We start from the raw sequence: 69103 nt of genomic DNA on the forward strand, positions 1-69103 counted from the left end.
AGATGTCTAGAACTAGATGATGCTCACTAATAATTAACTACTCTTAAATAATCACTCCGATTAATTACTCTTAAACCTAGTTCAATCAACTCAGCCGGCTTCCCCAACAAAAGCCGTCGAGTAAATCGCGCGAAGCCTTCGTCGAAGGCGTCCTTTTCTTTTCAGTAAAGATAGCAGTACAGCAAAAGCTGTACAGCACCCAGATACATAATTCGTTTGCGTCCGTTTTGTGTTCTAGAAAAATGATCGGAGTCGCTTATTTTGTTCAAAATATTTCGATTAGGGTCCTTATGAAAAATCATTTCAATCCGATATCGGAAAAGGTATGTATGAATCATCCAACTTTGCTTCAAAATTTAAGCTAAATTCTGAAGTAAAATTGGATGATGCATAAACACCCTTTCCGATATCGGATTGAGATGATTTTTTACAGGAACCTTAAATGAAATGTTTTAAACAAAATAAACGGCTCCGATCATCTTTGCAGGACCCGAGACGGACGCAAAATCCATCTATACTTGGCTGCTGTACAGCCATTGCTGTACTTGTAGCAGGGTTTTCTTTTTCCACTCGCGCGCGCTCTCTCTCTCTCCCCTCAAACCCAACACCCTCTAAAATTAAGCTCAAATGCAATCCAAATAAATCCCCAAACCCAAATGAACCCGAAATTGTCGTCTACCCCCTATCTCTCTAATCCTCTCTCTCATATCCCTTAGGGCTCGTTTGGACGAGGTATTAGATTTGGATGTATTATGTAAGAAGGGGGGATTGGATAATAGGAGGTATTATGTAATAAGAGTGGGTCCACATTGATATGACGGAGGATTAAATAATACTTGGTTTGGATGAGATTATGAGGAGTGCTAGGGATAAAGAAAATTGACAAAAAAATACCCTTAAAGTGTACATGAACGACTCAGATTCATTGTGCAGTGCATCTGAGCCATTCATGTACACTTTAAGGATATTTTCTTTGTTCATTTTCTTTGTACCTAACATTTCTCAAGGTATAAAATGAGGGAATAAAATTGTTTTGTAGTTGAATGGAAGAGAGATGGGGTATTATAAGAGGGGATTCAACGTTGCCACAAATTTAAAACAACAGCTCTAAATTGAGGCCTCCATGACGTCACATCCACCTCCCGCCGCTGCCGCCAATTGTGCCGTTCAACCCTAACACCCTCCAGCAGCGTCTCCAGTGTTGGGTTTTTGCCTCTGAAAATAGCCCAATTGTGTTTGGCCCAAAAAGATTAATTTGTGGGCTAGTTATTTTTTGGAAGTTTCTACACACCATTTGGCACATGAGTAACTTAGCTACTCTTAGACGATAAAAAGGGTTTTTCTCTCCTGGTAAGAGGCAGCCGAAGAGGGTGTGAGAGAGAAAAGAAGAACAAGAAAGAAACAGAGAGGTGCACCGTGTGTGACTGTGTTGGTGATCTCGGTGGAGATAGAAAAGGGAGTGCATCAGTGTGTTCTCGGTGGAAAAGGGAAAGCTATAGGGCAGCCATTGGTCCTCTCAACTGAAGCAAATTTGTGGCAGCTTGTTAATGACATTTAGAGCTGTTTTGATCTCAATTTCGGGCTTTCATTTCGTAAGATCTTTCCACTTTGATAGGGTATTTGAGAGATTGTTGGATCTCTTTGTAAACCTTGGTGATAGTGGAAATTGTTTTATCTCTCCCGTGGACATGCCTGAGTTTAGAGAATCACGTATATTGGTTGTTCACTTTGCGCCATGTTTATTGCATGTTTAATTTTTCCGATTATGCTTCTGTTTGCGTGTGGAATTGATTTAGGGAAATAATCCCAACATCCAGGCCCTGATCAAGGGCGCCAGGGAGAACTGGACCTACGCCATCTTCTGGAAATCCACCACCAACGACTTCCTCGGTGGCCCTGGTCCCGTCCTCGGCTAGGGCGACGGGTACTACAAGGGCGAGGAAGGCAAAGGCAAGCGCAAAACAGCGTCAACTACAGCCGAAGAGCAAGCGCACCGTAAAAAAGTCCTCCGCGAGCTGAACTCTCTAATCTCCGGCAAATCCCCGTCGGAGAACGACGCCATTGAATAATCCATCCTAGTGATCAAGTCTAAAGTTGTAGAAGGGAAGAAAACAATCATGAATATAACCCAATCCAAGTCTTCGACTGAAGACGATTAAAAGAAATTATTTTTTGTACAATGTGAAACAAAAATCAAGAATTATAAAGAAACATTAGTGAGACTCGAGAAAGATGAAAAACCAACCCAAATGAGTAATTAGTGAGTGACTAGTGAATACAGAGGCTTTCTAGAAGCACGTGTTCATAAGCTGTATTTGAAGTTGAGCAAAGCTAAAAGCTTTGTATTTTCAAGAAACGAAAAAACCCAAAACAAAAGGCAACCGAATAATCCATAGATAGTTGTGAAACAAAACAATCATGAATATAGGAAACAAAAGAATTATGAACTCAGGAAACATTATAAGGAAGACTGAAGAAGATGATAGCAAATCATATATAGACAATGTGATACAAAAGAATCAGAAACTAAGTAATAAATACAAGAAAACTCGAGAAAGATGAAAAACCAACCAAAATGAGTGTAATCGATGAGTAGTTGTGTTTGAAGTTGAACCGAAATGAGTAATCAGTAAAGGCTTGTGGAAGGGAAGGAGGGGAGAGGCGGCCCCATGTAATTACCATATCCGGTGTCCCACTTCCAGCCAAGAAGGTCCACACGTATCCCGCTCGACCTAGAGAAGAGTTGTTCTAATTAAAACACAGAACCTTCAAACTAAAACACTCAAACAAATCCACAACAGTCAGAACTCACTGGGATATGTTTGGGTGAAATGTGGGATCTACAAAGGCGAGAGATGGCGGGCTGTAAGGATAATCCTCTGGAAATTTCACACGAACCTTCCAACTGCCGCTTCGTACAGTGCTGAACAGAAAATCAAGTGAGCAATAAAGTCTATGTCTTCCGAATTCACGGATATAACCCAATCCTAGTGATCAAGTTTGAAGTTGTAGAAGGGAAGAAAACAATCATGAATATAGGAAACAAAAGAATTATGAACTCATGAAACATTATAAGGAAGACTGAAGAAGATGATAGCAAATCATATATAGACAATGTGATACAAAAGAATCAGAAACTAAGTAATAAATACAAGAAAACTCGAGAAAGATGAAAAACCAACCAAAATGAGTGTAATCGATGAGTAGTTGTGTTTGAAGTTGAACCGAAATGAGTAATCAGTAAAGGCTTGTGGAAGGGAAGGAGGGGAGAGGCGGCCCCATGTAATTACCATATCCGGTGTCCCATTTCCAGCCAATAAGGTCCACACGTATCCCGCTCGACCTAGAGAAGAGTTGTTCTAATTAAAACACAGAACCTTCAAACTAAAACACTCAAACAAATCCACAACAGTCAGAACTCACTGGGATATGTTTGGGTGAAATGTGGGATCCACAAAGGCGAGAGATGGCGGGCTGTAAGGATAATCCTCTGGAAATTTCACACGAACCTTCCAACTGCCGCTTCGTACAGTGCTGAACAGAAAATCAAGTGAGCAATAAAGTCTATGTCTTCCGAATTCACGGATATAACCCAATCCTAGTGATCAAGTTTGAAGTTGTAGAAGGGAAGAAAACAATCATGAATATAGGAAACAAAAGAATTATGAACTCATGAAACATTATAAGGAAGACTGAAGAAGATGATAGCAAATCATATATAGACAATGTGATACAAAAGAATCAGAAACTAAGTAATAAATACAAGAAAACTCGAGAAAGATGAAAAACCAACCGAAATGAGTGTAATCGATGAGTAGCTGTGTTTGAAGTTGAACCGAAATGAGTAATCAGTAAAGGCTTGTGGAAGGGAAGAAGGGGAGGGGCCGCCCCTTAGGACATATATCCGTGAATTCGGAAGACATAGACTTTATTGTTCACTTGGTTTTCTGTTCAGCACTGTACGAAGGCGGCAGTTGGAAGGTTCGCGTGAAATTTCTGGAGGATTATCCTTACAGCCCGCCGTCTCTCGCCTTTGTGGGTCCCATATTTCACCCAAACATATCCCAGTGAGTTCTGACTGTTGTGGATTAGTTTGAGTGTTTTAATTTGAAGGTTCTGTGTTTTAATTATTACAACTCTTCTCTAGGTTGGGCGGGATATGTGTGGACCTTCTTGGCTGGAAGTGGGACGCCGGATATGGTAATTACATGGGTCGATGTTCTCTGTTGAATGGCAGTTGATGCATCTTCTTTTTTTTGTTTTTTTAACTTTGGTTTTTGTTTTAGATCTTTTAAAAGTGTTCGAAGAAATACTTCCCGGTCTGTTGGTACAACCAAATGCTGCAAGCCCTTACAATCAGGAGGCGTCTGACTTGATGTTGGCGGACGAGAAGGCGTAAGCAGAAAGAGTGAAGGCTTATAACCACCACGCTGGATAAGGGTATGCTGTTTTTTTTTACCCCATTCAGTGTTCTTTTCGCTGGGGCATATTTCTGTTTTGGGGTTGCTGGTTTGTGTGTCCTCTTTGACTTATTATTTTATTTCCTTGGTTAGGCTTCTGTCTTTCGTAGTAGGGTGGTGCCCATTGACACCTTCTTTAATGCTATTTCTTAGTTATACGAAAGAAATATAATATGCTATTTTGTTACTACAATTGTGCAAATATTATTTGGTCTATTTTTCTCTCAAAACATCAAAGAGAAATCTTATATGTGACTTCCATCAACAAAGCTGTAGAGGCAAAGAGGTGAGTCCCGTCATGGGAGATGTAGAAACAACGAGGCTTTCCAAACTTGAGGTATTGCTAATGCCTCCTGCCAAATTCGGCTTGAAGTTCAGCAATGCTAATTTAGCACAAGATTCAGCTAGAGCTCAAAATTTAGCACAAGTAATAACATGCGTTTAAACTACCCTATGGAGGAGCTCTTAATTTGTCTCGGTGTAGCTATTATTTTCTTTGAACAAACATTTTAAGCAAAATGCATGCTTTTGTCAATCATTGTGGTTTGGTAAAGTGGTTAAAATTTTGCCTTGTGTCCGGTCTATTCGAGGTTTATCATTTCCTGTTGTGGTTGCTTTGATGAATGGTTTCAGGATTACTGTGGATGGGCTTTTTCTTTCTTCTCATTCACAAAAGCTGTTGAACCATGTATTTTCGTGACCATTTGAGTTGTGTACTAACCCGTGGCGTTGGTTTTACTCTCATATGTTGTGCTGTTGTGTGTGTTTCCAAATAGCTCCCTGACATATCGCTCATTTTTTGCAGAAAATGAACAAGGATGGATCCAACGACCAGAATCCGCAATGACTTTGCTGGTGTTTCATGCATTTCTATTTTCTATTCTTGGTTTATTAATGAACGCTTAGTTCTCTTTTGCGATCAATTTTGCCCATTTTATCGCACTGATTTAGTGGTTCTTAGTATTTTGGTGACGTTGTCAAGAACTATAATTCTTTGGTTTGTGGTTACAACAGTCATTCTGAACGCTTGTGCCGAAGTTTTCCGGCTCAATTTTTATCGAGGTTTTCTTTTTGGCATTTCCCTTAGTTCCCATTGTAATGACCCTAATTTTTCTAATAAAATTTAGAATCTTACTTCTAAATTAGTACTAGATAGTCTAACACACAAGAAAGCCCAATCGAAACTTAACTAGAATTTCTAATCTAAAAATCCTAACTAAACTACCCTTAACATTTCCACTCCAGCTGTTGTTTCTCTTTCTCTCTCTCCTGCCGATCCACAATTACTCCCCTACTCTTATTATCCTGCTAGCACAAACACTATACAATGGGTTTCCCTTCCCCTTCCCAAAAGTCGGCATCCTCCTATCACCTCACCCAACGGAATTAAACCACCACCTATCAACTCCACCATCACCCACCTTATTACTCCATGGTTACCTCCCCTCCCTGAAATTCCAGCCCCCAATGGCTCCAATTACAGCTGTAAATCAGCCCGATCTACGAATAAGATTTTCTGTTAAAGGATAGAGAAGAAGACTTCGGGTGGGTTTGGCTTGTTAAGTCAAAATGAATTTTCTTTTGCCTTTATTCAAATTTTTTCGTATTTTTTAATTTTGCTTCAAAGTTTTGTAATTTATTGATTCGTCTCGTCGAGGGAATCGGAAAAGTAAATTTTTTTGATCAAAACTCAGAATTTTTTAAAGAAAAAGATTATTATTATTATTTATTTTGTCTTTATTCAAAAAATCAGGAGTTTCGATCATAATATTTTTTGATTCCTCTCGTTGAAATGAATTAATAAACTAAAAAAGTTTGACGCAAAATAAACAAATGCAAAAAAAAAATTTAAATAAAGAAAAAAAGTTAATTTTTAATCTAAATGCACCCGAAGCCGGCGTTGGTATACCGGATATTTTAGCTTGGGTCTATACCTACATTTTGATTCCTTTCAACATGTATATATACAAAGATCTCCCTATTTTTCAAAAAGGGAGAAAAGGAAGTAAATCAGGTCGGGTGGGTTTGGACCATTTTTTTAATTTTTTGATTCATCTCTTTGAATAGAGCCAATAATCCACAAAAAATTGATGCAGAACATACAAAAAAAAAAAAAAAGGCTTATATAGCCGAAAGACCCTACAGAATTTTGCCCATTTGCGAACGTGTTTCAACTCATATCGGGGGAAGACAATAGAGAAGGAAAAGAAGGAAGGGGGAAACAGGGACGGGGGAAGAGGGGTGGAAGAAAAACGGGTCGGGTTGGGTGGTTTGAGTTTTACTTGACTCATATTCGACCTGACTCGTTTAACATGTTTACTATTTGATACATATTCGATACGCCCATATTTGACCCACAACCCGTTTCAACCCGCTCATTTGCCACCTATAATTACACCTCTCATCTCACAACTCACACACTCAACCCCATATCTTCTCTCTACCCCTCCTCAATATACCAACCCCTCAAACTCCGAACATATTCAAACACATAAACCACCACACCTATTCTGCACTAAGTCCAGAGAGAGAGAGGGCGCGCTTGATTCCACATCCATGGAGTTTTAGTGTGAGAGAGAGGAAGTGGGTTTTGTTCCATTTCCATACCCCACCATTTCACAAATTCGAGCTACCATTCGTCTCCTTAGTTCTCAAGCACCTCAAAACCGGTCTCCAATCATCTCAAGTCCATTCCGAAGCCCACACTATTATCATCTTCTCCGACGTGCCGTTTTTCACCAAAAATCCATTTCTTGCATAATCGGCTGGAAGAGAGGTAGAATAATTCCTATCCTACCATCCCCTAAGTATATTAAGTTTTATTATTTTGTATTTGACAAGTTACAACGTTAAAAATAGAGCCCATGCATCAAAACCCATTAAAATTAAAATATGCTTTCGGCAAAATGAACGTGAGTCACGTGACTGGACAAAAACAGTTCGAATGTAAAATGTTTTTTTACAGTTTAGACCTTACACTATGATGTTATGCAAATTCAAGCCTAGAAATACTTCTTATTTCAACACTTGAATGCTAATTATGAAAAATCATCTCCTGGGATCATACAAGCATGATTTATGATCTTTGTTCATACTTATTTAAAGCTACTGTTACCATGCATGTTACCCTAGGACCTTGTTCTAATTACTTTATTGTTGTTTGTATAATATAATGATATCTTAAGTAGCTTAAACGTTATTGTTTTGATTAATTTGAGTGTTAATTTGGTGAACACTTACTTAAATCAAAAAGGGCCATCTATACTTTGAAAACCGTTATAGTTAGTAAATAAGTTATAACTAAACTTAGAGGTCCAGGAAACAAGTTATAAGAATAGTAAATAATATTTATGGATCAAAACTAGAAATATAGTGACTAAAAATATCACTTATAAGTTATAACTTAGTGTGATAAAAGATTAAAATACCAAAAGTAAAGGCAGCGATTAGTTTAGTCGAAAACTATTTAAAAGCATAGCATGTTAACTACTTTCAGTTAAAAAAAAAAAAAAAATTGAACTATGGCCACTCTAAAAAGCATCGACCAATAAAAATTGAACTATGGCCACTTTCAGTTACAAAATTACTTGTTTTATCCGCGAAGGTAAAAATAGTGAACCTCTCTGTCCAATAAAATTTTAAATAATTTAAAAGGCATCGGCCCAATTCAAACCCCTTATGTGTTTAACTATTTGCACAAATCAATTGTTATATTTTGTTATGTCATTGAAATGTATCATTTTTATGAATTATGTTGTTATTAATAAATCATGTTATACGTGCTAATTTGGACATAAGTTAATGAGATGATATGCAAGTAGAATTCACTTAGTCATTATTGGGAATCAATAATACTATAAGGACCGATGCCCAGAACTGACGAGGTACCAACTGAGCTGGCAAAGGAGGGCCCCACCCTCACTCACCCCTCTCGTTCCAAATTTGGCCCAAAAAAGGCGGGCAGAATTGGGAAAATTCAAATTTTTTGGAGTTCTGAAAATTTTGGACTACTGGTCTTAAAAACGTCTCTCTCTCTCTCTCTCTTCTAAAAGGTTTCTCTCTGCAGCTTCTCCTGTACACCACCACAGACGCCCACCAACATCGACGCTCTCCCCCACCTCACCGAGGCTGGTCCAACCCAACCATCACTGTCGTCCCACCGTCGCAGCTATCCCTGTTGGGAGTTTGATCCGCCTGAGGTCTTCCGTGTGCGCATGCCCAATCCGTTAGGAAGTATCTACAAAGTTCATACCACATCGTCTGAACTCAATATACATTGAATGACTCATATCCACTTAAAAGACTAAGCCTTGTAAGTGGTGAGCCATCCAATTATATATTAAGGTACAACTCTTTTTCTATTTATCCGATGTGGGACTCAATCTTTTATACATGTTCCCAACAATCCCGCCATTGCCGCTTGGCTCTCTCGCCTTCCTCTTGCCGTTCCACCGTCGCCACCGTCCCTTTGATAACGAAAGCCCCAACCAATTTTGTCGTGATTTTTTGAAAATCACCAAATCTCATATTAGGGCTTGTGATGGTAAAAGGGAGATTTACCGTACAATCCTATTTTATAAATTTAGACATAAAAATACTTTGATAAGAGTAAAGATTTGAAAAGTGTGTTTTTTGTATCAAATTTACCCTTCATAGTTAGTTTCCTAATTTCAATAGCAGTGGGAAGATTTTCTCCAACATCCTTCTTTCAACCACGGTATTATCTTGGTTCAAAAAACAAAAACACGGTTTTATCCAAACCTGAGGCAATGATTTTGTGATTTTACTCCATAGAAGGCAATCACGAACTCCGTAGTTTAAAGCAGTTAGCTTTAATAAGAGAAAGTGTAGCCGTGTAGGCATGTGCTAGATAGTGTAAATTTTTGTGGGGGCAATGCTGCCAGCTCACCCACGTGGGAACAACAACCGTAGCCATGATGACGACCGTGATGTCATTTGAACGGTTACAAGCTTGGATAAGGACGGGGACACGCAAAGGTGTCAGTTCATCCTACAAACGGTTTGGAAACCCTAGCATGATGGGAGGGTGACGTCAGCTGATGCGTGACAAGCACATGTACAGCCTTGGAGGCCAAGCTAAGGAGTGCCCTATAAAACCCCATTATGTCAACCCTAGAGAGGTACATGCTCTTGCACTCTAAAACCCTAGTTCTTGGCTTTCGTCTCTAAGCAATTGTACTCATCCTTGCACCGGAGGGCCATTCCGGAGATCCTCCGATGTGGTCTTTTAGTCATGCTTCCTTATGCAGGCTAGGTGAAAGTCAGGAGCCATCTTTAAACCACAATCAAGAAGGAGCAAACCAAATTCATCGGAGCCCCACAGTTTGACACTATATCCATACATAGCAATGGCAAAGTTAAATTTGAAATATTACTTTATTATAAATTTTAATTGACTTGACGTTTTCATTTTTCGATTGCCTAGAATTGGTATAGATATAGTACTCGTCAAATTCTGCAATATGAAAAGTTTGGATCCAATTTTTTGCAGGATTGTCTAAATTTAAGGAAGAAGAAAAAACAAAGAAGAAGATGAGGGCGCATTGAACTTTTAGTAATTTCCGTCAACTGTGCAATCAATCTTCACAAATTCACACACCATGCACCGAGGGTGCAGATGCAACAAAGTGAACCATATGGGTATTAGTGAAGTTTGCCAACCAACCGCACCCCCCCCCCCCCCCCCCTCTTTTTATTTTATTTTATTTTATTTAAATGAGAATTATGATTTGCATTCCAATATAGTATTTCTCATGTTTTGATTTTCAAAAATGTCACCCATGGAATAAAATTTTGATTTCCTCGCAAACAAGGTGCAAATGGCCGGGACTCACCTAAAGCTTCTTCTTTTTTAACCAACAACCAGTATAACAACAATATTACAGCGATCACTGCTCTCATTTTAGGTGCCATGTAATATATAATTTTAATGCACAGATAGAGCGGATCTCACAGATCATATATTGACTCCACCAATGCAATGATCGCTCATCACGTACAAAAATAGGACTTGGTGGTTTCTTTGGTTAAACCACCTTCGCTTAAAGAGTTTTGAATTCACGACCGCTTTAGCTTAAGGCAGATTCTCGACTAGGGTACTTGGCGTTTTATTTTGTGGTTTGTAATATTTGAACCATGTATGCACCTATGCTGCTAACTCCTTTATTAGTTGTCTATTTATAATAATCCGAGGTATCAAAAAAAAAATATTAGCAAACTAGATCATCATATCACATTGGTGTTTATTACAAGAAAAATTATTTCATGGAGCTTTCCATGAATAGTGGTTTACGGAGGTGAATCGTGCCCGTCTAAAGTGTATCGGATGGTCCAGAGATTTTAAAACAACTCTTCGTGCGAAGAGTTTTAAACTCTTCCAACGAATAGTTTTTTTAAAATCTGGACCATCCAATACCAAAATGGACGACAAATATCGTGCAGCTTCGCAAATTGCACACTTATTCACGGCTCTTCCGTGAATAAGCCAATCGTGTTTATTACGTTTATGATCGACATTAGTCTTTCCTCAAAGTGTGGTCAGCTATTGAGTTATTAATATTGTTTTCTCCCTAACATAGTCTATGATTATTTTCACAGAAAATTTCATGAAACCTCGGATTTTACCCACGAAATTTACAAGGAATTTTATTCTTATCTACTGTTGTTTTCTCAGTGATTAAAATACCCTAGCTGGTTGAAAATTTTAAGTTTCTTGATTGTAAAAAGGAAATAAATATAACTATACAATTTCAAACGAACTTTAATTATTTCAAACGAACTTTAATTTCCCCCACTAGGTGTAAAATAAACGGTGAACATTAGCCATTTTGAACGGAACCCACACCGTTTAACTTCAGTAATTTGATCCGGCTGTTTACTAAAACTTGGGTTTTTAGTTTTTCCTCCCAAAAGAAAGCTCAATTGTATGCATGTATTCAATTCTATGTCTAAAATTCTAGAACAAAATTGTGAACCAAGACAAATACTGTTACTTTGATCACGAACACATGGATTCAGTTCAATTTTAGCGTATTATAACATAAAAAGCAAAGTTTAATAACATGAACAGTTCTAGCCATCGAGGGGAAGAATTAACCGAAATGGACTTTGTTCAAAACGGGTAATGTTCATTAATTGTGCTCTCGTGTGAACGAAATTTCTCTCAATTCATTTACCAAAAAAAAAATAATTTCTCTCAATTCTGGCTCTACCCCTAATAGAAATTATGAATGTACGTACGTAAGATTACAAGGGCGTGAATATATACGATGTGAGATTGAGTATATATGCCTGTAATAGATGAAATTCGAAGAAAGAAGTAAGAGCAAGGCCAAGACATTAAAATATACTCCTACAACAAACACGAAGTCGCTCATTCCTTCCCTCATGGCTGCTTTGCTTGAAAGTGTTTAAACCTGCGTCCAAAGCCTCCATTGTCACCATCACTGCTAAGTGCTACCAAACCACTTCCCCACATCTCTCTCTCTCTCTCTCTCTCTCTCTCTCTCTCTCTCTCTCTCTCTCTCTCTCTCTCTCTCATATTCATGGTTATGTACGAGTGAGTGGCGACGCCATGCAGTGTATGAACTGTGGGGTCGCTTGACCCCATGGTAGAAAAATTCTCTCCTACTGTGGTGGTTTAATTTATTGATGGACTAATGGTTGACACCATAAAATTGGGTTTGAACCCATGACACGCTAGCACCGAATGATTTTAACAGCACTCTAGTCTCTCTCCCTGACTCGTCTTCTCTCTCTCTCTCTCTCTCTCTCTCTCCACGTAAATTTCTACTGACATGTATTGATTTGGGTTTAAGTGGGACTTTTTTGTGGGATCAGTTTTATTAAAATATAATGATTTATGGTTTTTAATTTTGACAAATAACTATCCCAATATATTACTACTTTGCAGAGGTAAAGAAATGTGGAGAAGAAAAGAGCAACCTGAATCAAGCAAACAAGGAGGAGGAAAAGGTAAAGATCAACAGCAAACCACAACAAACATCCAACTACAACCAGTTGGAAATGGATGGCTGTATAGAAGTGCAGTGGGGAGACTGAGGAGACTCTACTCTGTGGAAGAAATATATGGAGGAGATTTTTAGAAAGGAAAAGATTAGTAATGTGCAGATTAAAGCTATGGGAGGCAGATTCTTGATCTTAACCTTTCCGTCTAAGGAAATCAGAGATGAGGTTATCCAACAACATTGGCTTCTGGGCTGGTTTGATGAAGTGAATCCATGGAATGGAGAACAAGCAAAACAGGAAAGATTTGCATGGTTAGCTTGTTACGGAATGCCTTTAAATGTTTGGAATGTGCCATCCTTCAGAGCTATTGGAAGCAAATGGGGACATTTCATTGAAGTAGATGATAATACATTGAGAGAGAAATCCTATGAAAAAAGGAAGGCTTCTTATAGCCACTGACAATTTCAGGAAGATTGAAGGTACTATCCAGCTGACTGTGGAAAGGAAAGTGTATGAGATTATTGTGGAAGAAGAAGAATCGTTCAGGGTCATCAGATCAAGCAAAGATTTTTCCAATTCTGGTTCAGAGGCTGATGGGGAAGATGATGACATGGCAGATAGTGACAAGGATGCCAATAAGGATGCTGACTTGGCAGAGGGTGATAAGAAAGCCAACACATCACCTATCATCCAATCAGATAAAGACAAGACAAACAAGGAATGTGAAAAGAATGACGTGGAGGGCAGTGCTACAAATAATGAGAGCATTAAGGTTATTGATCAGAAGCATGCAAGTAATAAAGCAACGGTGGTTAGGCAAAGCATGGCAGACACAACAATAAATGCTGTGGAAGAAGGCAAGCATCAGTCTCTGGAACCAAAGTCGGCTAACTCCACATCCCCAAATGGTGTTGATGATGGTTTCAATGAAGTAAATTCAAACTCTACTCATGGTCTGGATTCACTGGTGCTAGACTCCCAAAGCCCATCAAAAGGAGGAGGCCAGAAGTTTGGTGTACCCAAGAAACAAGATCAATCTGCTGGAGTCCAAGAAGTCGAAAAGGCAGATTTGGTGGGCCATCAACAAGTACTGGGTAGGAATAATGTTAATATCAACAGCCCAATTGTAATTGATTCAAACTGCTCCTTTCGTTCATCCCAATTGAAAAGCATAAACCTACTAGTAGAATTGAACCCAAGTACCATACGGAAAATAAGAAGTCAACAATGCTTTCCTTCATGGTACTATTCAGGAAAATGTTTAACTGAAACAGCCCCAAGGCTATGTTAGTTCTCAATTTCCTACTCATGTTTGCAAACTTCATAAGGCTTTATATGGACTCAAGCAAGCACCCCGTGCTTGGTATGATATGCTGTTCAAACATTTGATTCAACAAGGATTTCAGAATAGCTTGGTAGATTCTCCTTTGTTCATATTTACTCAAAAACAAGACTTGGTTTATGTGGACGATATTCTTATCACTGGCAATAATACAATTCTTATTGCCAATATCATTGCTGGTCTTGGGTCTTCTTTTGCCATCAAGGATTTAGGTTCTCTTCATTATTTCCTAGGGATTAAGGTGCACAAAGTTACAGATGGTTTGGTGTTAACCCAAACTAAATATGCTCAAGATCTTCTCCATAAGGTTGGAATGACTAGCTGCAGACCTTGTGATTCTCCTTCCTCTTTGAAACCTCCTATCACCTCAGATGCTGATTCTATCTTCATCAATCCTGAGTTTTATAGAACAATTGTCGGTTCTGTTCAATATCTTACCCTTACACGACCAGATCTTGCTTATTCTGTCAATGTTGTTTGCCAATGCATGCATCATCCGATGGACAGTCACTTCACGGCTGTCAAACATATTCTGAGATATGTTAAAGGGTCAATCCATCAAGGTCTTTCTTTTTCCAAGAGTTCTCTTCATCTCTCTGCATTCACAGATGCAGATTGGGCAGGTGACTCTAATGACAGACGGTCCACAGGGGGTTATTGTATCTTTTTGGGGCATAATCTAATCTCATGGTCTGCTAAAAAGCAAGCCACCGTTGCTCTTTCTTCTACTGAGACAGAGTACAAGGCATTAGCAAATACTATTGTTGAGGTCATGTGGATCACTCAGCTCTTGACAGATTTGCACATTTCTCTGCCTTGCTCTCCTGTTATATGGTGTGATAACATCTCTGCAATCTCCTTAGCCTCTAACCTTGTGTTTAATGCACGTACAAAACATGTGGAGGTTGACTTTCATTTCATTCGTGAGAAAGTTTTGAACAAACAGTTGGTTGTTAAGTTTGTTCCTTCCAATTTGCAAACAGCAAACATCTTTACTAAGTCTCTTACTATTGGTCGTTTCCACTTTCTCAAAGACAAATTGAGGCTTTCAGTGCTTCCACCCTCAGTTTGCAAGGGTATGTCAAGTAATAGAGGTAGTGGACCTCAAGTTTGTCCAACTGAAGAAGAGGAGCCAGCTGGCAGTTCAGTTTAGTAAATGAAATTCAAATTTTGTAATGTTTCTTGATATTCATTTCAGTTTCATTTCAACTGACTTTAGTTGTATTCTGGTATAAGTAAGCTGTGTACAACTCCTGTTATTGTATTGCAAACATATTAAATGAGAATCTAGAATGAATTTCTTCCCTCTCTCTCTAAGAAAGTTTATATATGAAAAGTGCATGAGCAAGGAGGATAGTGTGCATGGCAGCTCAAGTGATGATATGACAGATCGGAACCAAAACAGGGAAGGGGAAGTTGAAACATTTGATTGGTTTGTGGATGCTGATGAAGATTTATCTTGATGCTGCTGGTATCATTAGTTTTTCATGGCACCTACTTGGCCACATTCTTCTTTAAAAATGCTTTCTGCTGCTGATTGATTCTGTCTTCTGCTGCCGATTGGATGAATTATCTGTTTATACCTCCTATGCTATCTCTTGTTGATCTTGCTCGTGTATATTGCTTTCTGTTGCTGTTTACTATTGCTTTTGTGGATATCTGATGCTCATGTGTACTACTTTTGGATGGAACTGTCTTCTGCTGCTCATGTCTACTGTTATACTGCCATTATTACTGATGCTTTGGATGGGATGCTGTTAGTGACGTTACTGCCCATGAATATTGCTTTGGGTGGACCACTTAACTATTGTTGTTTTCGTTTAATGCTAAGGCTGCTACTGCTATGCTGCTAGTATTATTGTTGTTTTGGATGGACTAATACTAGCTGATGTGAATATCTCTGGCCCTTCACGATGGGACTAGTTTTTTGGTGATCTGAAGATATTTCTCTGCTATCTATCCCTGAAGTATTGATGACACTGCATGATTTGGAAAGGGACAGTGATGCATTATGATTCGTTGAAGATTTTTGCTTGTCTTATGGACGGCTCCACATTCCCTTGTGGTCTCATTCAATTTCTGCTGAATGTACTTTTCTTTTCTTTTTTCTCCTTTCTCCTTGGCCTCTCTATGATTCAAGTTTCCCTTATATCTAAAGTGGACCACCTCGATGTACCTTTTGTCGAGTTCAATAAATTTTGTTGCCGATAAAAAAAAAAAAAACAAAAAAAGTTCACATAATATATAAACTCCTTCATAGTATTGCTAGGTTCTAATTTAGGATCCATCTAATTAAAACCTATGGTTCTTAGTTTTATCTTGGCGAGATTTCAAAAATCAACGGTATGTATATCTATACAAGTATACATGATATTTGAAACTTATATTTTTTTTTATAAAATACATGGTAAGTTGCTAATTAGTATATATTATTATATTTGTATATGACCCTATATCCAACAATTCCTGGAGTCGCCACTTATTTCTAAATTTCAAGTGAAAATTAAACATGCTTTTAGCCTAAGTTAATTATAGGTTACCTTACTGGAAAAAACTTCTATACACACCACCTTGAAAATCTTTGTGGCTCATTTTTATGAGTTTTTGTGGCTTAATTTATGAGTTTTTGTGGCTCATTTTATGAAAATGTGTACGGTGCACCCTTACGAATTTTATGGCTTAATTTTATGAATTTTTGTAGCCCTATATGAGATTTTGTGGTTGTTTATATATGTATTTTGCGGTTACATTTATGAATTTTGTGGCTCCACTTTTACGAATTTTTGTGGTTCAAAATACGAATTTTATGACTTATTCTTATGAAATTTTGTGGTTATTTACGAGATTTTGTGGCTCAAAATACAAAGGCACACTATGCACCCTTCTTTTTTTTCTTTTCTTTTCTTTTTTTTTTTTTTTGGGGGGGGGGGGGGGTTACTGTAGACAAGTTCATTTCTAAGTCTTTGATGGATACAGGTACAAATAACTACTATCTTGTTTTAGTAGTTTAGATGATTATACTAGTTGTATTTAAATGTGTGAGGAAAATATTATTTCCTGTTCAAATGCTTTGCGACCACAGCTGCTGAGACCAAATCTATATGAAAATCTATTGTTTCGATTTACTACAGCTGTTGTTGAATGAATCTCTGATTGATTGAAATTTATAAATAAATAAAAATTGAATAAACACTGGCCATTTGCAGCATATTTTGACACAGAAAGCTCAACTTGCAGTCTTGCACTCTGGCGACGAGTACAAAACACGTTGATTGGATACGGTTGTTATAATTTCGGAATGAATGTCTTGAGATAAATGGGTTCCGATAGGGTGTTATAATTTTGATGAGTTCTGAAACAAATGCATTCCAAAATCATATCAAACGATATCCGATCAATCTAATTTACTGTGTGACTAATGTTCTCGATCGAGAAACTCTAAAATACAGACAATTTGGATTATCAAAGTGGATTCGGGAAGGGCCCACAAATGGGCCAGCCCATTTTCATGGATCGAAAAGGAGCCAACTCCTATATTTTGATTAGCTGTATCAGATCCAACTGAGAGTTATGTGCACAAATCATTCAAAAAAGTGCATATTATAGTGCAGACTTTTAATTATTAATGGGCTGGCATTAATCTTTTTTTAAATATAAATTAGATGTCTTTGTCAGTTTACACGCATCTCGACGAATAAAGGGGAACTAATTCCACTACTGGCAGAGATCCCAATTAATTAAATGAGCTGATACTACTTGAGTAATTGTAAGTTCGTAAACTTGTGGTAGTTCGGAGGTGAAAGTTTAATGAATAATGACTTGCTTGTAAGAAAGAAATTGTTCAGTAATTTTGGAGCACAATTATGTGGTGCCTCAACCACCTTTTCCATCACATGTAAATGAGACTCACACGTTTATTTAATCTTGATGATGTATATATGTGCTCTTGTGACATAGTGTGACGGTGTCCCAAGAGCACATAATTTTTCATTGTTTGAAGGTGCTGCACTATAATTTCAACGATATTACATACAAATGAAAAACAAAAACAAAAATCTAGTGGGGGACCCACTGGTCCTTAACTCCCCCGCCAGGCTCGTTAATACTCTCTTATTATGCATACGTTTACTTGGGAAAAATATTATGTATGTCTTGGTTTGTACAAACAAAGATAAAAATAACTTTGAGTTCAAGTTTTGTTGTATTTTGAATGCGAATTTGTTGTAATCCGGTACATACTATCTGGTGAGGGAAAATATTGTCATTCGAGAAGCGACTCAGAAATGCGGCTCAAAATTGTGTTCCAGGTTTCAGAGAAGACGCCGGCAAATTTCAATTCTAGAAGGCTAGATTTTCAACAGACCTATGAACGGCTTGATTCAAATATCCTTAAGTCAAACTTGATGAATCAAATGCGTAGGCAACCCATTCAAAAGGGTGCAATCACAGAGAAAAAATAATATTTGTAACTGGTAGAGAAGAGTGAGTGGCAACATAATTGGGACATGCTATTCTTATAGTGATGCAATAATTCCCAATTTTTACATTCATAAATGAATCTTTAAGATTCATCAAATTACCTACAGTAATAAACTACGTTCGGCTTGATCCTAAATTAAGGGTACATAGACAGACCTAGATTACTAATCGAGGTCCAACCTTTCTCTTTCTTATGAAAAGAGACTAGCGACAAAAGAGGAACTAAAGGATATATATTTTTTAAATACAAAAATTAAAAGATGAGTTATATCTTGAATGGGTCTGAACCACTAAATAAAAATTTATAGCATATGATTTCGTTTCATGTGCTGGAGATTACATTGGCTGAAAAAATCCCAAATTCTTACCAAAGACAGGACCATTTTCGCCGGCCGTTTTTTTTTTTTTTGAGTGTATTTTTTTGATGGACTCTTTTCTTATAGTCTTCTGGGCAGTCACAATCACATAGCACCACAAGATCATTGCAGAGTCACCCAAATGAACCGGAAGATCCGTGTTTGATTCGGGAAGAGATTATGGAAGTTTTGAAAATTGTTTTAACAAACAAACCAACTTCATCAAAAGGGCGAAGAAGCCAATTATAGAAAGTCTTTCACTCAATAATCTGCTCTTTCGCGAGGGATGGCTCGAGTCTCCCTCGGCTTAGTCTCTTTCACGTTGTTCCTTCTCTTTCTGACGGCGAGTTCAGAAAGTGAACAAGTGATTCAAGCGCTGACCAGGTTCATGAAAAATCTCTCTCCCGATAACGCAGGAGGAAGGCAGGGTTTCGGCTGGAATTCGACTTCTGACCCTTGTGTAGACAAATGGCATGGGGTGTTCTGTGATAGCAAGTTATTTGTTAAGAAAATTGTTCTTGATCAGCTCAATCTAAACGGATTTCTCGACGCTAGCTCCCTGTGCAATGCTACCTTGCTTTCAGTCCTGAGTCTCGCCGGCAACAATGTCAGTGGAGTGATTCCGGAAGAGATTTCAAATTGCTTGAATCTAAACCACTTGTACCTAGAAACGAATCGCTTTTCGGGCAACCTCCCGAGCAGTCTCTCCAAGTTGAGTAAACTGGAAAGGCTCAACTTGTCGGACAACAGCTTGTCCGGTCCGCTCCCGGACATGTCCGGGATCACAGTTTTGCTGTCTTTCCTTGTTCAAAACAATCAGTTCAGTGGTGACATACCAGAACTAGACTTTTCCAAGTTACAACAATTCAATGTCTCCAACAACAACCTTAGTGGACCGATCCCCGATGTCGATGGCCGGTTCACTACAAGTAGCTTTTTGGGTAATCCTGGATTATGTGGAAAACCGTTGTCAAACGTTTGTCCACCACCGCCGCCGCCGGCTGCGTCTGCTGCACCTGCACCAGCTGCACTTGCACCTGCACCAACACCTGGTAAAAAGAAATCGAAAATCAATTTTCTTTTGTACATAGGAATTGTTGTTCTCGTTCTCGTGTTCGCGATCGTCTTGGCTTTCTTGTTCATTCTTAGATTTTCAAAGGAAAAAAAGGCCGCGAGTGAGAAGAATGACGAGGTTGGAAAGGAGGAGGTAGAAGTAGAAGAGGTAAACAACAAAGACACTGGAAACTTAAGTGACGCCGATGATGAAGAAAACGAGCTCTCGATACCATTGAAAGATGGTGAAACGGGTGCTTCTTCTCTGGTGGTACTTTCGAGTCCGCTGGCGGAGGGGATGACGTTCAAGGAACTGCTCCGGGCGCCCGCGGAGTTGGTGGGTAGGGGAAGCAATGGGAGCCTCTACAAGGTTAAGCTTGTGGGTGGGGTGAATGTGGCTGTGAAAAGGGTTAAGAATTGGGAGATTTCAAAGGAGGATTTCAACAAGAGGATGCAGAGGATAGACCAAGTGAAGCATCCTAATCTGTTGCCTCCCTTGGCCTATTATTGTTCAGACCAAGAGATGTTTTTGGTTTATGAGTTCCAGCAGAATGGAAACCTCTTCAGTCTCCTTCATGGTAATGGTTTTGCTTTTTTCAATCCCTCCTCTGCAAGATATATTTCAATTTTCAAGCCATTTTTGGTCACCCATAGATGTCTCAAAATAATCATTTGGATTTACTTGCTCAATAGTTTGATGGATTAGAGATTTTAATTCTTATAAGCATTTGGATTTACATAAATAGGATGTTGAGCGACTTAGCGATCTTCCTATAAAAGTGCCTGAAATGCAATGTGGAAACACAATAATCATCTAGAACTCTTGATAGAGCAGGCGCTCCATTCAAAACGGCTCTCCCATAGCATTCTGGACACTTTTTAGGTGTCTAGTGTTTTTTTTTCTATAATGTAATAGTGCGACAGACCTAAAAATTTTATGAGACAAAGTACCTGAAATGCAAATGTGACAATACTGCATTCATCCTGATGGAGTCTAGGCTGCATTCAGCATATAACAAGTGCTCCCTCGAAAAGTTTATGGGCTATGTCGTGGATCATGGATAGAAGCCCTTTTTTTTCTTCCCATGGAAGCTTTCTTGGCAGACACTATCGACTATAATGGCGAATGGACTTGAAAACTTGGTTAGATTACAAGGTTACCAAAAGAACCAGAAAGCATAGGTCATGAATTTGAATTCCATAAAATGCTTGAGCTCCTTGGAGCCACCCCCATGGCCTATTCCTGTGGAACAAGCGAACTACAACTGCATGCTGACCCTTTCCTACCCTCATAGCAATATTTCCATTTGTGGTACCGAGCTCTGACACCATTTTAAGTTACCAATTGTCCCAAAAGCTTAAGCTATACGTTAGGAAATCCGACCAACAATGTAAAGCAATCTAACAGAAATGTCCTAAGCGTGATCCATTACAAGAACAACACCACTAATTGTTTCCGCAATGTTTCTCAATTCCAGGATCTCCAAATGGCCAACTATTCAACTGGGGAAGCAGGGTAAATCTCGCGGATAAAATCGCAGGAGCACTGGCTTTCGCCCACAGATCGCTTCACGACGACGGGATCGCTCACGGGAACCTGAAGTCCACCAACATATTGCTCAGCAACGACATGGAGCCCCGCATCAGTGAGTACGGTCTAAGGGCGGTCGAACATCCCAAGAACCAAACGATTATCTCCCAAAACAACAGCTTCAAGTCGGACGTCTATGGCTTCGGAGTGATCCTTCTCGAGCTCCTCGCGGGGAACGAAGTTCAGAACGTTGGCTCTGATCTGGCTAGTTGGGTGCAGTCAGTGATCAGTGGGGAACAGACAGTCGAGTTTTTCGACCGGGATTTGGTTTTGGAAGGTGCCAGTGAGGAGAGAATGGTGAATTTGCTGCATGTGGCTTTGAAGTGCTTGAGTCCATTTCCAGATTCTAGGCCAAGTATTGATGAAGTAGCTGCAATCATAAGGTCTATTCAAGAGCAAGAAGAGAGATCAAGAACCTTTGAACGGATGATCAAATAGTTCCCCAGTATGTGTTGGGATTTATTTCCAGTGAGTCCCTGGATTTTGAATGCTGAGACTTGTATCCCTATATATTTATAGTATATTTCATATTGTCCCCTGAAGAGTACTAGTATATTTCATATTGTCCCCTGAAGAATATAGCACTTGTGCCAACTCATATTTTGAAAATATCAAATCAATTACTCTTGTAACTAGTGGCAGAGTCATGATTTAGATTGGGATGACCTAGTGTAATGGGAGTCCAATTCAAATCAATCACTCTTGTAACTAGTACCGGAGCCATGACTTAGATTGGGGGTGCCGTCTGCCGGGCGGAGTTATATAATGGGAGTCAAATTGCATTGTTATGAGAGAAAGATTAAAAGTATAATAAAATCATGTTTTGTCATCGGCTTTGTTTTTTTGTTAAAAAGGAATAAAAGCTTGTTCGAATTCTGATGTACTCTTTAAGTGAATGCCATTGAGATGTTTTTTTATAATGATTCGTGTGAGAAATCAAGTTGTTGGAATACAGCAAGTGCTTAATCCATTAGTGTAAAAAAATAAAACTTAAAAAAAAAAAAAAAATGAGTGGCACGTGCCTCTCCCCCTCTATTAAGCATCGCCCCGGCTTGTAACCTTCAAAAGTATGAATGCAAACCCCCTAATCAATATTCTTCACTGATTTCCCACTTTGAAAAGAAACTTTTTGCGTTTTTACTTGACAAGGAGTAGTACAATACATGACACTCGGACCACGTAAATTAATGTCCATGAAAGAAAACGAACGGTCCAGATTCACAGCACTGTTGACTATGAACCTGGACTCCTTTCATGGACATTTTCATGTTCCGAAGTGTCATGTATCCTAACCTTTGTGTTACTTGATTGACCTACGGCCTATTGATTGTTCATTCTTCCAACATAATCTATCGATTCTGGTGTTGTTACAGTGTAGAACTTTTGATTCCTATTGGATTGTTAAAGAAAACAACATTATGCTTGATTGTGAGAAAATATTTTCAAGATTTCAGAATCCATGAGTGCCCACTCTGTATCAAATTTCCAGATTGACCGAATCTATTTGAAAATACTGCTATGCGATTCATTACAGACAGTTGAATGAATCCTGTGACCATATTTGCAGCCATGAAAAGCTCCATTTGGTCCCTGCTAACAAGTTCAAAAACAAATAGTATTACATGGGTTAGAATCGAACTGAGAGTTTTGTTTACAGATCATTCGGAAAGCTGACCATTTTTCGCCGGCCGGCTTCTTTTTAAAATGTTTCATGTGATTGACTTTTATTTCTCCTATCTTTTTTCTTAGTCTTGTTGCGGAATCACGCGCACGTACTACCACAGCATCAAAAGGAAGAAGCCAAGCATAGGAAGTGCTTCACGAAAACTCTGCTCGTTCACGGCCGATGGATGAAGTCCCCGTTGTTCAGTTCAGTAATGAAACACCAGAACTTGGCTTTTCTAACTTGGTACGATTCAATGTGTCCAACAGCAATCTTGGTGGAGCGAAACCCGACGTCAGTGGCCGGTTAGATTCAAGCAGCTTTTCGTGTAATCTTGAATTTTGTGGAAAACCGCTGCCTAAAGTTTGTCCAGTACCGCCTTCTCCACACGGTGAGTCAGGATCGAAAGTATCCTCGAGAAACCAGTTTCTTATCTACTCGTTGTACGGTGTTCTTGGTTTTGTGTCCGGGTTTCTCCTTGCTTTCATGTTGAGGGAAAAGAGAAAGCCTGCGATCAAGAAGGACGAGGTTACAAAGGAGGAGGTAGAAGTAGATGAGGTAAACAGCAAAGACAGCGGAAATTCAAGTGAGGTCAGTGATGGAGAAAACGAGGACTGGTTATCGATAGAGAATGGAACGGGTGCTTCTTCTCTAGTGGTACTTTCGAGTCCGCTGGTGGAGGGGATGACGTTCAAGGAACTGCTTCGGGCACCCGCGGAGTGGGTAGGTAGAGGAAATGCTGGGAGCCTCTACAAAGTTAGACTTGTGGGTGGGGTGGATGTGGCTGTGAAAAGGGTTAAGAATTGGGAGATTTCAAAGGAGGATTTCAAGAGGAGGATGCAGAGGATAGACCAGGTGAAGCATCCTAATGTGTTGCCTCCCTTGGCCTATTGCTGTTCTGAGCAAGTGAGGCTGTTGGTTTATGAGTTCCAGCAGAATGGCAGCCTCTTCAGTCTTCTTCATGGTAATGAAATTGTTCTTTCGATCCCTCTATTAACTTTCAGGCCACTTTTGGTCACTGATAGGATGTCCAAAAATAGTTTGATCGAGAAATTTTCCAATAGGCATTTCGATTTACTTATACAGTAGCTTGACAGATTTAGAATTTTTTCTGTAAAAGAGTCTGAACTGCAATGCCGAAAACATAATAATCGTCTTGAAATCTTGATAGAATGTGGACTCCATTCAAAAATGAATACGGTGCTCTCCACATAGCATTTACACTTTTAAGGTATGTCGTGTTTTCTTCCCCCAAAAGTGCGACAGATTTAGAAGTTCTGTAAAGAGAAAGTACCTAAAATGCGAATGTGATGGTACTGCATTCATCCTCATGGAAAAGTTTGTGAGAGTCGTGGTTCATGGAAAAAGAGTTTTTTTTGTCCACATGGAAACTTCCTTTGCAGAAATTCTCGACCATAATTGTAAATGGATTGAAAACTTGGTTAGATTACTAGGTTACCGAAAGAGCCAGGAAGCATAGGTCATGAGTTCAAGTTCCATGAAGTGCTTGACCTTCTTGGAGCCACCCCATGGCCTATGCGCTGTGGAATAGGAGGACTGCACGTACCCGATATTCATAAAGTTGAAGCCTATACAAGAATAACAATAACAGTAAGCATATTAATTTACACAGCATGCTAACCATTTCCTGCCCTGTTAGCAATATTTTGATGAAATGGCCTAAGCATGATCCTTGACAAGAGACGCATTGATAGGAAGATCCACTACAAAAACGACAATATTAATTGTTTCCACAATCGTTTTGAATTCCAGAATCTCAAAACGACCAACCATTCAACTGGGGAAGCAGGGTAAGTGTCGCGGCTAAAATTGCAGAAGCACTGGCTTTCACCCATGAATCGCTTCAGAAGGATGGAATTGCTCACGGGAACCTAAAGTCCTCCAATATAATGCTCAACAAAGACATGGAGCCCTGCATCAGTGAGTACGGTCTAAAGGGGGTCAAAAATCACCAAAACCAATCAATCATTTCCCAAACTAACAATTTCAAGTCAGACATCTATGGCTTCGGAGTGATTCTTCTTGAACTCCTAGCGGGGAATGAAGTTCAGAATGATGGGTTTGATTTGGCTAGTTGGGTGCGGTCAGTGGTTAGTGAAGAACTAACAGTTGAGGTTTTTGACAGGGCCTTGGTTTTAGAAGGTGCTAGTGAGGAGAGAATGGTGAATTTGCTGCATGTGGCTTTGAAGTGCTTAAGTCCATTTCCAGATGCTAGGCCAAGAATTGATCAAGTGGCTACAATGATAAGGTCTATTAAAGAGGAAGAAGAAGAAGATTATAGATCCATAAGCTTTGACACATGATCCACTAGTTCGCATTTGTGTCCCAGTGGTTCACTTCTTCTGCTTCATTGTCCCTGGATTAGGCCGGTACGGTTTGGATGCAACATCGATATTTCTGCTGCAACTTCGTCGGTGTTTAAATGGATCCAGCTTATTGTGGACTGCGTTGTTTCAAAGCAGTTGTTCTCTCAGTTAAGCTATGTAGCAAGGATACGGACACGGAACTCTAGGTGGGTTTTTGTTCTTCCTGTTGAGCTTTAAGAATCTCTTGTATTGGGATTCCCCTTTATGGAGTAGTTATATAGGAGTACAAACTTAGATTTTTTAGTTCAAAACAAAACAAACAGGGTGCACGGAGATTGGCAGGTCCATGGGGAGACGAGGGGGTCACGTCCCTGTATTTTGGATGCTCAAAGAGTATTCTTTCCATGGGTGAAAAACTCCACTTTTCCACCATCGCTTTTTTCGGTCTTACCGTGTTTTTATTATTAATCTGAACTGTTCATTTTGTAGATCCCATACAGTAATAGTGTATCCATGCAAAAAAAAAAACTTGATCGGACATCGATAGGAGTATAAAAAATTGAATTTTGCTTCGTAAAATGGACAGTTCATCTTTATTATTATGGACATAAATCAGATCGTCCATTTTCTAAACCAAAATTCAAATTTTTATATACCTATCAACTTTTGATGAAGCTAATTTTTTACATGGCAATACTATATTGCGGATCTTGTAATATGAACGGTTCAGATTACAATAATAGACGCTCGGTAGGGTCCTTAATGGACGGTGGTGGAAAGGTGGGTTTTACACCGGTGGTGAATAAAATGTATTCTTTTTTCACAATGTCTCCTGAAGAGTAGCAGTTGTGTGACTGTGTCAACTCTTTTTTAGAATCAAATTAATTGAGGCTTGTTTGTTGAGAGGATAAGGGAGGGAGTGGGAGAAGGAAGAAAGGTGTTTGTTGGTGGGAGAAGGAAGGGGAAGAAGGGAGGAGGGGGGATAAGGGAGGAGGGGGGATAAGGGAGGGAGCAGGAGAAGAAAGAAAGGTGTTTGTTGGTGGGAGAAGGGAGGAGGGGGAGAGCTTATCACCCTCCAAGGGTGATTGCTAGCTAACCACACCTCTCATCCTTGGATTAGCTTATCCGAGTAGAAAAAAAGACCAAATTACCCCTCAAATCATTTTGTATTCTCGATGAAATGATTGAATGAGGGCAACTAAGTAATTTGTCATATTATTCACTCTAATCCACCCATATAAACTACTACCCAAACCAAGTATTAGGTAATCCCCCTCCTTAAATAATTCTCATTTGTAACATATCCGCATCTTATCCACCATTCTTCCTTATCTATCTAAAATCTTATCCGTCCGACAAGCAGGCCGCCAAGAGATTATTTAATGCCCCAAGCCCTTCCACCACCGCATTTGGTCGTGCACTTGGTCGGAATCATATGAGAAACAGAAATATGAAATGTGGTCCCAATTAAGATGATTTGCAATGAGAAAATTTGGCAATTTATGATTGCATAAGATATATCTATGAAAACATTAAAGATGAATCATAGATAGAAACCAAAGTACTATGAGAATATTTCTTTGGCAATATATAATTGATGAAGATATTTTTATAAGAAAAATAGAATCAAACCTGCATTGGAGTGTTTTCTCCATTAATAAAAAGGGAAAATCCGATAGGTAACAGATGTTTCCAATTAGGGAGGTGCATTTGTAGAGAGAGATTACCTAACTTTTCCAAGAGTCTGATAAATCATCAATGCCGAATTAAAATCATGTTGACTGACAATTGATAAAAACTGTCTACTCAATATTTTTTTAGGGTTATAGATGGTCATAGTCTGATTGTTAATTGCTCTTAGGAGAAATATAGTTTGTTCAAGAGAATGCCCATGTTTCATCAACCTTAATTTTTCACATAAATGATCTACACATCACAAAATGAGTGGATTTCCATTGTCGAATAAGGTCACAATGAGTCTTGTTATCCTATAAAATATCACATGAGTCTTATTATTCCATAAAATATTACATGAGAAATCGTCACAATCCGCAGAGGTCGACATAGTGATAGTCACCTAGAAACCAAGGGCTTGGAGCTCGAGCTACATCCGCGTGCTACGAATTCTGAAGTTGGGCTTGGACCAAACATAGTGAACAGTTGAATTAGTTCCCATGATTAGTTCGTCCTTCGTGTTGGATACCGTTGCCATTTTTAATTTTTTGGTACACTGAAAAAAGAATAACAATAACTAAAATCTCTCAAAAGCCACGCCTTGCATATCCGCCTCTAAGAGTGGAATGATATCAACTGGCTGGATAACATGCGACACCATTTTGTTCTCCTGATTCACTCTCATGTTAGCCAATCTATTTGCCACTTGGTTGCCCTCCCGAAACATCGTCATTTGAGAAATCTTTGTTTGTTAAGAAACTATTTTCGTCCAAGATAAGTACCACTAAAAATATAAGCACTAAACTAAAAAACCTTATTTGACAATTTCATGAACGATCTTTATCATCACATGAAGAACCTTTTTACACAAGAACCAGTCTAAAAATTCAAACAAGAAAAACCAAAAACAATAAAATAAAATAATGCGAAACCAAAAGTAGAAACCCACACGCATCCTCGTGTATTTCACCATCTCATTTTCCCTTATTTACACACAACACAAATATTAAAAAAATAAAAATAAAAATAAAAAACCACAATCTAAAAAAGACAAAACAAGGGAAAAAATACTCCTTAATTAATGACCCACTAATGCAAGTCAAATCCACCTCATCCCCAGCTCAACCTTCCCCTAACTCCGCACACCCACCAGCGCGCGTTAGCCCCACCGCCACGCTCCTCTCCTTCCAAAGGGGCTTTAATCGAACATATCTCGAGTAGGTTGAATATTACTTCTATGAATTATTATGAATAAACTGAACGAGCCGAGTCACGTGAAAACCACCGCCTCCTTCCCGAGATCCATGGACGACTTCGCCGACACCGGGACCGAGGCGTACCGCGACGAGAAGTTACGGAACCCGTACTCCACCTCGTCCTCGAAACCATTGCCCTTCTGCCCCGCGCCGTCGTCGAAGTTGAGCGAGTAACTCAAGGGGTCGTACTGGAACTTCATCGCGTGCTGCTTGTTACCCAGCCCGCTCCTGCTCCGGTTGAACCGCCGTATGAACGTCTTCCACCTCGGACCGGCCGCGATCTCCGACCACTCGCGGAGCTTCATCAGCGCGGCGATCCCCCGCGCCCACCACCCGCCGGAATCAAACTCCGCCGGCCGCATCCTCCACCAATTGATGCCGACGGCCGAGGATCGGTAGGGTATGCAGAAGCAGCAGCGGCGCGTGGCGTAGAGCATTTCCGACGTCTCTCGGCTCGATTCTTCATCTATAGAGGGGAATTCACGGCTTTCACTAGCCATATACGATATATATATACGTATGTATGTATGTATGTATAGGTTTTGTATTTGCGATTCTATAGGAAGAGAGATTTGGTCATGGAGGAGTAGGAAATATGTTTGTAAACCTTAATTCTCTCTCTCTCTCTCTCTCTCCTCTCTGTTTTCGATGCTTATCGCGGCGACGGATATAAATTGGTGGTGGTAAGGGGATGTAACGGAAACAGGGGAGGGATGACCGGGGATTACCGGTGGAGTGACAACTGTGACATGAAAGCCACGTATTTCATGACTTGAACCATGTGGCCACTAATCTAGATTATTTTCCTTATTTTCAATTTTATCAGTTTGGCATTAATTTTTAATGTTATTTGTTCATCTCTCACAAGAAAGATTAAGAGTGTGTTCCACTAACTAAAATAAGTACTTGTATTTTAAATTAAAGATGATGTATTATGAGAAAATGACTTATTTTTTAAAGCGAAAAATAAGTACTTAAAAAATAAGAATCTTAGCGAAACAGAAAAAAGCAAAGGAAAATACTTTTTTCGTTCTGAAATATTTGCTCGGTTCGTAAAAGGAGGACTAAAAAACAACACTCCTTTTTTTCAAGAAAAATTTCAAAATTCTAAACTTCTTTCATAAATCAGAAGAATTCATCGATATCTAAAAATTGATGATTTTTTTTTGAATTTTCCGTATCATTTTTAAATTCTCGTTCACGGAGCAGACAAATATTTTGGGAAAGAGGGAGTGTGGTCAAATTTTTTAGATTATCATTATAAGATATAAAATTCAAAACAGACAAATTTAGTATTATTATTGTCTTTGTCTATTTATACATTTTTCGATTTTAATTTGTGCCTTTTAACTTGCTGACTCATCTCATGTGATCTAGATGAATAATAATTTTTGGTATTTTAATATCAACTAGTAACAAAAAAAATTGAGGCTAAACCGCCAGGTATTCGACGGCGGCAACGACAACCTACTGCCTACTGGAGCCGGTAGTTCCGAAGAATCCAGACTGGATCCGGTCTTATCAAACGGGGGCGAAGACTATGGCTAGTTTGGTAAGATTTTATAGCCGTTTGCCTAGACCGTGAGGCAAATTTCACTTTTAACCCCATGACAATTTCGACTTTGTGCAAATTTCCCCCAACTACTTCAAAATTAGCCGATTGCCTATCGCGAGAATTCAGTTTTTTTTTTTTAAACACAAATAGACACCCCCATTTCCTTCCACAACTAACCGTCTTGGTATTGAAGAATAATGAGCACACAAATGGGACTGCCATAATAAATCAAAACCTATTTTCACTAACAAAAAAATTGTCAACAGAATTTATTTATTTTTGTTACAGTAATTCTACTCACAAACTTATCAATAACTTATTCACTACAGAAAATACTTAACAACTTCTTAACCACAAATAAAATTTATAAAATTTTCACTACCGGAAACATCTCCTAAATAATTCTTCCGTGCTAATTTCGAAGTGATTGGGAACAATCGACAGCAAATCTAAACTGTAAGGTCAAAAGTGAAGTTTGCCCACAAAAAGTTAAAAAATCTGATATTATTGATTAAAAATTAAATAAATACTAGTACTCCATCTGGATAGCGTAAACCAAGAAAGAGAAAATTTTGGTGGACCTGTGGGGTCTGCTGACGAGTGGATGATTGGGTGAAGGAATCTTAGGATAGGACTGTCCATCTGTTTTTACTGTAATACTAACAATAATGCCTTGGGCTTGGGGTCCCATAGTCCACCCACAGATATCCCCAGATATGTCGCCATCTTCTTTTCTCTGCTAACTGCAGAGACTTCGTACACAGTACACAGTGATCACTTGTGAGGTCTACGAGGTCTACGGCAGATTGCACACAAATGATTCGAACTGTTTATTAAATAAAAAATATTTTCTTGACAGTTTTTGAAAAAATTCAACTCAATTCAATTATATAGTTGTTCGATTCAATTATTTAACTTTTCATTCAAATTTCAAAATAATAAAAAATTAAATGATTGAATCAAACACCTATAAGTATCGAATTAAGCTAATTTTTGCAAATATCGTAGGAACAAAAAATTTCCCCTTCTCTATTGCTTTCATCTTAAATATCATTTTTCTTTGCTGTTTGTTCTGTAACTAACATCCAAACAAACCCTTAAGGCGTCTGGGGCAAGATCTAGTCACAAAGAGCAGGTTCAAACTCGCGAAAAACATCTGGCGGTTACTGACCCGATCATTCACGCACATTGATTCTGATTCATGCGAAGTCAAAAGATTTCAAGCAATGTTTCAGAAGTAGTATTGAATAATAAGCTCTAATGCGAACTATTGGTCTTTTTACTATTGGTCATTGATAGAAGAATCCGTGAAAAAAAAAAAAAATTGATAGAAGAAAGAAGTAGTCACAATTTGAATGTACTATTATGTAACATCTTATACCATGACTGCATTTTACTCCATAACATGTCACCCTCCTTCAATGGTGTACTCGAGAACAACCACAAAGTGCAACCACCCGGTAATTACTGCAACCACCCAGTAATCATTCAAAGAGTTTAAATTCTTTCCACTTGGGGTGAAACGGGGCTTCTCACCATCGCCCGTTGTGGGCTCCACCGTGCATGTTTTGCTCTAATTTGAACCGTCTATCTTGTATGACTCACAGAATAGTATATCTATGCAAAAAATCAGCTTGATCGGATATCAATAGGTATATCAAAAAATCAAATTTTGATTCATAAAATGGACGGTCATAGACAGTTTAATTTCAAAATCTAGGACCGTCCATTTTGTAAACTTAAATTTAATTTTTGATATATTTATCGATATCAGATCAAGCTAATTTTTTTACATGGATAACTAATTTGCGAGCCTTACAAGATGAATGGTTCACAGGCGGTGGTAAAAACCCCACGGTTGCCACTTGCCACCTATGGTGGAGGTAACTTAATCTCATTACAATTCAATGGTACTCGAGCAAAACCACAAAGTGCTCCACCCCCTTCACAATCACAAGTTCATATGGAATTTATGAACTTACAATTATGGAGGACGTAACTAGTACACCACATGACATTGTCCTAAAAGCACTCAACCCCAATTTCACGAAGTACTTATTTTTCGCTTTACGAAATATGTCATCATTTCACAATACTGCCCATTTAATTTAAAAAATACTCCTTATTTTTGCTCAGTGGAACGGGCCTTCCAACTACGAGCACCTTTTTTCCCCCCAAAGGAGGAGGGTGTGAGTATGGCAATATTAGCTAGCTAGCACGTCAATACATCAGATTAGCAGTAAGCACAACCTGACGTCTTTACTCTTCTCCGTTAGAAGGAACCCCAACCTCCCCTAATAAAACCTACGAGTACGTTAATGTCGCAGCAATAAAAAATTACTTAAAGCATGCTGCAACAGTTGCTTCATGGGGACACCAATCCCCAACGGATAAATGCTCTGCATATTCTTTGTGTAGTGTGTTGTGAATTCTTTGTGTAGTGTGTTGTGAATTCTTTGTGTTGGGTGTGTTTCACAACACTCCGTTTTTAATAAGAATCCAATCTCACCGCTCACTTACAAAGAAACCGATTAAAGCTGGAACAAACCTCCGTATAGATTGGTTCCAAAAGAGTTGATAACACCTGAGAGATTTTCGAACCAGAGACCTAGGAGGAAACAAACCTTTAAATCTCAAGTCTTAACAAACAGGCCAAGCCACAGAGGTTGTGTTTGACAACACTCTTTGTCCAACATTGGTTAACATAAGCATACGCTGAGCTCATTGCTGGTAACACATACCCATTTGTTTCCTCGGACCAATTTTGGATGTTATGGAACAAAAGGCAAAGAAAAATGATGCTCGGACCAATTTTGTTTCTTGCAGAAACTGAAGTGGGCAGTTAGACTTAGTTGCGTACGTAACTAAAGTTGTGGACTCTGGCATGTGACCAAGGAAATCAAGACCCTCTCATGCTAAGATTTTCCATGTAGACGTGATCCATTCTGTTAGTCTCGATGGGTTTATTATCCACAAAAAAAATTTGGTTGAACAAACATTCATAAACTTGGTCGAATAACATCGTGCAGCAGCAAAATGAACAGCCACTCTAACGGCTATAAATCAGAAAAGGTACCCGATATCTAACCGGCACTCATACTCTAGCAGGTATGATACTCGGAACCTTATTTTGGATGCCAATGGGAGCGTACTGGGTCCCCTTTTTACACGGGAAATCGTCACATGAGAGAAACTCACCTCGTGACCAAGGCCCAAGCTAATGAGCCATGAAAGGTGACATAATCCTATGCAAACGAGGATATGTAAATCACAACAAAGATAACTAATGAAGCCATGTAAAACTCCACCCGACTCCTGAGGCCGCATGACAACAAGATAAGGTAGCAAAAGTGAGAAGTTAAAATCCCAAAAATGATTCTCCTTATGAATTTGTTTCTTTTCTTTACCCTTCATAGGTATACAAATTAAAGATCCTCGTTAGGAAAGGTTCAAGAGGAATAGAGCAGTATCTGGCCATATATGAACCATACACCACATGTAAACGCTCATCCAAAATACTCCACATTTTCCACGACTAGTACTTACTGTGATGACTTTCTAATTGAACGTTCTATGATCAGATAGCACCAAGGCCGATAACCCTCTCTCACTAAGTTTCTGAATAAGGCACATTATGCAACTTCAAAGAAAAAGGAAAGTTGAAAATTTTTACCGTCACAAGTTAGCACTATAAAAGCAAGTGATCATTAATCCAGAGTCCAAACACCAAGCTGTCTGAAGATATGCATTCATGGTCTCTCAAACTTCTAAGCTCATAACTACGATTATGCTGAGAGAAGCGCATTCAAGTATTGTCCACCATTCCAGGATACGAAATGGCTCAATAACGTCCAGAAAAGAATGTTGTTCCACAGGGTAGATAATGCTATCAAACATGTCTAAGAAAACATTTCAAAGACCCACCAAATAGAGCTCCAGAAACAGGTCCAAGGCTCTTGATTTTAAAAATGTTACTGTTTTCAAAATCCCATAATGAAGTAATATGGAAAAAAAAAACCCTCTCACATGGAAAATAGGATCACAAGGACTGCAGTTCCTAAAGCAAGTGAACTCCTTAATAACACGCCCATGGACTAGTGCCCCAAAACATGTTGTCCAACCAGAAACAACACATCGACAGAAAACCATTATAGCTGGTTTTTTCAATATTTTCAGTGGCTTCCCTGTGTTTGCAGGAAAAATGCAGACTACTTTCAAGCAAGTGGTTTCAATTCACTTCCTCCCCACCACACAAAAGATAATCTAAACAACAACAAAAAATCACAAAAGCATCAAACAATATTAAAACAAAAGAGATTTCGACAGTTATCAGTTAAGAATAAAAGGGGATTTCAAGTGTTAGTGTATATGACTAGTGATGACAAGACGGAAACAACAGCACCTAAAGGGGGTCAACTGCATACCACTTTGCCGAAAAGGCCATAGTTCATCGACTTCCTCTTGAAGCCTAACTCAATTTCACATTTACGTTAACATGGACTCTTCTACGTGTCGTGTCGGACACTTCAACCTTGGGTAAGAATATGAGACGTGCTCGACATTTTAGATGGACATCCACCTAGGAAGTATAGTTAGCAACTAAGTAATTCCAGATCACCCTAGAACTGAGAATGAAACAACCAAAGGATGCAGGAGAAACTGTGTGAAACCTTTTATACACTTGTTACCTTGGAAAATAAAATAACAGGAGAAAAGATGAATATTTTGCCATGTCCCCATGTCCCAAGGACATGGGAATTTGATGAATCTGATACTTATACACACACACACCCCCCTCTCACCCGACTCTCGTTGCCCAAGTCCATGTAACCTATTTTCACATGCCTAAATACAATGAGCTTGAGCACCAGGATAAGTTTCAATTGATCTTGAATACACTATTTACAAAGCTCGAGCTTGATCAGTTAATAGAATCTACAAACATGTATAGTTTTCAAAAAGAAGAAACCAATAATTCCTTACCACCATTGAAATATGATGAGTCCTTATAGGCTAAGACTACTTGAAAGCTAAATCTTTCTTTCTTCAACCAAAAGATAAAACTTAATGACTAACTTTCCTCCATCATAAACAAGTTCTCAACTTGAATCATCAAAATGAGACCAGTCATAGAGGATCCCATTTTGCATCACATGGAAAATCACATGACCGATCCTCAGATAAGTGGATCCTAGTTCTAAGAATGACTAAGATAAAAATGATCCCGAACTTACAGCTTCCATCAAAGTAGTTGCCAGGAAAGAGTTCCCAAAACAAACACACCATTGGTATCACAAGAATAACATTCTCCATTCGCAGTTCAGAAAAACCAACACCAATTCACCAACACAAGCAAGTGACAAGGGATACAAACCTTAAACCATAACAATGTGACCAGTACATATATAAGATCTTTAATCAAATAAGTAGCAAGGTTCCCAAAACAACACCATACGATTCACACACGACTACCGCCTCCCATTCTAATGTTAACCATGAAGGGAACGATAGAATCATAAGGCACTACTTAAAGCTAGCGTTCTGAACTGAAAAACATCAACACCAGTTCACCAACACAGGCAACGGCCACTAACTTAAAACCCTAACAATGTGGCAGCAATATTAGCATATATAACAGAGATTAATTCAAACAGCTTACCTAGAACTGGCTCTTCTGCTTGCACTTTTCCCATCAAGAACAGCCACGAAAACTCTCCCGGCGTCATCGAAATTCCCTGTGTCGACAGCAATTGCTCCGATCACAGCCCGAAAAGCCCCGCAAACCACTGCCGGACTGGACGAATCGGTCTTCGGAGAAACCCTTACCACCTTCTGCAACCCTAATTGTGATCCCTCTTTGGCACAGGATGACTCCATGTTGCAAACCTCCGATATCTTACGGTTCAGATCTTTCGGAGAGATATCAATATCCTTGGCGAGTGATTTGAGCGCAATGGAGGCCTCAATCACGCTCGCTCCCAAAATACTCAGAGCTTTATTGTTCTCTTCCGAGAATGATGCGTGAGTCACTGCGCGACGGAGAAGGACAATACTATCGAAAGTATAGCTGAAAACAGAGACGAAAGACATTATTGTATGTTTGGTTGCTAAGAAAATGAAGGCAAAAAAGCTTCCCAGCTATGTAGCACAGACACAGACGCGGACATGGATATGTATACGCATACGGATATAGACACGAGATTTCTTAAAAAATTGAGACATGGACACCGCGGGGAACACGGAAAAAATAAATAAATAAAAAATAAATAACATTTATTTATATCATTGAAAAAATTGTTAGATGTATAAGCTTGAAGCTTCAATATAAATAAACAAGCATCATATCTACATTATATTACACTTTTAATCCAAAATATTTTAGTAATACACAATTACCCCAAAAAAATTTAAAAATTGCATATTTAACCCCTGTCGTGCCCCTCGCGCTCCCCCCCTAAAAAGATTAATGAAGTTTATTAGACACGCACTTAGCGTGTCCCATAATTATTTTTTCGTGTCCAAGGGGACACGGCCTCTAGGAGTCTTATATGAATTTTTTTTTTTATAACTTCGGTCTATATTTTTATACTTTAGTGGACTCCCCTCGTCAAGACAAAGAAGGTGACATATAAATCATGACGAAAAGCTAAAAAGAAATAAATACTAGCATTTATACCAACTATCTTTAACGAACATAAATTTAGTCCAAACTCAACCTTATTTACCCATATATACCAACAACAATACAAACCAATCATATACATATCCCTCCTACTGTATAACACCATTAACAAACCGTTATCCCTTGTCCCCTTCAAGTATTGATGCATAAATGACTTACTTGATTTCATTCTGGAGGGCTTCGAGTGCGGCTGAAAAAGGTTCGATCGCGAAGACCTGCGGCATGTCAATGAAGAAAAAATGTTAGGGTTTGGATAGGGTTTAAGATTGATAAAGGGTTTTGGAGAAGAAAGTGAGGCGTACCTGAAGAGGTGAGTAGATCGCGAGGGCGAGGAAGACGACGGGAACGAATTCACCGGGACGCATTTTGGCGATTTTGATCGGAATTCTCTCTCTCTCTCTCTCTCTCTCTCTCTCTCTCTCTCTCTCAAGGAAAACGAAGCGTGGAATGTGAGGACTGAGTGAGAAAAAAAGGTGAACAGACGAAGACTCGAGTCCGCTGTCACATTCCACTGGGAAACGAGCGGTTATTCAGTACTCACGAAGTACCATCAGGCGACGCTCCATTTGTGTGAATACCACACATTAGCTATAGACCTATAGTGAAATCAGACGTGTGAAAAGCGTTTCGAAGCATACTCAAAAAACAAGTTGTAATTCACCTTGTTTTCCATAAATTGATTAGTTAATTTATTGAAAAAATCAATGATTGGTGTTTTGGTAGTATTAATTATAAATATTTAATTTCTTAACTTTTTAACTAATTCGGTTAAAAAAAAAGTGGGATTATTTCTAAGTTTGAATTTATAACTTTTGGTTGTAAAAAAATCTGTCTCTATTTTTTTTCTTATTTGAATATGTAAAAGAGAATTGATTTCTACACTCCCTTTTAGTCATTCATATTTTTTTTTTGTCTTTATCTATTTGAATTTACTATTTCGTCTTTTTTCAATACACTTTTTCACATATTCAATGACAATATTATAAATTCATGTAAATATGGACAAAAAGAAAAAGAAAAATACGAATGGCTAAAAAGGAGTGCAGATCCTTTGCAAAACAATTACTAAATTCTACACGGGAGCCTTCGTATAACAAGTGATGCACGACCAACCAACCAGATGGTGCCACGTCATCTCTGCACCCTCCCTCACCTTATCAAACCCCCTTCTCTCCCTCGTTTCTTCCCAACCTTTCTTCCTCCCGTTCCCCTTTCGAATAATTGACCACCAAGTATTCCTCATCGGCGACCATTTACCAACTGCCACCTCCGGCCGGTGGCCACTACCACCTCTTGGCTAGTCATTCGTACACACCTTCCCGTCTCATTCTCCATTGCAAAAAGGCCACATAAAATTTCTAGACTCGTTATCCAAAGTTCAGTCGTCAGATTTCACAGTCTATAAAGACTCTATACATACATACGCCACAGCCGAACCCAAAAGCTAAACCATGCCAGGGCCAGGGCCCCACATGCTCTACACCCTGGGCACAGGCCAAGCCCTGACCGCCTTATCCAACGGCAGGTTCAGCCCACACCACTCCCTCACCTACGCCGTCAACGCCTTCTTCGGCCCCGATCTCGGCTCCTTCTCCCAGTGGCTCGCTTCCACCCTCGGACTGGGCCGGACTTTCGCGTCTTGCGTCGAGCAGCTGGTGCACCACCCTTTCTACTACGTCTTGGTTCTTGGGTTTCCTCTTTCTCTTCTTTACAGTTGGGTGTCTAAGGTTGTTCTTCGAAAAGGGTTGCTTGATTCCGTTTCTGGGGTGAGTATTTCTTTTTTTTTTTTTGAAATAGATATTGAGCCAATAAATCAAACCACTGTGGACAGATTTTTATGTGGTTCGGACAAATTTGGTTTTTAGCCAAATTCGTCTACACCACGGCAGCCTAATCCATTCTCATTAATAAATCTAGTAGACATTGTGGATAGATTTAGTACACATTGTGGAATTTGGAGTTGGTTCTGGATTAGGTTTTTGGAATGCGTGATTGGGTTACTTGGGTTGTATGTTTTGGGTTTAGTTGAGGGCTTTCTAGTTATTTGTTCTTATTGGGTAATTACTGTTGGATTTCTTGGAGACCTTCAACTTGGGAATAAGTACATTAGTCTACTTACCATATTAATCAATTTTTGTGGTCTTAAATTAAATGAGCTATTTTTAACAAGTCTTAACACTCACTCTCCCATGCAATTCATACTCATGTTATTGTGGACCGGGTAGCAGGTGTATGTACTTTTACAGATTGATGAGGTGGGAGAATTGATCCGGAAGACTTGACCCACGTGAGACCACAAAATACCTAGCTCTGATTAGGTCTTCTAAGTGGGTATTTGGACTGTATTATGGTGGGTTTGAGCATTGTAAGCAGATATTGGGGTTCTTAATTTAATTCCATTGGCATTTAATAAATCTAGTGGCCTGTGGAGCTAATTATGATCTAGGGGCTCTCCAGTGAGTATGGAGAAGGAGTACTTTGTAGGCAAAAAATATCTTCTTACTGTAAATCCGCTTAACATGAAGAGATATATTTTTGACGAAGGATCATCACAAGGCTTTCTTATTGTTAAACAGGTTTCAATATTGATATTGATAATTGTAGGATGTAGGTTTAACTTTATTGCTGGTTTTATGGTGCAGGTGCCTCTTAGCAGGAAACAATGCTTCTTGTTGATCTCAGCAGGATCTTTATCCCACTTTTTCTTAGACCACTTGTTTGAGGTAATATTTTGAATTTGATATGCTAATCTTGTTGTTGACCTCGAAATGTTTGAGCATATTTCTCTTGATTTTCCGAAATAAAACTGAGGTGGCTGGTGATGTTCTGGGATGTTTGAGGTGACTTGGTTTAGAAATTGGTTCACAAAACTATGCAGGTGGCTGAGATTTAGGAGGGTCAAGTTATCTGCTGTCACAACAATTGTACAGATGATTAAAAATTTGTTGTCTATGGTATTGCTACTGACGACTGAGGTTTTGAATTTTCTGGATTATATTGTCATTTGGTTGCGTAGGCTGTTGCTGTACTAAACAACTGCCAAATTATAGAGAAAGTTCTGGCGACTAAAGTAAAAGCTAATCTATAGTTGCAGTCGTAGTGTTGGACCATTGGTATCATAATCAAACTCATCAAATGAATGCTACTTTGTGGGAGAATGCTGAGCGCATAGGGCAAGAGATGTAAGGCCTTAAAACATGGTTTTGGCCTTGCGCTAAAAACTTTGACTATTGAACATTTGATATAGACAACACGCCCAAATTGTTGATACATAGTTGCATTCAGATATATATTGTTTGAGCTTTTGATTAATGAAGCTATTTAGATGGAAAGAGATAAGTTCCATATGTTGGTTATTAACTAAGCGAATATACCAAAGCTTTGATTTCCCTTGTGGTGGCACTCTTGTGGTGTCATTTGCCATGTCAACGGTTCGAGTGGTACCCACACTCACACCAAAAAAAAAAACTTAGCGAATACCATTGGCCAATAGTGATACAGTTAGTCAATATGCTTATCAGTTAAAGGTGGCTGATTTAATAAATTCTAGGGTTCCTATGGTTCATAGATAGTCTGTACATAGCTAACAAACAACGATTGATGGGAGGGAGGAGGACACTGGATGACTTTTGCTTGAACAAGTGAGCCATGTGGGGAAGAACAAAATATTCAGAACCATAGCATGGTGAGAGCATGGCTAAATGTCCTCTTGACAAAGCCCTTTTTGGGTTTTAAGTTCTTAATTTCCAGAAATTCTGGTTCCGGCTTTTTCCTCTTCCATCTAGTAACCTGGTATAGTGAGGCTTCTTGGGCTAGTCAGAGAGTGAAAGTAAACTGTAGAATAGCGAAGATCCGTTCCAGAAGTAACATCACACATTATTTGTGCAATGTCAAGCCATTTGTCACTTGGAAACCTATTTGGTAATTTATTTCAGAAAGTGCCACTATACTTTAGAGAGGGACAATATCAGAGAAAATGAATGCAAAGTCCTCTAAAATCTCATCTTCTCCATCCTTAGTCCTTACTACATGAAATTTCTACAGATACGATGATATGAGGAATATCTGTTGTGCTGATTCATCCAAATTTTCCACTTCCGTATTGTACAGGAAAATGGGCATTCTTCCATGTATACTTGGATATTAAGTACTGGTTGGTGGGAAAGCCGTGCCCCTGTCAACCCAGATGCTGTCATTGTAATTGGCTTCTTATGCACTAGCTTGATCTGTGGTTTCATTTACATCAACAGGTTTTGATTTACATTCACTGCGCACAAATCTTTTCTAGTTCTTTCCAGGGCCGGTATAGCTTCGACATATTTGGCGTGCCTAATTCTATTTTTGGTCTAAGTTTTGGCAATGGAAAAGAAAATGAAGGGGAAATCAAAACTTGTACACATGCTTTTTGTTTAGAATCAAACAAAGACAATGAAAAATTCTTCTCATTTTCTTAACCCAAGTACCCAACCAAGTAAAACAAGAATTTTTAGCTTCTTCCGCTTTGTTTTTGTCATCTATTTGTTGCATTTCCTTTCGTTTTCAATTTCAGAATCCAAGATTGAAGCGACGTATTGGTTTGTTTTGCAGAGTGAAATCCTTGAAGTCTATTAGAAATAGATCAAATGAATCAATGAGGCTGATTTTGATCATAGCAAGCCTGTACTGCTTATGGTGTGCAAGCCAGATATACTTGGTAAATCCTCGTCGAGCTCCTGTTGGTGAAGAGGCTGATCTCGGAGTTCTTGTGTTTCTAGGAATTTACCTATTTCTCCCTCATGGGTTGTGTATCATGTCCATGAACCCAAAAGAATATGCTGGATCTGAAGAACAGCTCCCACTTTAAAAGGCAGCATTAGAGCTATAGTGTGGCTTATAACACAAATTCCCCTGCTTTGGAGAACTGCAGAAGGTTCTGTAGTTGCTGCATGAGCCTCTACTTTCAGTTTTTCTTCCCTTGGGGATTTGTACGGATGATATACACATTGATTAACCACAAGTGTACTGGATGTTGTTTGTTGTATACTGTTTGAAACGAATTTAGATGATTTTGTAGCTGAAAACTTGAACTACTGTCTACCAAATGTGATGTAGAACATAGATAGGTCGATGTGAGTCATATGACTTGTACCTGATATTTTCTCTCCTTTTTTAATTATTATTCAATGTAAGAGCAAGTTCACTCAATGAATTTTCTTTTGCCGATGGAAAAAAGGTGTTTGCTCGGTGAAATTAAGAAGTATGAAACAGTAATGTTGATATACCGGTATAATGTCAATTTGGCACAATCTCAAATACCGACCATTTGATTAAACTCATCGTAATTTGATTAAATCAACTGGCTTGGGTGATGTGACAGATTTAGTAAAACCAAAGTTGTTTCCAACTAAAGACGACATTGTCGTCTTCTAGCAACAATCTAATCTCACAATTGTCCAATGAACATATGATTTGGTCAAAACAATCTCCTAAAATTATAATTTTGGCAACCAATATAACATCCCCGCCCCTCATGTGAATCATGAAATGGATGGAATACAGAGGCCAAAATAGAATTTTGGTGTGGAAGTACAGGGTTCTAAATAATTAGCCTCAAGAAGAAAGAATCAAAAGTTGAGGGGGATGAATTGTAATTTTCTTCAAACGACGTCGTTGAGAGAACCCCAGTCTCCCGTGGGATTGGTTCTATATGAATCCCAGCCTATATAACATTTAGCATTCTGCCTCGATTCTTCGACGCTTATCAAAAACCCTAGCTTATTCACAGAAGATAAATCAATCTTGTCGTCACAGCAGGTTCGTTGGAGATATTTGGAATGGCGACTGAACCCAAGGCGGCAACAGAAGAACCGAAGATCGATCTGTTCGAAGACGATGACGAGTTCGAAGAGTTCGAAATCAACGAAAGTAAGTCCTTTTCGTTTCCTTTACACGGCATAATATGTGCAAATAAATTCTTTGGATTTTTTCTTGAATCTGTTTAATTTTAGTTCGTTTACGAGGCAACGACTTGGAGTTTTCTTAAATCGTGTTGTAGAACTTTTGTTGTTTTTGGTTAGTTAGGTCTGCATCTTATTCCAATTGAGTTCTGGTTTGATAGCCTCTGTGCCCTAGAATTGGATTTGGCGAGGTTAGATAAATACGGGGATTCAATAGGAGAGAGAGAGAGAGAGAGAGAGAGAGAGGTACAATACTAATGTCCCACCTCGGCTAAGTATGGGCTTGGCCATGTTCATATAAGTTCTTGGGCACCCTCTCCTTGTAAGCCGGTTTTCAAGGTTGAGTTCTACCCAAGGGTTAGTATCATTGGTATCAGAGCCAACCATAATGTCGAGTATGGGCTTGGATGCAGGGCTACCTATTGATTGGACGAGTGTTCCATGCCAATAGAGTGATGGGCCGCCGTGGACGTCGGTTGCGGAGTGTGGTGGTATGTTACGATCCTAATGTCCCACATCGGCTAAGTATGGGCTTAGCCATGTGCATATAAGCTCTTGGGCACCCTCCCCTTGTAAGCCGGTCTTCAAGGGTGAGTTCTACCTAAGGGTTTGTATCGGAGAGGTCATGTAGTCCAATGTTATTCATTTGCCCAAGGGTTTGTATCGGAGAGGTCATGTAGTCCAATGTTATTCATTTGCTTGTGTTTTGAGAGAGAGAGAGAGAGAGAGAGAGAGAGAGAGAGAGAGAGAGAGAGAGAGAGAGGGGTCATGTAGTTCAATGTTATTCATTTGCTTGTGTTTTGTAAGTATGGACATCAGTAGTCAGTACATCACTATCTTGGTCTCGGAACTACACCAGTCAGTCCCCATTCTTCACGTAAAGCTTTATTCTTCTGGGATGGTATCGCCAATCTCTTGAGCTCAGGAAATCCCTAATGTTAATTACTGTTTTAGAGATTGTTTACTTGCTCCCCTGTTGCAACCTTTAGTGTGGAAAATCCTTTGGTTCCTTTCCATCCACAGGTTGTGGGCTGTAGCTTCCAGTAAACTTCTTAGTATTGCTCCAAAAGCCTGTGTTATTGTAGCAGGGCACACAACCCGCCATCACCAAATGACAAAGGAGATGGAAGGAATGGTTTTGAGAGGGACTGATGATGTGATCTAGTTGCCTAGTCTCACCTAATGCTGTAAAGTTAACAAGTACAAACTGATAGATGATTCATTTTGATGGGTGACAGATTCTGCTTCATTAGATACCGCGTGGCAGTCTGTTAAGTTATATATGCTGGTCTTTTTATTTAGCAACGAAAAAGTTGCATGCTTGGTGATGTTTAGTTTTGCACTGCTGGTCTCTCGCAAGATAATATGTCCTGTTATTATTAGTTTGCACTTTGCACATTAGAGTATATACTTTTATGCTTCTATGAGATAAGTGGGTGGGTATACGGAAGACATCAAATTGCCATTGTTGATAACACCGTTAACGAATGACACAAAATTCATTATTGTTTACGCCGCAATGTCTCAATTTGCAAATGTGACTAGTTTGTGCTGCAAAATGTGCAGATTTGTAGCCAGTTTGGTTGCGTTTTCTATCATTATTCTCTTGTTTTTATGGCGGAAATGCAGACATTGTGATTCACAGCTGATATTTTTCTTTACATGATGCAAAACTTGCCTTTTGTAATTTAATTTAATTTTCGTAAGTGAACCCTTAGGATCACCTGTTTTGAATCTTTATCTTTGCTAATACAATGACAATGGCAGAGTGGGAGGACATGGAGGAAGGGAAAGAGATAATGCAGCAGTGGGAAGATGACTGGGATGATGATGACGTCAATGATGACTTCTCTCTCCAGCTGAGGAGGGAGCTGGAGAGCAATACTGAGAAGAAGAATTGAGCTAAGAATAGATACTTGACATTGTCATTTGCTCTTCTTCAGCGTCCATTGCAATTTGTTTTCCAAACTCACTGTCAGTTTCCTCATTAAACTTTTTATTTCTGACAAATAGTGTATGAATTTGGTTTAGACTCGCGAAGCTTGTGTTCTAGAAATTCAGAACTCAACCATTTGTAATGCATCCGTGTCGTATGTTTTATTTTCTGTTTTCAACTGTTGAATGTTCTACGTCATTGATGAACTCTGCCTTTGTGCTGGGTGAATTGGTTGAAGTATATCTTGTAAAGAAGTCACCAATCCATATGGCGTTGCTTCACGTGCGGGACCTTTGTGAGCCTGAATAAGTAGTTTTGATAGGCAATTTCGATATAGGTTGTTGAAATATCTATATACTTAACTCATATCGAAATACCTATAATCGACAACCTATATAGATAGAGACTTGACTCCAGATTGCATAGTTTACCCCGTCACTTGCTATGTAATAGCTATCTCCGTACTTCAGTTTGACTAGTACACTGGTAATTTCTGTTGACGGTCACACCAAGGATTTTAAAATCGTGGTATCTAGGGCCGTAAATGAGCAAGCTTTGGAATGTTTAGGTTCGTTCGTTAAGTTTTTAAATGAATTCGAGCCAAGCTCAAGCTCAATAAAAATTTGACAAGGCGAGCTCAAGCCGAGTTTGCCGAGGTTTTGACTCGAACTTGTTCACAAGCCTTAACGAGTCAAAGATATTATAGATATTTAATACTCTTATACAAGTCTAGAACCACAAATGAAATTTTTATGTAGTCCATAAATAAGTTCATACATATATGAAATCATAAGCGCATGGAGTATTAAAATTTTGAGTTTATAGCACTTTTAAAAGTTTATATACATGTACAAGTTCTAAAATTTTCGTTATATAGATGTAAAAGTTTATACATATTCGAGGTTATATGTGAAATTCTTGTGAGATATACATATACTCTAGGTTCCCGAACACAATTGTTGTCAATGATTATGACGTTTATAAGATTTAGTGATATGGTGATGCTTTGTGGTAGTGATTGATATTTATGTTTTGTAAAAATATTGTTTTTGAAAATCTTTGACTTTTATAAACAAACAAAACTCGAATATCTTTAATGGAAATGCCAAACCAATTCCTGAAACTTCTAAAACAAGTATTTCTTTCTCTCTCTTTTTTGAAGGAACACAAACATAGCATCTAACACAGGTATTCAATAAGCTCGAACTTGTTTTCCATCTTTGTAACTTCAGACGCAGGAATCAACCTTTCGAAGAGATGATCCAACACTTTTTGGATTTGCATAAACCTGTTTTGGATGTTACAAAATAGGATGGAAATGTGTCCTAAACCAAGTACTGCTTAAACATTCAACCCACGAAAAGAACAATAGAAAGAGCCAGGTTTCATTCATATCAAAGTACATGTCAGAAATATAGCACCAAAAAAAAGGGACGTAATAATCCCAGATGTTGCTTTGTTCTTGTTGACATCAAGAAGCTAGCAATGGTCCTTTCACTCGGCATCGTCAGACACTAAGGCCGACTCTCGTTCTTGCTCGAGGGTGGGTCTTGCAACTAAGTAATCCAAAAGAATTTAATCTTCTTTCTCTTTCTCAAAAGGAAAGGAAAAGAAAAAAAAAAATAAACTGAAGGAGCCTCTCACCCTGCTGGTGCTGATACTGAAACCTTCATTCCAAAATACAACTAAGACAACTTCTGCATCTATATTTGGAACTCCCAATTGCCGGTCCACATCTCTCTACACCGAGTCAACTCCGACTTCTCCAGGATTTCTACTTTGCTCCTCAGTGTTTACTAGATTTGCATCGGCTCGGCAAACTGGACAAATAGCTGCTTTCAACAACCATGAATCGATACATTGAGCATGGAAACTGTGCTGGCAATTAGGTAGCAACCTGCACATTTCCCCTTCCTTGAAACTCTCCAAACAAATAGCACATTCCATATGACTACTCTTTCTTCTCTTCTCCTCCAGCTTATAATCAAAAGAAGGCAATTTTCCAATGTCATCAGAAGACATTTTTGGTCTTCTGGTGCTGCTCAGTCGACCAACAGTATTAGCAGGATTAATGTCAAAACCACCCCTCAATGCCCTCGCCACTACACAAACATGAATTGTCACCATAACAGCAATGACCGCAAACAGTAAGATAAACGAGACTGCGATGTCCATCAGATTTGGAGATAATTGGATAACATAATCAACTCAAAATCATGCAAATCACCCACCAATACTCTGAAGAAGAATCACCTCAAAATACCAATATAAACTCACACAAAACACTATTAGTACTGACGAAAAAAATCACCTCAGAATACCCAGATTTTCTCTAATGCCAAAAACCATCACTTCCCGAAAATTGTGGTGTACCTAGTGTATGTCGATCCCATTCTGGTACTTTTCATGAATCAATAGATATAGCAACAATTTCCAAAATGTTTAGGTGATTGTCTTGTGTGAGTGTGTCAACACATACCCCAAGCAGGCTGGTCTAGGATCAAGAATTGGCATAGTATATAAGAAAATCTCTACAAGCTACCAAGTAACTTGCGAGGCAAACTACAGCGATCAGCTTGACTAATAGGGGTGCGCAGGCCCCTACTAGTAAAGGCTTCCGTTTTCTCGCTTACGTTAGTGCTTTGGCTAGACTTTTCAGATGAAAAGAAATGTTTCAATTTCCTAAATAAAGACAGAATCTGTTCTTATAATGAATAGATAAAGTAGGAAGACCTCACTCATGAAATTTATAGTTTCGAGCCAGTGGTTTAGCTCCTCTGAACAGGATATTCAGGCGAGCTGGAGCATGGGATTGACGTTACAGATTGTATCAGAGCCTACACCAACCGAAAGTGTGGAGGCGGATCCTACAAGGTACATGTGAGTATTGCTTGAAGCTAGGAGGGGAGTAAACCAAGAACCTCTCTTTCTAAGCTCTGAATTCAAAATGGTTTGCATAATGATAGGAGTTTAGGAGGGGAACCTTATTCTCGAATTAAAAAACTTGACCTTTGGATCGCGTATAAGCAATTGATGTCAGTGGATATGATGTTTACAAGAATTATACTAGTAAACATCCTGATGCTTTGTGCTTGTGATTGGTATGTATGTTTTGTAAAATTTTAGTAAGTACAAATAGTTGACTTCTTGTATTAGAAAACGAAACTCGAATATATTGAATACGTAGTTCGAGACGGCAAGGATACATTTTTATTGTAGTGTGCTTGTAATGCGTGTAAATGATGTGATGAATCACTCTCTCTTTTCTTGACCATCTGATATTATTAAATTAGCATCTGGGGTAAATATTAGTGATGTACTATGAATATTTGCCACCCTTGGTCTTGGAAACAATGTAAAAGGATTGAAAAATGAAGCAACAAGGGTTCACAATCTCCCTGTTAAACATGCTGCACCAATCGACTAAGAATTTTGCCCCTGCTTCTCAACTGCATAGTTCTTCCAATCAAGGAAAGCCACGTCAAAGGTGTCTTCAGACGCCATATTCCTTTTCAAGGAAGGTCAAAACTGAGACCAAACTATTCTTAGCAGCTCTCCACCTCAACACATCATCCGCCTCTGTGCAAAGCAATTTTGATTTGATAATTCTGTTGTTTAAGAAAATTGACGTCTTTTTATGATGTACTGCACAGAGGGTAACTTGTTCTGAATCCCCTCCTCTGCGGTGACATATTAAACGATGGATACAGACTGACATGTCATGTTAGTTTTGGAGAGTTAAATCTGTTGAGGATCTTTTGTACTTACAAATCACTGAGCACAGATATATTTCCTATGGCGTAAGTTTATTAAGTGTTGCTGTTAGCGAGAAATACCAATGGGCGGCAATAGCTACAAGTCTCGATTTGGCAGTAAGATATTTAGGTCAGAACAAGAACATGGTTGAACTTTTTTGGAACTCCAGAAGTTGGTTTTTCTTCATGTATCTATCTGTCTAATAGGAGCTATAAAATTAGGGCGACGAGTAGCAGGGCACTCAACTGACTATTGCTCCAAAAGCCTGCCTCGTTGTAAATGATTTCAATATTCGTGGGATGAGGATTTTAACCAGCCATCACCTAATGACGAAGGAGATGGAAGGAGTGGTTCTAAGAGGGACTGATGATGTGATCTAGTTGCCTTGTCTCACGTAATGTAGTAAAGTTTACAAGTACGAACTGATAGATGATTCATTTTGATGGGTGACAGATTCTGCTTGATCATTAGATACTGCGTAGCATTCTGTTAAGTTGTATATGCTGGTCATTTTATTTGGCAACGAAAAAGTTGCATGCTTGGTGATGTTTAGTTTTGCACTGCTAATCTCTGGCAAGATAACATGTCCTGTTATTCTTAGTTTGCACTTAAGGCTTTAATCGATCCGGTCATGCATTAGAACTTAGATTAGAGATGGGAGTATGAGCAATGCTACAAACATGCCTTTAAAACACAAGTTCGCCGTTAGATGCACATAGATCCACATATATCTAGGGCTGCAAACGAGCCAGATCGAGCCAAATGTTCAGGTTTGTTTGTTAAGTTGTTAAACGAACTCGAGCCGAGCTCGAGCTCAATAAAAATTTGACAAGCCGAGCTTGCTGAGGTTTGGCTCGAACTCAAACTTGTTCACAAGCCTTAACGAGTCAAAGATATATAATAGATATTTATACTCTCGTACAGGTCTAGAACCACCAATAAAATTTTTATGTAGCCCCTAAATATGCTCATACATATGTGAAATTACAAGCACATGTTAAAAATTTAAGTTTATAGCACATTTAAAGGTTTATACATGTACAAGTTATAAAATTTTTGTTATATAGATGTAAAAGTGTATACATATTCAAGGTTATATGTGAAATTCTTATGAGATAAACATATGCTCTAGGTTCGCGAACCAAAGGGCAGTTGTTGTCAATGATTATGATGTTTGCAAGATTTAGTGATACGGTGATGCTTTGTAGTAGTGATTGATTTGTATGTTTTGTAAAAATATTGTTTGAAAATCTTTGACTTGTATAAACAAACCAAGCTCGAATATCTTCAATAAAAAATTGTTGGGAAGTCCACTATAGCATATTTGTAATCCACTAAATCCACTTCTAAATTTCATAACCCCTCTAGTCCACTAATTAGGTTTTGGTGAGGCTTTAAGTCCAATTCAATTAAAAAAGGAATTAGTTCAGGACCAAAATACCCTTACCTTTAAAAACTGTTAATCTGATATATCACATTCCTATAAAATCTCCCATATCCCACTTTTATAAAATCTCTCATATTCACGTTGTTCCCATATCCAGAAGGGAAACAGAGTCCAAACGAGAGAGAGAGAGAGAGAGAGAGAGAGAGAGAGAGAGAGAGAGAGAGAGAGAGAGAGAGAGAGAGGGGGTCGACGGCTAATCGTGATCAACTGACTGCCGTTCATGATCGATTCGTTCACGATCGACTTCAGTATGTATCTTTTTTTGTATGTTTCTGTTTTTAATGCGATATTCGTGATCAACTGATTGTTGTTCGTGATTGATTCGTTCGTGATCGACTTCCATATTTATATTGTTTTGTATTTTTCCTTTTTTCATCCGATATTGTTTAGTCTAATCTGGTTATCATCCATCAGAGGCGATTTATCCTGATGTTTCCAACAGCCGTAGCCACTAACATCAGAGTGTACTGAAACTGACCGATTCTCTAAGGTATCAACAATTTCACTTCCTTCAATTGAAGCAAGATGAGGACTTCCAAATGGCTTATCCAAGGATACTACTGCCAATTTTTCCATCTCAGCAAAGTCATCCATCAGATCTATGTCTGAAGCTCCAACAGTTTTTTGCAATAGCGTACCCATTCTTTTCCCATTTTTGAAATGCGGAGGTTTTTAAATAAATATATAAGGTTATATGTGTACTTTTCCTAGGGTTAGAGATCTGAAGTTTTTTGAATAAATATATAAGGTTATATTTGTGTTTTTCATCAATCACTTATTGATTTGGTCCGCACAACGGCTTTTCCGAATTGCTTCTGATATATTTGGAGTTTTTAGAATAAATATATAAGGTTATATGTGTGTTTTTTTTAGGGCTAGACATAAAAGGTTGGAACAGGTTGTGTTTTTTGAAAAAATAAATAAGGTTATATGTGTTTTTCGTGTCACAAAAAAAATATATGTGTTTTTATTTTTGCCACACATATAATGTTGTATATTAGAAAATTTTTATCACTCATATAACGTTAAAAAATCAATACAAGAAAAATAGGAAAAAACAAAAAGAGAAATTTGTCACATATATAACGTTAAATATTAAGTGTAACGGGTTCAATAAAAAAATCTAGAAAAATGAAAAAATACGTTTTTTGTTACTCATATAACGTTATATGTGGCGTGATGGCAGGGGCGGCAGCTGCGGTGGCAGTGGTGGCGGCGGCAACGACTTAATTGCAACAAAAACGAAAAAAATTGGAAAATATATATTTTCGTATTAGCCAAATAAGGCCATTGTTTCTTAGGTAGGATATTTTTGTCATTAAAATTAGTAGTGGACTTAGTGGGTTATGAAACTTAGAAGTGGACTAGATGAGTTTGAAAAGTGCTATAGTGGACTTATGAAAAATTCTATTTTCAATCCAACAAGGTTCCCCCATTTTTTGAATTTCCAAAAACCTGTTTTGGATGTGACAAAATAGGATGGAAATGTGTCCTAAACCTACTCCTGCTTAAACATTCAACCCACGAAAAGAACAATAGAAAGAGCGATGTTTCATTCATATCAAAGTACATGTCAGAAATTATTTCCACTGCAATAATCCCAGATGTAGCTTAGATCTTGCTGACATCAAGAAACTAGCAACGGCCCTTTCACTCAGCATCGTCGGACAGACACTAAGGCCGACTTTCTTCCTCATCCCTTCCTCGTCCCTGCTCGACAGGTGGGTCTTGCAACTAAGTAATCCAAAAGAATTTAATCTTCTTTCTCTTTCTCAAAAGGAAAGGAAAAGAAAAAAATAAATAAACTGAAGGAGCCTCTCAAGTCTCACCCCTGCTGGTGCTGATACTAAAACCTTCATTCCAAAATACAACTAAGACAGCTTCTGCATCTATATTTGGAACTCCCAATTGCCGATCCACATCTCTCTACACCGAGTCAACTCCGACTTCTCCTGGATTTCTACTTTGCTCCTCAGTGTTTACTAGATTTGCATCGGCTCGGCAAACTGGACAAATAGCTACTTTCAACAACCATGAATCGATACATTGAGCATGGAAACTGTGCTGGCAATTAGGCAGCAACCTGCACATTTCCCCTTCCTTGAAACACTCCAAACAAATAGCACATTCCATATGACTGCTCTTTCTTCTCTTCTCCTCCAGCTTATAATCAAAAGAAGACAGTTTTCCAATGTCATCTGAAGACATGTTTGGCCTTCTGCTGCCACTCAGTCGGCCAACAATATCAGCAGGATTGTCAAAACCACCCCTCCTGAATGCACTCCCCGCTATACAAACATGAAGTGACACCATAACTGCAATGGCCGCAAACAGTAAGATAACTGAGACCGCGATGTCCATCCCCGTGGTGTTGATTTGGAGATACTGCGAGAACATAATCAACTCAAAACCATCTGATTTTCCCTGATACAAATCACCCACCAATACCCTGAAGAAGAATCACCTCAGAATACCAATATAAACTCACACAAAACACAATTAGTACTTATGAAAAAAATCACTTCAGAATACCCAGATTTTCTCTAATGCCAAAAACCATCACTTCCCGAAAATTGTGGTGTACCTAGTGTATGTCGATCCCATTCCGGTACTTTTCATGAATCAATAGATATAGCAACAATTTCCAAAATGTTTAGGTGATTGTCTTGTGTGAGTTTGTGGCAACACGTACCCCAAGCAAGCTGGCCTAGGATCAAGAATTCGCATAATATATACAAGCTACCAAATAACTTGCGAGGCAAACTACAGCGATCAAGCTTGACTAATAGGGGTGCGCAGCAGGCCCCTACTAGTAAAGGCTTCCATTTTCTCGCTCACGTTAGTGCTTTGGCTAGACTTTTCAGATGAAAAAGAAATGTCGTAATTGAAGATAGAATCTGTTCTTATAATGAATGGATAAAGTAAGAAGACCTCACTCACTCATGAAATTTATTGTTTCGAGCCAGTGGTTTAGCTCCTCTGAAGGTTATTCAGGCCAGCTGGAGTGCGTGATCGACGCTACAGATTGTATCAGAGCCTACATCAACCGAAAGTGTGGTGGCGGATCCTACAAGGTACATGTGAGTATTGCTTGAAGCCAGGAGGGGAGGAAACCAAGAACCTCTCCTTCTAAGCTCTGAATTCGAAATGGTTTACGCAATTGATGCTAGTGGATAAGATGTTTACAAGAATTATACTAGTAGTAAACATCCTGATATGTATGTTTTGTATGATTTTAAGTACAAATAGTTGACTTCTTGTATTAGAAAATGAAACTCGAATATATTGAATACGTTGTTCGAGATGGCAAGGATACATTTTTTATGGTTAGATAACCATTGTTTAGGCCACCTATAAGCGAATATCGTGACAGATATAGAAACAGAGGCATGCAGAAAAATGGAAAATATTAAGGAAATTATTGAAAGGGAAATAATCCTAAAAAATTTGATCCCTCATCAGTCATCCTTATACATAATGGAATATTCTTTATCAAGCCAAACTAGGAGAATGGTTCAAAACTTTGACTTGGGGTGGTGGTGTGGTTTAGAAGGAATATGCCTAAAAAGTAGAGTTTTGTAGAAGGGATCTCTATTTGGGGCTAGCTTTCTACTAAAGATAGATTGGAAAAATGAGTATGACGATGGACAAGCAATACATGGTATCCCGCTTTTTTGCTTTATCGGCAAAAAGAAATTCATTTATCGTAAGAATAAAATAATGTAATCAGAGTGATAGGAAAAGAAAAGTATCGAGATAGCCTCTGAGAGTGTACAATATATACCATCCTACTACTCACTACTACTCGTAAATTCTCAACCTACGTTTTTTTTCTTTAAACCAAAAAACAGCAACAACAAACACATGAAGAAGGGGAAAAAATGCAGTTAGCAAAGAGCTAACTTTACAAGCTAGAGCTTGAGCCACGAGCAAAACACCACCCAAGAGCTTCGAGAAAGTCACCCTTTGCCTCCATTGCGGCTGCCTCAACCAAATACCCCATTGCCGCCAAGCTGCTGCCTCGAAACAACTCCCGACACAGCCCCCCAAAACAGTCCCAAATTTGTGGTGTTATGTAATGGTGATGAATCTCATTTGGACCTGTTTTATGAGTGTCCCTTCTCAGCTGAAAAAGAATGTGTTTCTGTCAAAAGATTCAAATTGTTTTTTGACAGTTGAAAGAACTCATCGATATCTAGTAACTTGTCAAAAAAAAAGTTTGAATGTTTTTGTGGTAAAAATGCATTTTGTTCAAAATTTTCGTCGTAGACTATTTACTATTTGAAGAGAACATATATGCGCTCATCATAAATCATCATTGTGTTTCTAGGGTTTAAGCTTTCAGCTATTTTTCTTATGTCATCCTCACTTCCACCTCCAGAATTATTTAGGTATTGGCAAGACGATGTTGCTATAATTAGGTTGAATAACTCGAAAAAACATGTTCATTGCGTATGTACAAAGAATACATAGAAAAAAGGCTTAATTGCAAGAACACCCCCTAAACTATCGCATTTTGGCAAGTTCACCCCCTTAAGTTTAAATTCGAGCAATTTCACCCCCCAAACTACCAAATTCGAGCAACTTCACCCCTCCCCCATTTTCCGTCCATTTCTGTTATAAATTTGGATGGAAAGTTTCAAAATTGGGTACCAGTACCACCTAAAATTCGGTACCAGTACCAAATGTGGAAACTTTCCATCCAAATTTATAACAGAAATGGACGGAAAATGGGGGAGGGGGTGAAGTTGCTCGAATTTGGTAGTTTGGGGGGTGAAGTTGCTCGAATTTAAACTTAAGGGGGTGAACTTGCCAAAACGCGATAATTTAGGGGGTGTTCTTGCAATTAAGCCTAGAAAAAACCCAACTTTTTTCTATGGCAAACCAATGCGATAAGTTTCTAACACAAGTATTCAATTAGCTCGGACTTGTTTAGTATTGAATTAGAAACCAAGACAAAAATAGTTCTCCAATACGAATCGATGATAGGTGTTCTTTGTTCCCATCTCTGTAACTCGAGTTTAGCCACCGGAGTCAACCTCCTAAAAGGGATGATCGATCAAGCAAAGTACCGCTACTTTTTAAAGAACAAGGTGTTTCAGATGTAACAAAATATGATGGAGAAGCGTACGTCCTAAACCTAGTCCTGTTCAAATATTCAACCTAGGAAAAGAACACTTGAAAGAGCAATGTTTCATTCACATGATACAGGCCAGAATGAATGTAATATCCCCAAATGTTGCTTTGTTTTTATTCATATCAAGCAACTACTAGATAATCCAAAAGAATTCAATCTTTTTTCTGTTTCGCGTAATAAAAGCCAAAGAAAATAGAAACAAATTGAATGAGCCCCTTACCTGCAACTTTTGATACTGAAACCTTAACACTAACAGCATCTGCATTGGAAACTCACTATTAACAATCCACATCTCTATGCCGAGTCAACTCCGGCTTCTCCTGAATTTCTACTCTGCTCCCCAGTGTTCACTAAACTTGCATCACTTCGACAAACTGGACAAACAGCTGTTTTCGACAACCATGAATCGATACAGTGAGCATGGTAACTGTGTTGGCAATTAGGCAGCAACCTGCACATTTCCCCCACCTTGAAGCTCTCCAAACAAACAGCACATTCCATTTGATTACTACTCTTTCCCCTCTCCACCTCCTCCTCCACTTTATAATCAAAAGAAGGGAGTTTCTTGATGTCATCTAAAGACATGTTCGGTCTTCTGCTGTTACTCCTTTGAACGACCATAGCGTTTGCATTATTGTCAAAAGCCCCCGTCCTGGATGCTAAGCAAACATGAATTGTCACCAAAACACCAATAGCCATACAGAATAAGAGCGCCGAGAGGAAGACGTCCGTCACCATAGTCTTGATTTGGCAATACCCAGAAAAATACTCAAAATCCCCGGATTTCCTCGGATGCAAATCACCCACCAAACCCAGAAGAAGAATTAGTACCCAGCAAAAAATCACCTCCGAATACCCAGATTTTCTCTCATGTCATTGATGGCAAACACCATCACTTCCCAGCAATTCTGGTGTACCCGGTTAATGTCGATCCCATTCTCGAACTTTTCATGTACGTTGGGTTGGATATAGCGAAAAGTTCCAAAATGCCAGGTTGTTCAGGCCAGTTGTTGGGCAGGATGTTACAGATGGTATCAGAGCCCAAACCAACTAATCGAAAAGTATGGATGCAGGTCCCAAAAGGGTGCAGCTTGTGTGCTTGAAGCTAGGAGGGGACAAAACCAAGCACCTCTTTTTCTAATCTATGAATTTGAAATGGACGCAATGATTGAAGGAGTTTAGGAGGGGAACCTTTAGTCTCAATTTAAAAAACTTGAGCATTGGGTTACATTAAAACTTGAGCTTTGGGTTACATTAAACTATCGGGCAGTTGTTGTCGATGATTATGAAGTTTACAAGAATTATAGACACAATGGTGATTTTTGGTGGTGATTGATGTGTACGCTTTGCGCAAATACCATTCAGATAGTTGACTTCCTGTATAAACAAACTAAACTTGAATATGTTTATGATTGACGATACTCCTAGCACGAATCGCTCATCCGATCGAAAAATATAAGACTGGTTAATTTGACGCCCTTCACCAAATGGAATGTTCTTGGTGAAGTCGGGCTGAGAAGCACCCAGAACTAGGAGAATGGTTCAACTTTGACATGGGGTGGTGTGGTTTGGAAGGAATGTGCCCAAGTGGAGTTTCACAGGATGGATATATCTATTCGGGGCAGGCTTCCTGCTAAAGACAGATAGGTAAATTAATTGGGTATGAGTAGCCAATGGGCCAGTTGGCATCGATCTGCTGGTCCTCCCCATGTGGGAGGCCAGGGAGGCCAGGGTTTGGGCCCCGTCGTGAGCGTTTGAGATTCAGGGTTATGGGTAGCATTTAAAACCCACTGTGTACTAACCTAGCTTTCGTCAAAAAAATTTAAACTGTGTTTCACAAATTAAAAGAACTCATTGATATCTAGTAACTTGTGGAAAAAAAATTCGAAGTTTTTTGTGATGAAGGTGCATTGTGTTTGAAATTCTCTTTTTGCAGATCGAACAATCATGTTCGACTGGAGGTCGTATCATATTTAGGTGGAAAGGAATCTGCGAGTGTTTCAGTACAAGGCAACTGATTTTGGAGGGATTGCGCTGAAGATTGTGGATGCAATTCCAACCAGAACGAGTAGTTGGAGTTTAGTGAATGAAAATCCTCTGGATAAGCTCATGTTGCTCTGTTTTGGAGGATTTCAAGTTAATTTTATCATGTATGGAAGAAAAATTCTAACACAAGTTTATCAAATTAGCTCGGACTTGTTTAGCATCGAATTGAGAACAAAGCAAAATTCGATATTGCACAATACCAGGTGCTATCGATGAAGCACCAAGACGCCTAAGTGGTCTCTGTACATGTTTCAAACACGCAAAGAGACTCACTCGCCGGGATACTCAAGGATATGTTGGCCCTTTAAAACATAAATTTCTTATTCAAATAGTAGAAAAGTATGACAAGTTTGTCCCTTGGTACCTCATGATTTATTTATTAAGTGCATAATCATCTCATAATTATACATGGATCCAACTAAAAGGTGTCCCTTTTTGTTTTATCCCTATGGTCTTGATTATGCTTGGGGGTTGAATTCTTTAATGTTGCTGCTCATAACATCAATATTACCATTTTTTTTTATGCCTTTCTCTATCAGTATTTAGATAAATGTATCCTTTCTTTATTCTTTCTTTTTTGTTTTGATAATCCATAACACAACTCTTTACTTAACTGGTCCCGCAAAGAAAGGTGCTTGGGCGAGTCCCACAATGGAGAGTTTATGCGCAACGAGGACGTCGTTGCGGATATCCGCGGAGAGATTGTGATAACCCAATATCCGAAGCAAGCTAGCAGAAATTGTTTTGTTTTTTTTTGCCCTGTCTGAAGTCTGAGAGGTTTGGTGGGCAAAACAAGTATACAAGAAATGGCAATATTTGTTTCAAGGTGGGGCTAATTTGTGGTTTTTTTATTTTATTTCTCTAGAGATAGAAAGCAGACTAATATTGAATTGGGTTCGGAAGGCGACCACACTTCTAATAATTTTGTTGAATGTTTTCATATTTAACTAGAAACAATTTGCAAGTTGATCACAAAAAACCACTTCCACCATCCAAATACACCAAGTTTCTGACCAAGAAACAATTCAACAAATCTAACATTCAAAACTTTGAAAATGCAGAAGCAACCACAATTCCAGGCATCCCGATTTCCACCTCTAAAACTATATGGGCCGTTTTTTTTTTGTCAACATGGTATGAAATTTTCATTAATTAAAAAACATAATTGTAAATCAAAGAGGATGATTATTGTTTCACAGAGGATCCAATAACCAATCAGGAGGTCTAGCTTTTCAAGCACGAATACCAAAATCTCGGAGACATTCGCCGATCTACGAATTAAAAAATAAATTACAAAGCCTAACCGATCAACTCATCGGCGAATGTCTTCAATGACAACTTCCACTTCCATAGGGCAATATCTTTTGCAACCCAAAATAGGAATCAATGGGAAAGCTGATCCAACCAATTTGATTTGTCATCAGACCACCATCGCCGCCGAAGGACCATCACCACCACCTTTGTCGAAACTCAAAGCGGCACCTTGCTGATGAAGGAGAAGCCGAGAGAAATGAAAAAGAAAGAGAAACACAAAGAAACTCTCAGATCTGAGATCGAGAGAAAAAAAAAACCCTCACTCGACAGGAGAGATTATTGAAAACGAGAAAATGACCATCACTTTATGGGGAAGGAAAACACCCATCAATGGTAAAACCCTCCCCTTCTGCCGCCGCATTAGGGTGGTGAAACCCTAAGGGAAGGGAGGGGAAGGAAAATGAGTACATACGGGCCATTGGTTTGACCGCACACGAACATCGAATTTTACTACTATATATTAAGAAGACCGTAATATCGGGTAATTGGTAGAAAATTTACAAGTCAAAATGCATGTAATGGAATATGTAATTTTAAAACGTGTGAGATATATAATATCGGAGCGTGGTGTTCTTTATCTCATCACTGTTAGTCCCGTAAAAAAACCGAACGTGTAGGTAATGGCAAGACAATTTTGCAGAATTTCGCTTGAATAAATAAAAAATACTACTTGTTTACGAGCAAAGAAGATGTATAGATTTACACCACCTCTCCACTGAAACAAGAGATACATAATTTGCAACTTCAAGTTAGACTGCGTTTCACTGAATTCTGATTTTTACTACTCGTAGTTTTTTGCCAAATTTTAGAATTAACTATTCAATCTGAAAAGTATTATGACCAAAAGCGAAAAACAAAATTACTACTAATCACAGAAATAATTTTAAAAGGCAGCTTTAGCTGTCTTTTTGTTCGTATTTAGACACTTTTCAACTTCCATTTATATTTTATACCTTTTTAATTCTTTTCGTCAGGATGAATAGTTAGTTAAACTATCAAAAAAAATCACTAGACATAGAAATTACCAACTGTCCTTGAGAATAATTATTATGAGAAACTCTCCCTTGACTATATCCTCTATGGAAATGACAAACCAATTCAATGCCAGCAGCTTGCTCATTAATTAATTAGGACCAAAACAAAGAAAAGTTCTTCATAGAAGCCAAAAAATACAGGCTTTGTTTGATTTGGGTTTTGCAGGAGGTTTTTTAGGTAATGAGCGGAGAGAGATAATTGAGAATAATAATTAAAGAGAGAACTTAGTATTAGGAATCGTGCGCAGAAAGAGGGGTTGAGTCTAGAAACTCGAAGTGAACACACAAGGTGTTTTGGATATAACAAAATAGGATGGAAAAAAGTGCAGGCCCAAACCTACTCCTGCTTAAATATTCACACCCAAGCAAAAAAGAACACTCGAAAGAGACAAGTTTCATTCATATCAGATTAGTACAGGTCAGAATATCATTATATGTAATGACATATACAAGATCCTCTAAGTGTTGCTTTGCTCTGATTTATACCAAGCAAAACCAGCACCAAAAAAAAAATGTAAATATTCTCTCTGTTTGTCAAAAGAGGCAAAGGAAAAAAAACAAAGAAACTAAAGGAGCATCTTTTACCTGCTTCTAGCTAGGACAACAAAGTCTGAATCAATTTTTTGCCACACTCCCAAGAAACTACCATCATCTCCCTATACCAATTCAACTCCCACTTGATCACTTGAATTCCTACTTTGCTGCCCAACGTTTGCTAAATTTGCATCGGCTCGACAAACCGGACAAACGGCTGTTTTCGACAGCCATGAATCGATACACTGAGCATGAAAACTGTGGTTGCAGTTAGGCAGCAGCCTGCACGTTTCCCCCACCTTGAAATTCTCCAAGCAAACAGCACAGTCCACAGGAATAATGACCTTTCCTCTGTCTTCCCCCACCTTGTAATCGAAAGAAGGCAGTCTTTTGATGTCGTCGAAGGACATGTTTGGATTTCTGCTGCCACCCCTTTGAACAACATTAGTAGTAGCATTAACGTCGAAAGCGCCCCTCCTGAATGCCCTCCCAACTATACAGAGATGAATTGTCACCAAAACCGCAATAGCTATAATGAATAAGATCACCGAGACGACCACATCCAACATCATAGTTCTTGATTTAGCAATACCCAGAAAAACAAGAATCAACTCACAAAAACCCCGGATTCTCTCTGATGCAAATCACCCACCAATACCAAGAAGAAAAATCACCTCAAAATACCCTTGTTTTCGTACGAAATTCCTTGTGTACCCAGGAAAAGAATGATCTCAAAATACCCAGATTTTCTCCCATGCCAAACATCATCGCTGCCCAGAAATGGTTTTGCACCCAGTTCATGTCAAAACCATTCTGATGCTTTTCATGTACCAAAAGCTGCAAACTTGTGTAGATGATTGTCTTGTGTGAGTGTCATTGACGCAGCGTTGCTCTTTTTGTAGAGAAATGTCTGCACAACAATTACCTTGAAGAAGGAAACTTCGGTTCCATGTGCTACCTTGAAGTCTGAGAAGTTTGGTAGTCTGAGAAGTTTGGTGGGCGAAACAAATATAAAAGAAATGGCCAATTTTTATCTCAAGTGGGATTTGCTCTTTAGTTTATTGGGAAAAGTCCACTTTGACCCCCCTTGGTTTGGGTTATATGCGAAGGCCGCCCTGTGGTTCAAAAGTGTGCAAATAACACCCAATTCCGTCCATAATAATGTCAAGTGCGACGAACGCGCATTAAAAGTATAGGGGATGGATTTATTCATCTTCTTCCTTCGATCTAACTAATCCATCCCATGTACTAAAAAATGGATCTGAACTATTGATATTGTAAAGTTTGATGAGTACTATGTCTATACCAAAATTCAAGTCAATCAAAGAATGAAAAACTTCATGGACAAATCGAATTTATTATGAAGCAAATTTTCAAACAAAATTTAACATTTATTTTAACACAATTTATATCACCCAGTTATTTATCTTTTTAATCGGCAAAAGTAACATTTTATTAAGGATATGAAAAATGGTTCTAACCAAAAATTGGAAGCATAGCCATAGGGACAGAGCCCATATACTCGGGGGCCTAAAGAGCCCAGATAAATACAAATGAAGCACAAATAACCCATAAGGCCTAAAAAGCCCAGATAATACAATAAAGCCCAGCCCAAAGAATACCCAAAACCTAACCCTAGAACCAGCACACCCACCGCCACCCACTGCTTCAAACAAAAATGTCCACCACCACCGGAAATCACACCGTGACAGCCTCCAAACCACCACTGGCCACCCACGAAAATGGACCTGGAACCCAAACATCACCAGATCTACCACGGAAACTCACCCTGTTAATTGGGTCGTTCAACAACGACCACGACGGGATCCAACGCCAATCGTCGCTCTGTCAATACTTGAAATAACCCTCGCTGTTAAGCAAAATTGGAGACCCAACAGTACTCCAACCGGGATACAAAGGGTAGACTAACAGTCTTGAAGACAGGGAAACCACAACAAGGGTAGGGAGTCGAAAACAAAAAAGGTGAGAAAGAGAAGGCTTAGGACCGAGGACCATACCAGAGCTGATCTCATCAGACGATCGAGCCCTATGTTGCGCAACCACCATGAAGCACGCCAATTCAGCTCCTAAAAATGGCTAGAGGAGAAACAATCGCTGAGATCCAAGGACGCTAGCACCACCACCGGAAGCCACCATCATCGTCATCTCGTCGCCTTGCCGATCAGTTTTGTGAATGAAGAAAACAGAGAAAAAACGAACGCGGAGGGGGAGAACGGGGGGAAAACACAAAGGGAAAGATGGGAGAGAAGATAGATAGAGGAGGGGAGGAGAGGAGGGTAGGCCGAAGGGAGGAGGGGAGAGGCGGGCCTCTCCCCCCGGCGGTGATTGAAACCTTAAGGTCTGACTTTTCATTTTTTTAGAGAGAGAGAGATGATGTGCTATCACCGAGTTATTGACGTCTAATCGAGTTGATTTTTTACAGAGATGGTCATTATTAATAGTTCTGATTAGATTTTGATTAGATTCAAGAGACGTATGAGATGCACATCCATTAAAATATACGGAATTGGGTGTTATGTGCATACTTCACAAATTACAATGATGTCATGTGTACACTTTTGAACCACAATGGTGTATTCATACATGATCCAAACCATAGGGGGGTCAAAATGGACTTTACCTTATTTTATTCTGTCTAGAAAGTGTCTTTAACCGAAGTAGACCAATAAAATAGAATAAGGTAGTACAGAGATTTGATTAATATACTCTCTCCGTCCCGATTTGTTTGTCTCTTTTCAATATTTGGGGCCTCCTAAAAAATTGTCTACATGTTTCGGTATATAATGTAATGTGTAAGATAATTGTAAGATAATTGTTCGGTTGAGGTATTTTGGATTTGGATTCTAATTATTACCCTATTTTCCTACAATTATTACTCTTATTTCTTTCTTTATCTCTTTCCAATTATTACTCTTATTTTCTATCATCACTATATTTCTCACTATACGCATTACCTATATATCCAAATTCAAAACTCCAAAACGAATAAGCCCGAAGTTTACAATCTCCCACTCCAAAATCTTATATATGTCACCCGAAATTATAAGATGTCGATCGAACCCAATGAAATGTCTAATATTCAAGATCCGTGGACCCTGATTGAATATCTCAACCACTAACCAGAACATGAGACTTCTCTTTAAGATCTCTAATGTGAAACAGTACTACACGTTTCTGAGAAGTTGTCAGGTGAAAACTTCAGACATACCCTCCTCGATCGTCCAAAAAAATACTACTATTAACATAGATAGAGTACTACACTTATCTTTTTCCTTTTTCAGAGAAAAATTGAAAACATGCACCCAAACATGCAATTCTTCATGTATCATTTGCGGAACGGTGATGGTGTTGTACAGTACCATCATCTGAGCTGTCCGTTCGGCGATCCAATGATTCAGATCTCATCTTGACGATGAATGGCTATGCCGAGGTGAGATTTGGACCATTAGATCGTCCGGCTAGAACAGACGGCTCGGATGATGCAAAACACCGCGTTGAAACTCAACTTACCTATGTGGTTGCAAGGCCAGTTGTCAATCCCAAATAAAGATAGGTTTCTTGCGCAAAGAAGTCTCAACTCCTTTCACGAAACTTAAATCCATGAGCCGGCTCAATAAGTTGGAGATGAGGTATCAACATCATTAACGTTTTTATATGTATTTCATCGAAAATATAAAACACAAATTGGCTAAGAAAATGACGTGATATTCTTAAATTAGCAATCCATATTATATTATAGCTATATAAGAATCATGATGATGTTATATCCGGATTTTCAGATGAGAGAAAAACTCATCCACAGGACTCCATGAATAAGTTTTTACGGAGCGCGATCTCGGCCGTCCGTTTTAGCTGCTTTAGACGGTCCGGATATTAATGCATTAAATTCTGGACCGTTCAAAATCAAAACAGACGCGCGAGATTGAGCGGCTCTGTGAGCAAGTTGTTTATTTATCCTGAATAAGTTTCTCTCTTTTCAATTATATATATACTACACTGAGAAAATGGTCAGGCAGGTTTTTTTGTCATTATCAGGGATATCATTATCCAATCAATGGAGGAAAATAATTTCGGGATCAAGGTCAACCAAATGGCTTGCAGATTAATGAAAGAGGAAAAAAAATTGTATCTCCAAAAGTTGGAAATCTATTTAAAAAGTGATTAAGGTATCAACATCAGAATTGGAAAAAAAGTCATTGGATTCTGTCCCCACATGCCTGATTGAACAAGATATCAAATTTAAAAAGTCATTGGAGTATATTTGTACGTACATGTATACGCATGTAGATTAAAGTTAAATTTGTGCAAGTTGCTAATTAAGCAATGGCAGACAACAACAGAGATGGGTACTCGGAACAAATAAAGGACATTTTCAAAAAAAAAAAAAAACAAATAAAGGACAAAGTATTTTATGTAACGGGTATACATCATCCTCTTTTGTCAATGATGTCGTTCTCTTGTGATTCTTTCGTATATAGCAAAGTAGGACTAACGATGATTTTGTTTAATGATTCGAGCAGTTCATTTCATAAGACTGGATGTATCTTCCTTTTTTTTTGTGTGTGATCAGGACGTATTTTAGCTTTCGTGAAAGAAATGAGATCGACTGGATATTGATAGCCGTTTGAATGAAACATATTTGTCAAAAACCAAATGAATGGCCAGACTATTACAACCGTTCGTTTCTTGTGAGAAAAATATATCAATACCCATAAATTGACAACTTGAATCATCGAATGAAACTGTGGTGGATCTCGCGTATTCACATGAGGAATCATCAAATGATCAAAGGATCTATATTCCCTTCGCATGGCAGTAACTTATCAATAGTCCCATTCAATTATTGAAAGCCATCCACATCCGAGCTAACCCCGGTGCTTGGCCAAATGGACAAGCTGACCCAAACAATTGGTATAAAAATTTTATAAAAAAAAAAAAAACTTCAGTAAGTGCAACAGAAATGATATCAGCGATCTACTTAATTTTATCCTGTCACATGCCTCAGCGCGTTGGGCAATTCACCTGAAACAAGGCAGCTTAGGCAACGTGTTTGTGGGCTGGGCTTCTTATATATCCAGCCCAATCTATTACAGCTCATGCAAAGCAATGGTGGGTTGTCCATCTCATAAATTCTTTCATCGACGGCCCATTACTGTACTTCCAAATCACAAGTGGTTTTTATTGGAAAAAAATCACATGATAATTACCTTTCTTCATTGGAGTACTGGATTGTATAGATGTTGTAACAAGGTGATGTTATGTACTGGGGAAAATGAAATGAGTATGAGCAAAAAGACAAATTAAACGAAACGATTTACAGTATATATAGTTCGGCTTTTAGGAATCTGTAGCAGACCGAACATTACGGCTCGGACCAACAAGACCTGTCTAGCCACAGGTTGGGTTTTTAGGCTTAGCCTAGAGCTAGGCCGGGGTATCAGTCGCAAATAAACGAAGATCATCCCCGCGGGACTACCCTGGGGCTCGGCCAAGTCGATGAACTCTTAGGTTCGGTCATAGTCGAGCCCAGGGCAAGGAATATCTCCAGAATCCCTCGCTTTGGAATCAACACTGCCTGCCCAAAGCCGAGCTCCTAGGCTCGGCCTTACTCTGGCATGCCGGCATAGGCTCATGCGAGGAGCATCTCGCTGGTGCCGAGCTTCTAGGCTCAGCCACAATCAACGGAGCATTTCATCCACGTGCTACGTCACTCAAAACGGTTACGCATTGGATAATCATGAGCACACATGGGGTGTCAGCTCACACTAACCGCCTTACCTGCTATGTCACGGGTGACGTCAGCCGACGCGTGCGAGTCACATATGCGTACTTGGAGAGCAAGCAAGGAAGACTCTATAAATACCCTTTGATGACAGCCCTAAAGAGGTACATCGTCTCCTACCCTCGAAACCCTATTCATTTGCTTTCCTCTCTCTGCACTATTCTCATCCTCACGCCGGAGGGCCATTCTGGGGTTCCTCTGGTGTGGTCTTTAGTTGTGCTTCGTGGTGCAGGTTAGATTCAAGGGAACGAGGTTAGATCTGCTCGAACCACAATTCCAGAGGAAGTGAGCCACGTTCATCATAGTCCCACAAAATCCTACGTCCACGCACAAGAAAGATAGTGAGGATATTTCACTACGGAGGCGGAAATTAAAGTTTTATCTCCTGCTAATTGAGATATACTCATACCCATAAATAAACTAGGAGAATCCTTTTTCGATTGACGATGAAAAGAAATAAACATTAATCGGAATCTCCAACCATTGTGTGTAACACTTTTTTAGTTCACATTATTCTTTTCCCCATAATGTAGCTCGAGTATGTTCGTACTTTGTACGAGTTAGATTACTATGAGAGCAAACATCTTGTTCGTTAGAATTGAACGGAGGCCTCGTTCAGTTGCTGGAAGAGGAAAAGAAAGAGAGAATTAATCTAAAAACTTTCCTCCATTTAATTTCATGTCTTCGGATAACAAGAAAGTTTCTTATTATCATTGATCAGACTCACGTATCTAACTTTCTTATAACTTCCTACCGCCACCACCTCGTACCACACCCTCCTCCCGCCGTACCCACCACCACACACCTCCCTCACGCCTCTAAAACTTCAACCAAAGTGAGAGAATTTGCCGTGAGTGTGTGAGCCGTGGGAGTTCGTGGATGCGCCGCCGCCGCACGGCCCCGTTGGAGTTCCGCCGGACACCGCCTCGAGTTTTCGGAACCGCCGTAATAATCCACGGCCCTCGCACAACACTTTCCCGGGCTTTAATTATTGTTTAGCCCTGTTTGTGATAGAAAATCAGTGGTAAGGCCTGAAAACGATTTTATTCGTAAATTAGGATTATTCGCGAGTTTATGATGGATCAACGACAGATATAAGTTGTTGAATTGTGTACAAGCGGACAAGTGCAGGTTTATTGAATCAATAGATGATTAAAAAAAGCCTATTGTGAATTTATATATTTAACAAGGAATTTAACTTGTGAGGATATTAGAATATATGAACAATGATTTAATATACTATTTTTATTGATAATAATAATAATAATAATAAACTTTAGTCCTTAAGATAATAATTCCATTCACTTTGCCGTATACTTATTTAGATTTAGGTTTATTCGTCAAATGATATTTGATAAGTAATGGATTTAGAAATTGTAAATTCCATGCGTTGGACTTACTACAATGTAACTTGTGAGTTTGTTGATTATTTGGAGCTACTAAATTTTTATGTGGATATTTGTGATATGAATTGCTACGAGACTGTAGAATTGGACAAATAAGTACCCTGGGGTATTCATGACCGAATTGAAACTGAATAGACGTTAATAATGCGAGTGTCACAAAAGTGATCAGTGATTGGAGATTGTGCACTGTGTGCGAGATTTTGGGAGGAATGTGCTATATATGCATCCTTGTGTGTTGATGCAAGTTCTCGAGGAGTGTTGCTGTATGTGCATCCTCATGCGCTATATGTGCATCCCGAGGAGTGTTGCTGTATGTGCATCCAATGGAATTGTGTTGTATATGCAATGTCCTAAGGGGGGAGAATGAGTTGATGCCAGAGATATTATAAGAGATGTTACATGAGATGATACGAGAGATGATTCGGTTCTGAGATTGAGATTCTGGTTATAACAGTCATGATTAACTTCGGTGGGACCTTTACCTCTTGCCATGGTAATAAGTGAGTCCGCTAGGTAAATAACTTAAATACATTCACTTAGGACCTCGTTGCAGGACAACAAGAGGGAATTTAATCATGGGACGGTCATAGTTGAAAATTATTGGGAGGTAAAGATTCTCGATGGAGGAGGATCGTAGAAACTGTTTAAAACAAGATAATTTCATGAAAGACTAATTGTTACAGCAATTTCATTATGTGTTCAATTGTGTATTTTTGTGTGCCATTACTTGTTAAATTGTGTCATGGGGTCTAAGGATTCTACTAGGTGATTTATCTCTTACAGATACGTTTTATTCTGGCAAATCGATTGCTTCGGCGGTCAATTTGATAGAGGGTGCAGGTTTCAATGGTAGAGCAAAGTCAGAAAGCGAGTATGCTGGGATTTGTATCAAGATTAGAGTTGCTCTGGAGTTGTTTAAATAAAATGTTAGATTTTTGTATTATTTTGGAAAATATAAATTTTGTATAAGTATAGATAAGGGCCTAGTAGTGTGTAAAATACAATGTATTTGGAGAAAAAAAAACAAAAAATAGCTGAAAACCAAACCCCTTCACCTCCTTGTCCGTTATTATCCCCAATACCTTGCACCTATTGAATTTGAAAGGCTCGGAGGGAGCCGAGCTAAAGGAGGAAACATGGCCTATGGCCCAGGCCTCCATGTCAATCGCGCAACACAAAAACCTCCAAATCTGAGGGCAAAAACAATGGCTAAGAAGTACGAGAAGAAATGATGGAGAGAAAGGGAGCTGCAGAAGCCGGGTTACAATGAGATTTCTTTGCAATCCAGCTACAGAGAAGCCGGGTTCTATTCTATCCCTCTTAACATCTGATGTAGGACAAGATTCTGGAAGATTTTATATTCTTATTTTTATTGTTCTAGAATTAAATCATGAATAGGAATTTTCTTTTAGCTTTAGAAATATTATGTTTCTTTATTTAAGTAATTCTATTTTCCAATTTCTTTAGGAATAATTCTTGTTTTACAAGAATTAGGATTTTATTTAGGAGTTTTTCTTTCTTTAATGTCGCTTGTTTTGACATGATTTTATTACCGTTTTAGGAAAAGTTATTAATTTTGTTTTTTCCTTTTTCTTTTTTATAATTTTTTGACTAGCAAGAAATTGTCTTACTAGACTACTACCTAAAATAGGATTTCTCTATCTCTATTAGTATAAATAAGGGTGCAACCCTCCCTCTAATAAAATTATTCAAATATCAATAAAATTAAGAGTTCTCTGTATTTTTTCTTGTGCACAAGGTGTGTTCGTGGATTCAAATTCTCCGCTTCAACATCTCAAAACCCTACGGTGTTGATTCGATCCACAACCCCAAAACCTCCGTCTTCCGCCACTTTCAACCACGTACACCACGTACAAAAATCCCTCTCTCTCTCTCTATCTCTCTCTCTCTCTCTCTCTCTCTCCTAGAAATCAATTCTCCTCTCACCACCAATCCATAATCTCGGTACCCACAGCCTCTGTGCAGGCCAAAAAGATGTCCAAGGAAATAGTACTGTCTTCTTCTAACCATAAAAGCAAGCTATCTCTCTTCACATGCTCGGCGGAAATAATCGCGAGCAATGTTGATCTTCTAACAGAAATACTCGTACGAGTCCCCGCCAAATCACTCATCAGATTCAAATCCGTATCCAAACGATGGCTCTCTCTGATCTCCGACGACCAATTCTGCCGCAACCATACCCAACAAAATCCCTCTCCTCCCATCTCCGGCCTCTGCTTCGACTCCAGCAGAGACAGCTCGCTATCCTTGAACGACCGAATTACCCGTGTCTCGTTTCACGATGATCACCGACCGACAACTCTTCC

At 38.8% G+C, this 69103-nt stretch overlaps 11 protein-coding genes and 1 long non-coding RNA gene across 16 annotated transcripts in view; 6 read left to right on the plus strand and 6 right to left on the minus strand.

Moving 5' to 3' along the window:
* Window positions 1-3932: 3932 nt before the first annotated feature.
* On the plus strand, window positions 3933-5447 carry LOC131311164 (uncharacterized). Of its 2 annotated transcripts, XR_009195423.1 has the most exons (4): window positions 3933-4067; window positions 4148-4200; window positions 4287-4440; window positions 5266-5447. It is a non-coding gene; the product is annotated as an uncharacterized LOC131311164 (long non-coding RNA). The 2 variants fall into 2 exon arrangements; XR_009195422.1 differs by lacking the exon at window positions 5266-5447 and having other exon boundaries at window positions 4287-4877.
* Window positions 5448-18613: 13166 nt separating this feature from the next.
* Window positions 18614-22151, plus strand: LOC131310968 (probable inactive receptor kinase At2g26730). Of its 2 annotated transcripts, XR_009195354.1 has the most exons (3): window positions 18614-20257; window positions 21158-21820; window positions 21853-22151. XR_009195354.1 is itself a non-coding variant. In XM_058338253.1 (2 exons), the coding sequence occupies exons 1-2, from the start codon at window positions 18913-18915 to the stop codon at window positions 21706-21708; spliced, it is 1896 nt and encodes a 631-aa protein (XP_058194236.1). In that variant the 5' UTR covers window positions 18614-18912; the 3' UTR covers window positions 21709-22151. The 2 variants fall into 2 exon arrangements, 1 of the variants encoding a protein (XP_058194236.1); XM_058338253.1 differs by having other exon boundaries at window positions 21158-22151.
* A 928-nt stretch (window positions 22152-23079) lies between these two features.
* Window positions 23080-25544, plus strand: LOC131311276 (probable inactive receptor kinase At2g26730). The gene is made up of 2 exons (XM_058338646.1): window positions 23080-23897; window positions 24707-25544. Exons 1-2 carry the CDS (start codon window positions 23117-23119, stop codon window positions 25255-25257), a joined length of 1332 nt encoding a protein of 443 aa, XP_058194629.1. The 5' UTR covers window positions 23080-23116; the 3' UTR covers window positions 25258-25544.
* Window positions 25545-27751: 2207 nt separating this feature from the next.
* Window positions 27752-28856, minus strand: LOC131311576 (uncharacterized). Its single transcript, XM_058339068.1, has one exon. The coding sequence runs from the start codon at window positions 28688-28690 to the stop codon at window positions 28205-28207; it is 486 nt and encodes a 161-aa protein (XP_058195051.1). The 5' UTR covers window positions 28691-28856; the 3' UTR covers window positions 27752-28204.
* A 6264-nt stretch (window positions 28857-35120) lies between these two features.
* On the minus strand, window positions 35121-37008 carry LOC131311766 (protein NUCLEAR FUSION DEFECTIVE 2). Its single transcript, XM_058339335.1, has 3 exons — window positions 36730-37008; window positions 36587-36642; window positions 35121-35812 (listed from the first exon to the last, which is right to left on the minus strand). The coding sequence occupies exons 1-3, from the start codon at window positions 36790-36792 to the stop codon at window positions 35401-35403; spliced, it is 531 nt and encodes a 176-aa protein (XP_058195318.1). The 5' UTR covers window positions 36793-37008; the 3' UTR covers window positions 35121-35400.
* Window positions 37009-37589: 581 nt separating this feature from the next.
* LOC131311767 (uncharacterized) lies at window positions 37590-41611 on the plus strand. Of its 2 annotated transcripts, none has more exons than XM_058339336.1 (4): window positions 37590-38193; window positions 39070-39150; window positions 40538-40677; window positions 41015-41611. In XM_058339336.1, the coding sequence occupies exons 1-4, from the start codon at window positions 37879-37881 to the stop codon at window positions 41268-41270; spliced, it is 792 nt and encodes a 263-aa protein (XP_058195319.1). In that variant the 5' UTR covers window positions 37590-37878; the 3' UTR covers window positions 41271-41611. The 2 variants fall into 2 exon arrangements, with proteins under 2 accessions (XP_058195319.1, XP_058195320.1); XM_058339337.1 differs by having other exon boundaries at window positions 37597-38193; window positions 40538-40624.
* Window positions 41612-42074: 463 nt separating this feature from the next.
* Window positions 42075-44468, plus strand: LOC131311768 (protein DELETION OF SUV3 SUPPRESSOR 1(I)-like). Of its 2 annotated transcripts, XM_058339340.1 has the most exons (3): window positions 42075-42183; window positions 42216-42331; window positions 44131-44468. In XM_058339340.1, exons 2-3 carry the CDS (start codon window positions 42241-42243, stop codon window positions 44262-44264), a joined length of 225 nt encoding a protein of 74 aa, XP_058195323.1. In that variant the 5' UTR covers window positions 42075-42183; window positions 42216-42240; the 3' UTR covers window positions 44265-44468. The 2 variants fall into 2 exon arrangements, with proteins under 2 accessions (XP_058195323.1, XP_058195322.1); XM_058339339.1 differs by having other exon boundaries at window positions 42117-42331.
* Window positions 44469-46039: 1571 nt separating this feature from the next.
* LOC131309629 (RING-H2 finger protein ATL56-like) lies at window positions 46040-46474 on the minus strand. Its single transcript, XM_058336237.1, has one exon. The coding sequence runs from the start codon at window positions 46472-46474 to the stop codon at window positions 46040-46042; it is 435 nt and encodes a 144-aa protein (XP_058192220.1).
* A 4954-nt stretch (window positions 46475-51428) lies between these two features.
* Window positions 51429-52106, minus strand: LOC131309630 (RING-H2 finger protein ATL74-like). The gene is made up of 2 exons (XM_058336238.1): window positions 52087-52106; window positions 51429-51951 (listed from the first exon to the last, which is right to left on the minus strand). Exons 1-2 carry the CDS (start codon window positions 52104-52106, stop codon window positions 51429-51431), a joined length of 543 nt encoding a protein of 180 aa, XP_058192221.1.
* A 2827-nt stretch (window positions 52107-54933) lies between these two features.
* On the minus strand, window positions 54934-55377 carry LOC131309631 (RING-H2 finger protein ATL39-like). The gene has a single exon (XM_058336239.1). The coding sequence runs from the start codon at window positions 55375-55377 to the stop codon at window positions 54934-54936; it is 444 nt and encodes a 147-aa protein (XP_058192222.1).
* A 4023-nt stretch (window positions 55378-59400) lies between these two features.
* On the minus strand, window positions 59401-60567 carry LOC131310954 (RING-H2 finger protein ATL39-like). Its single transcript, XM_058338231.1, has one exon. It carries the CDS (start codon window positions 60137-60139, stop codon window positions 59690-59692), a length of 450 nt encoding a protein of 149 aa, XP_058194214.1. The 5' UTR covers window positions 60140-60567; the 3' UTR covers window positions 59401-59689.
* An 8511-nt stretch (window positions 60568-69078) lies between these two features.
* Window positions 69079-69103, plus strand: part of LOC131309632 (F-box protein At5g07610-like) — a 902-nt gene continuing 877 nt past the window's right edge. The window contains exon 1 of the mRNA XM_058336240.1: window positions 69079-69103. This exon is cut by the window's right edge and continues 52 nt beyond it. Within this exon, the coding sequence (XP_058192223.1) occupies window positions 69079-69103 (25 nt within the window).

The sequence above is a fragment of the Rhododendron vialii genome, chromosome 12a, assembly GCF_030253575.1.
Source record: "Rhododendron vialii isolate Sample 1 chromosome 12a, ASM3025357v1".
NCBI lineage: Eukaryota > Viridiplantae > Streptophyta > Magnoliopsida > Ericales > Ericaceae > Rhododendron > Rhododendron vialii.

Excerpts from the sequence above, each read along its gene's own strand:
- LOC131311766 (XM_058339335.1), bottom strand. The coding sequence starts at position 36,792 with ATGCGTCCCGGTGAATTCGTTCCCGTCGTCTTCCTCGCCCTCGCGATC. Across the intron at positions 36,643-36,729 it reads CGATCTACTCACCTCTTCAG|GTCTTCGCGATCGAACCTTT; the intron begins GTACGCCTCACT and ends GACATGCCGCAG. Across the intron at positions 35,813-36,586 it reads GCCCTCCAGAATGAAATCAA|CTATACTTTCGATAGTATTG; the intron begins GTAAGTCATTTA and ends CTCTGTTTTCAG.
- LOC131309630 (XM_058336238.1), bottom strand. The coding sequence starts at position 52,106 with ATGGGATCGACATACACTAG. Across the intron at positions 51,952-52,086 it reads ATGGGATCGACATACACTAG|GGTATTGGTGGGTGATTTGT; the intron begins GTACACCACAAT and ends ATTCTTCTTCAG.
- LOC131311768 (XM_058339340.1), top strand. The coding sequence starts at position 42,241 with ATGGCGACTGAACCCAAGGCGGCAACAGAAGAACCGAAGATCGATCTG. Across the intron at positions 42,332-44,130 it reads AGAGTTCGAAATCAACGAAA|AGTGGGAGGACATGGAGGAA; the intron begins GTAAGTCCTTTT and ends TGACAATGGCAG.
- LOC131311767 (XM_058339336.1), top strand. The coding sequence starts at position 37,879 with ATGCCAGGGCCAGGGCCCCACATGCTCTACACCCTGGGCACAGGCCAA. Across the intron at positions 38,194-39,069 it reads TGCTTGATTCCGTTTCTGGG|GTGCCTCTTAGCAGGAAACA; the intron begins GTGAGTATTTCT and ends TTTATGGTGCAG. Across the intron at positions 40,678-41,014 it reads GGTTTCATTTACATCAACAG|AGTGAAATCCTTGAAGTCTA; the intron begins GTTTTGATTTAC and ends TTTGTTTTGCAG.
- LOC131311276 (XM_058338646.1), top strand. The coding sequence starts at position 23,117 with ATGGATGAAGTCCCCGTTGTTCAGTTCAGTAATGAAACACCAGAACTT. Across the intron at positions 23,898-24,706 it reads CCTCTTCAGTCTTCTTCATG|AATCTCAAAACGACCAACCA; the intron begins GTAATGAAATTG and ends TTTGAATTCCAG.
- LOC131309629 (XM_058336237.1), bottom strand. The coding sequence starts at position 46,474 with ATGGACATCGCAGTCTCGTTTATCTTACTGTTTGCGGTCATTGCTGTT.
- LOC131311576 (XM_058339068.1), bottom strand. The coding sequence starts at position 28,690 with ATGGCTAGTGAAAGCCGTGAATTCCCCTCTATAGATGAAGAATCGAGC.
- LOC131310968 (XM_058338253.1), top strand. The coding sequence starts at position 18,913 with ATGGCTCGAGTCTCCCTCGGCTTAGTCTCTTTCACGTTGTTCCTTCTC. Across the intron at positions 20,258-21,157 it reads CCTCTTCAGTCTCCTTCATG|GATCTCCAAATGGCCAACTA; the intron begins GTAATGGTTTTG and ends TCTCAATTCCAG.
- LOC131309631 (XM_058336239.1), bottom strand. The coding sequence starts at position 55,377 with ATGGTGACGGACGTCTTCCTCTCGGCGCTCTTATTCTGTATGGCTATT.
- LOC131310954 (XM_058338231.1), bottom strand. The coding sequence starts at position 60,139 with ATGATGTTGGATGTGGTCGTCTCGGTGATCTTATTCATTATAGCTATT.